Consider the following 51732-nt stretch of genomic DNA (forward strand, 5'->3'; position numbering starts at 1 on the left):
AGAAAAAGAAATAGTAAAAGTGGAGTGCAGGTGGATTAACTAGTACTTTCCTTCCAGTGTCCAATGAAACAATAAAAATGCTTCCATCCACTTGTAATCAAAAAGTGTGTGTTTATTTCATGAGTTCATGGTTTGACACCAATTCACACCACTTACAAATCAATCTGACTGCTGATCTCTTCCCTCTGATCACTGATTGAATTTATCTAAAATACAGGGTAATCAGAGAGGGGTTGGAATAGATAGGATCATAAATGAACAGCAGGATGTAACAGGTTAAGGATGGTTGTGCCTTGAATAATTTCAACCCGCTTATACTAGAATACAGAGTAAGCAAAACCCCATGTCAATACTATAAAAGTTTTGAAAATGTAAAAAATACTTTTACCATTTCATATGTTATACTTCTTATGAAACAGTTATTCATAACTTCAGTGAAAGTAACTGTATTATTTAAAGGTTTTTAATATGAACAATAAAGTAAATAATTTTTAAAAATCCAAATAATTTGGCTCAACTTTTGTTTTTTTCAATGAATGCGCAGAGTTATGTGCAGAGTAAAAGATTTAATTAAGGATTGGTCACAAAACAGACCTGTCCATAAACTCACATAAATTATCTACCAATATCTATTCTAATTATACAATGATAGAATGTGATATTATACTTGTCCAAGAAATCATACAATTCCCTCTTCATTAACAGAATTAGCCATCACAACATCATCCATCAGTGCATTCCATAACTTCACTGTCCTCACTGAACCACCTACTCTGCTTCACATGAAAGTTCCATTCCTCTATTATAAAGGGGTGGCCCCAGGTGTGTAGATACTTTTCAAGGGAAAAAAAGTGTTTTTTTCCTAGAGAAAAGAACCACAATCTTGACAGTCTACCCTCATAATCTAATCTTAATTAATATCCTTCATAAGGACTGGAGCCAAAACTACACTGGATACTCAAGGTGAGGCCTTGCCATGAACATGAACAAGAGGCACAATTATGTTTTCATCCCTTGAGTTAATGCCATCTGTTAAGCAAGATAGTTATTTACTATCTTTATTTGCTTTACTAGCAGAATGACACTGTATCTACAAAAAAACCTATATCCAGCAGCAGAATCATGAGACAAACTTTAGGAAAGGAACAGGTCAAAACCAAGAATTCTCACCAGGGACAGGAGCAGGTATGAAGAACAAGCAAACCAGTATTCAGTTAAACTAGGAGCAAGCAAGTTTGATCTATATCAGGCAATGAGACAATGTAGAGTGAGGGATTTTATAGCCAATGAACACCCCATGACCAGATTAACAACAGGTGAAACAAGTTCATGCCTTCTAGGAAATACTGGGATACCAACAGCAGTGAAGACAACCTGTGCTATTTGTTCATAGAGCGGAGTGGTAATGCAGACTGCTTGGAAATCAGCTGGTCATGGGTTCAAACCAAGGCAGGATCTTACAGGATTTGGTTGAATATCAACAATTGTTGCACTATTTTGGATACATCTTAACTTTTATTTCAGCCAAACCAAATTCAAATAATATTTGACTATAAAGCTACATAATTGATGGTGGTACATTTGTTGTCAGTTGTACCCCAATATGCATGTTTAAACTTCAGTTTCTGAAGGTGGGCACTGCTATCAAAAAGTAATTGCACATGCCCATTAAAATTTTATTTTTCTAGACCAATGAATTTACATTCTTAGTTTTTAAAATGTTCCAAAAATATTTCAACTTTTTGAAAAGGCAGATTATTTTAACAAATCCAAGAACAGCATTCCAGGTGACTCACATTTTCATTCGCTTCTATCCATTTTCATGGAAAGTTTTTTTTTACCTACAGAGATTCAAATTTGGAGAAAATGTCTTACCTTATCAAAGAACAGTTCCTTAGAAAAGTTCAGTTATAGTTTAATATAAATGCTTAGTTAAAGTGACCTTCTGTATCTGTAAAGAATAGAACTCTATTAACTGAATTTACTACACAATTTAAAAAGTTTATATTGGAGGACTCTTCTTACCTTCATCATTAAGTCCACAAGCTGAAATTCAGGTTTTATATTAGGCCACTGACTTCAACGAAAATGTGGAGGGCAAAGCAAAGTTATAATTATTTCAATTAGCATGGAATTGCTGTTATTATGAAATCATAATGATTATATTATCTCAAAAGTATCTCATGATTAAAATACTGCTTTGGGGAAAAGTAAAACTTACATGTCACAGTTATTGGCCATCTCCCATGGGGATAGATGTGCAATGTGTGTTGGAAAATCATTCATAGCAGCATGAAAAGAGGATGAAAGAGTTTTTAACTAGACACGGGGGCAGATTTACTAAATGGTAAAGTGGCCGTCGCTAGCCAAAATGCCAAAATTAACCAGTAATTCCATCCACATGGACATTGCCAATCTACTAACAGGGGTAGTGGATAATTTGCTAGCAAAAAAGACAATTGCAAGCGTTGTTTTGCGCCTTATCACCAGAAGCATTTTCGCTCAGGAGAATGATTGTTATTCCGCAAATTCATTAAAGTGCAAATTTTACAGAATGTTAACTCTTCTGCCAGAGTTTCCTTCACCAGCTTGGACCTGGCAAACTGATCAGATGAAGTTACATCATCCTCAATCTTATGTCAGTGACATCATATCCTGTGTGCCAAAAAGTCAAACACATTATAAAAAAACGCTGACTTTTTTGCATATTTTTAAAGCTTTATTGTCTTTAAATGTTGTAACTATCAAAAATGTTTGATTCAACATTTATTTTCGTTACCATTTGAGGGGCATGCCACTTTTGTTTTAGGGTGGGCTCGTGTGTAGGGCATTAGAGCATCTTGTTTGTCTTTATTTTGTCTCCTTGGACATATGTAATAATAAGTGGCAACTTCCAGCATTTGCACCAACATCTCTAATTAAGACTTCTATATGACATATTTGTACCCGCCCTATTCAAATTAACTAGGTTGATCACTAGGCACAAACGAACGTTAGTGAAAGTTTGCCATTAAATACTCTTGCTGACAAATTTATGGTAGCGAAACTTCGCCATGGTTTGGCTGCAGATACGAACTTTGCATTTTAGTGAATTAACATAGTGGTAGCTAATTTTCACCTGATGAAGTGGCGGAAGTGTGCGGAGCCATCGCAGGCAAAAATTCCCCCTTTAGTGAATTTGCCCCATGGAATAAATGCACACACTGGTCACGCAATGTCAGCTGAACTAAGTGACCATCTCTCTGTGCGGTTTGTACTAGATCTCTGTCAAGTACCCATACTAACTATAACAAACTGTAAAATTTAAATAATAAAGACAAATTGCAAAGTTGCTAGCAACTGGACATTCTATAACATACTAAATGTTACCTCCAAGGTTAACCACCCCTTTAATGTTCCAACTGGTACAGGTATGAAACCTGTTATTCAGAACACTCCGGACCTAGCATTTTCTGGATAGGGGATCTATACATAATTTGGATCTCCAAACTTAAGGGGCATATTTATCAAGGGTCAAATTTTGAATTGAAAAAACTTTGAAATTCGAATTCAAAAAGACCAACCATTAATTAAGTTGAAGTTTGTTTTTTTTTTTTACAAATTAAAGGAATAGCGCATTCGATCAAATTCTAATTTTTTTCCCAAAATAACCTTTGATTTTTCAAAGTCCACCAATTGACTCCAAATAGGTTCTAGGTCCCCCATGGGCTATAACAGCAATTCGGCAGGTTTTAGATGGTGAATGGTCGAAGATGAGTTTTTAAAGAGACAGTACATGATAAATTTCGATATTCAAATTTCTGAATTTCTTTCAAATTGAAATCGAATTTTGACTATTCCCTAGTTGAAGTACACAAAAAAAACTTTTCATTCTAAAATTCACCTCGACCTTTGATAATTCTGCCCCAAAGTGTACTAAAAAACATTTAAACATTAAATAAACCCAATAGGTCTGTTTTGACACCAATAAGGATTAATTTTATCTTAGTTGGGATCAAGTACAAGGTACTGATTTACTATTACAGAGAAAAAGGAAAACATTTTTCAAAGATCTGGATGATTTCATTAAATTTAATCTAATCTGTAATTCAGGTTTTACTGGACAAAGGATTTTTGGATAATGGATCCCAGTACATGTATTCTGACTTGGAAATTATTGGGGTAACTATTGCCACCTTTAGTCAGATTGTCCTCTGTTCTTGGTATGGACATTATAACAAATGAGTCTGATGACAACATTAAATTCAGATATTTTTTTTCTATACCTTGATGTTTGGAAATGAGCTATTCATGCTTGAGAAAGTGACAATGCTTTTTTTGGGATTTTTTTTACACTTTGCACACTGCCTCCCTGCCATGGGTTTTGGCAATTCTTTTCTGATCACATGGATCCAGCACTATATTTAGAAGGGGCAGTAGGGGGTTGTCATATTCATGACCCCTCTAGCCCCCCCTAATTCATCATTCAGACAAGTGAGTTAGAAAGCTGACAGGATATACAGGCCACAATTGGGCCCTATGCTTACTGCCTGCTAAACCTTGGTACATTTAGCACTGGACTGGGTTGTCCGGGGACCATCGGGCTAATACCTTAAGGTCCCCACTCTCGTTGTTGGCGCAGACCCCCTCCCTGGCACAACGCATACCCTTGGCACCAACTCCCCCTCCCCAACACATGTTTTTTTCTACATTTTTCCTCCGTTTCTGTGATTGGGGGAGAGGAGGCGGTGAAGGGTTTCCAGAGTCCAGGGGGAGCGAGCTTTGGCCCATGAAGTCTGGGGCCCACCAGTTTTTTTCCCAATGCCCCCACGGTGTCTTACCCTAGGTACAGTGTCAAAATAACAAATGCTTTGCCGCTGAAACCTGACCCTTGTGTGGCCTTTCTGGAATTCAATGCAAATAATATAACTACAATTAACATGAAAATTAGAAAGTAACTTCAAACTTAGATGCTTGATTATTTAGATTAGCGCTTATATAACCTTTTTTCTTTGTTGAGACAAGATTCAGTCTGGAAACTACTTCAAGATACAAAACATTCCCAAAACATTTTTTAGAATCATTTATGCACCTTAGTTAACAGCTGCTGTTTATTAATAAAGGAAATTCTTACGTAATAAAGGGGATTGTGGAGACTTGGCCTTAAAATAATGGTGACCATTTTAGAGTCCCAAAACACAGATTTAGGGGCAAACTATTTGAAAAGTCTTTTACAGAAGCAAGTTTTCCTGACAGTAAAGTGTTAATAAATTGATTTATTTATCAAAGCAGATGGAGGTATCAATTCATCAGAATGCATTTGAGCAGTACTGTATGGAATTTATAGTACAGGTATAGTAGCAGTTTTACGGATACCCGTTATCCAGAAAGCTCTGAACTACAGAAAGGCCTTCTCTTCTTATTGGAAGCAAAACAATCCTACTGGGTTTACTAAGATGCAGATTTATCAAGGGTTGAATTTTGAGGGGTTAAAACCCTCGAAATTCGACCATTGAATTGAAATCTTTCGAATTCGAAATCTAAGGATTTAGCGCTAAAATAGCATTCGAACGATTTTTAGCGATCGATCAAAGGATTTTTATTCGATGCCAAAAACTTTCAAAAATGCCCCATAGGCTAAAATAGCAATTCGGTAGCTTTAATTTTGCGAAGTATTGAAATTGAAGGATTTTTAAAGAGACAGTACTTCGACTATCAAATGGTCGAATATTCGAACGATTTTTACTTCTAATCGAATTCAAAGTAAATTCAAAGTCATAGTATCCTATTCGATGTTCGAAGTATCCAAAAAAATTACTTCAAAATTCAAACTTTTGGGACTTCGAAAATTCACTTGAGCTTAGTAAATCTGCCCCTAAATGTTTAAATGATTTTTTTTAGCAGACAAGGTAAAAAATATCCACATTATGGATGCATAATGTGCTATGCTAATTAGCTCTGACACTTTGCATCACCTTGCATGCCAACCCCAACCAGAAATGAGGAGCAAGGTGCAAAGTTATAAGACTTTATTCGAATCATCAACAAATTGCAAATCTCGCTCCTGAATTATCCAATGCACATAAGAACATTTGGATAAAGGTAAAAACACTATGGGGCAGATTCACAAAAGGTGTAATTTATAGCATGCCTTAAACATGACCTTGTTTCTTATATTTTTAGAATTAATGAATTGTGTGTGGTATTGTATAACATGCGTTATTTTGTGTGTTATTTTAAGCCATTTGATATTGCCACTCGTAAGACATTATGGGAAGCCACTGTCAGAGTAAAAGTCTGCCCAACGCACCGTGAAAATGTCTCTGTAGGTAAGGCTCCAGCTCCTTATAAAGGCCTTTAAAGGAGAAGGAAAGTATGTTTGCACTTGGGGTGCCAAATGTTAGGCACCCCCAAGTGATTGTAGTTACTTACCTGAAAGCCCCGGGCTGGTGCACCACGGAGAGATCTTCTTCTTTCTTCAAATTTCATCGGGCAAACGCATGCGCAGTAGAACAAAATAGCCGACTTTTTTCGTTAAAGTTCGGCACTTCGTTCTACTGCGCATGTTCAACCGCGCAAAGAAAGAGGAAGCAGGAAGAAGATCTCTCCGTGGTGCTCACTGGTATAATCCCAGGCCGGTGCAATTTCTGCTGATAGGAGTTCGGGGTTTCAGGTAAGTCAATACAATCAATACAATACCTAACATTTGGCACCCCCAAGTGCAAACAGACTTTCCTTCTCCTTTAATTGCTGCCCTCTATTAATCCATCTGATGTTGTTTAGTTGGGAGGTATGAAATTTCACAGTAATTATCGCACTACTGTGCATTAAGGAATAACGTTTTTTTGTGAATAGTGATGGGCAAATTAATTTGCCTGGCACAAATTTGCGGCGAATTTCTGTATTTTGCCGCCGGCAGATAGATTCGCAAATTTCCTGCAGAAAAATTGCCTGTGAAAATTCGTTGGCGTCAATTTCCGAAATGTCAGAATTTCACCATTAGAAATTCGTCCATCTCTATTTGTGAATCGGCTCCATAGATTGAAATATCACTTTGGGGAAATGGCTGACAGTTTTGCTAAATGCCACAACACAGTTTTTGTATGTATCATATCTGACATGCTGCTGTTTCTTATGCCTTTCAAAGAATGATGGGGATTTTAAGGACTACACATGTGATTTAACTGTTACTATCGCTCATTCCTGACTTCGCTAAGAGTACCATAGAGTAAACTCTTCTTTAGTACTGAGGCCTTCCTCCATCTCAAGTTCCTACTGGTGCTTCCTGTTTCAGGATCTTCAGTTGCATCAACCCTATCCATGTTGTGGAGTCCATTGAGACAGAATTATAGATATATAGGACAAGGGATGAGAACTTGCAGTATGTCACTATCCACCAGGATATGTGCTATACACCCTTATTGCATACCTTATATTATACCTAAAAACCAACCTTAACCAATGACACAGTAGGAAAGCAGAACATCAGCTGGACTTCCTCTCTGAATGGTTGCAGGATTTATAGGATTGGGTAAATGGAGTGCAAAATACTGATCTTAACGCTTATATGTGCAATATATGTTTTTATGAGTTATTAAAGTAAACTGTATTATGTGATTGTATGCTTTTTCCCGTTCCTTAATTTTTAGCCTACAGTGACCTCAATGAATACATCTACTAAATGGTTTATGCAGTTTTAATATAAGACTATACCCTATAAGGAGTTTGTAAGGATCAACCTATATACGGGTGCTCCAGTTTCACTTTTCTCTTATTCTTTCCTCTGTTCCCAGTTTAAAGGTTAATTTTCGACTTTATACTCTTATTAACACTTTGCACAAGGGTGTTTATAGTAAAATGATTGAATGCATTATATTATATTATTCTGTTACTTCCTATAGTCTTTGGGGCTGAACTTCTTTCTGTCTACATTGGTTTTGGAGGACTTTTTGGCAGTCCATAAATTTCCACAGGGACTGGTGAAATACTTATACAGACTATTCTGTTTTTTATATTAATCCCCCAGAACATACAGATGATTCTACTTCATCACACCATGGTTGTAAACTCCTTACGTTCCCTACAAATACAATGTGATAAAATACACAGCTACTCCTATCTCACCACTGTGTATGCATGGTGCTGGTTAGACCTTACTTTACCTCTACTGTCATCATTGAAAATACTTTTCTCCAAAGTGAATACAATTGGGGTGTGCTAGTATTAGATGACTGAATGCACCATAATTCAAGGTGAGGGCCTAGCTTACATGAGATCAATATTGGCAGCAAGAGCTTAAAGGAAAATCTCAAAATTAAAATGCTGTGATGTTCTAATAAGGGGTGTGAGCATTTTAAAAAGACTATAAATCATATAATGTTGTATAAAATTCTCACTCAATTTAGGTTAGGTTATAGTTGTCTAAAGAATTATTTTCTCACTATGGGGCAAATTATCTAAAGGGTGAATTTTCGCTTAGGGAAACTTCGCCATACTTCACACAACTTTTTAAGACTTTATTCCGCAGCAAATAGGCATATTTATATGACTACGAAGATTTTCATTCATCCAGGTCATAGTATATCTAGTATAGGCCAATCTAAAAACAACTGGACTTGCTGAGTAATCAATGAAGACGTTTCACTACTCATCCGAGCAGCTTCTTCAGTTCAACTGACTGGTGTGGGAAGTTCTCGGCATATAAACTCTTCCACTAATCCATTTACAATGGCACATTGTAACTCTTCAAAGAGGTGACATCTGAAGAAACTCACAGAGGTGTTGATTCTGTGTAGTTGTGATAGGATTATCCAATGTGTCATGCAACTCCTAGATACAGGTGTTACTTGTGAGAGTTGCATGAATGGATGTGTGAAGTGTTCTGAATCCGCCGGGGTACAGATGTTAGAACAGCATTGTATGTAGCAGACAGGTGGTGTCGAAGGCCCCCGCCTCTGTTCAAGGATGGTCTCTCCACCTTGACATGAGCAAGGTCCAAATCTTGGATAAAGAAGACCGCTGGTTTGAACGAGGCGTGAAAGAGGCGATTAGTTTAAATCAAGCACAAGGTATTGTTTTATTATTACAGAGAAAAATAATTCAGAGCGTTTTGGATAATGGGTTTTTGGATAACGGATCCCATACCTGAACTTGCCTTTTTAAGTACATAATAAAATAAAGAAAGATTCATTTCTGAGTTTAGGAAAATATGGTTGTGGGTTCCCCTTTTAAGATTGTAAAATAGCCAAATGTCCATTTAATATTTCTACTTAAAATGAATTAGTACATGAAAAATATATTCTAAAATGTGGAGAGTGAAGATGTCCATAGCCCTAATCATATCCTTTAGTTTCTATCATTTCTCCTTGTGATATACTGTTTGCTGTTCATTTCTGGGTGCAGTAATATAATATAACATTTTGGGAAAAAGATGCAAACAAGAAAACCAGCACTTGAAGAGAGAATGGCAAATATTTCTACTGCCACTGTCTGTTTACCCTTAGTACTGAGATAAGCAGGTATAAATGTCACCCAAACACTGGCAAATACCAACATACTGAATGTAATGAACTTGGTCTCATTAAATGTGTCAGGGAGCTTCCTCGCCAGAAATGCAACTGATAGACTAATAGTAGCTAAGAGACCCATATAGCCCAAGACACAAGCAAATAACACCCTGGATCCTTCATTGCACTCAATCACTATTATTCCTTTTTCTGCTGCCATATTGAATTCTGCAAATGGAGCTGCTGTTGTCAACCAAACAATGCACAGAATTATCTGAATCATTGTGCACCCAGGGACAATATAAACTGGTATTCTCAGTCCCACCAGTTTTTTCAATTTACTGTCTGGATTTGTAGCACTAAATATCATTATGACATTGATAGTCTTTGCTAGTAAGGCAGAAACGCAAAGTGAAAAAATGACAGCAAACATGACCCGGCGTATCATACATGTGATCTGGTTGGGTCTACCAATGAAAGTCAAGGGACAAAGGAAGCCAAACATAAGGTAGATAAGAAGTAGGTAACTGAGTTCTCTGTTATTTGCCTTTACTATGGGAGTCTTCTGTTTAACTAGGAACAGACAGAACACAGAAAATGTAAGGAGACAAAACAAGATTGAAATACAGGCTAAAGCGTAGCCCAATGACTCTTCATAAGAAAGGAACTGAATGAGCTTTGGAAGACATTTTTCTTTTCTGCTGTCAGGCCAATTGTCTTCTGGACACTTCAGGCATTCAGTGTCATCTAGAACATATGCAGCAAAATATTAGAAAATCAAAGTTATATCAAGTTAAACTTATCATATGTAATGTTTCTCAGTCTGAGTGACTTTTAAAAAATGGGCATTTGGGACAATTGCCCATTTGTGCATATGGGTGATCAATAGCATACATTTTTTTGTAAGAAATGAAGTTGAGGAGAGTAAATTCAGCAATTTATGGAAGTGAATTAAACTGAACCAGAGGTCATGCAATTCTGGCGCCTGGCCGTGTGGTCTGGTGCGAGTGCACATGCACGCCTGCACCAGAGCGCTGGGGAGCTGTGCTCCCTGGTAAGCGGTTGGGCGGCATGCCGCTCCTATTATTCTGCCACCCTAGACCTGGGCCTGGCTAGAAGTCATTTTAGAAGGATGAATATAAAAGATAAAAAAGATAATGCAACGTACATCCTTCTTATTATTTATCATGAAGAAGAAAGCTCATGGTCAATTTCATGGTCAAATTTTCGGGCGTATGGCCATTATTTTTTCATATGTCCCTATGAGGATTAAGGCCAAACTCTGCTATGATTGATCATTTTATTATTGTACTAGTATAAAAAGAGAGCTCAGTTAAGAGGTCTTCAGAACTTCATCCACAAGCAGATGTGTTGTGTAGAACTTTCCCAAATTGGTCTGGCTTTGAGAGTTCGCTGTTCTGGTGTTCCCAGCTGATGTCTCTCTCAAATTATGTTGCATAATCAATCGGTGATGTATTCATTTTTGTACAATATATCATTTCTTACAATATATTATATCATTTAATATTGAGCAGTGTATGTGTGTTTTATTACTTTCCTGCAATTGATAAGTCTGCCAAGTGAAGCTTGGCAAGACAAGGATTTATTTATCTAAATTTTTATTGTATTAAACCAAGCTTTACCAAACTCCCATCCACGATTTTATCTTATTTATAAAACAATTAAAAAAAAATCAGTTTGGGAAAAAACTCGATAAATTAGAGCAAAAACTCATACAAATCTTTCTGATTTGAAGTCCTAATCACTTGATCTTTTTGGTTTATCGCTCAAAAACCCCACATTTTTCAGATTATTGGATAGAAACCCAGGACAGACCACAATATCTTCAAATCATTCAAATTGACATATATGACATTGATAGGTTTGAGATGACAGATTTTCAGATTCTGAATAATAAATCTTGAAAAAAATCTTGAAAAAAATTGAGTTTTTGTTCTAAAAATTCTAGTTTTTACCTAAAAAAAACTCGACCTGAAAAAAAAATGAGTTTAGTAAATAACCCCTTTGTGTATACTGACACATATTTATAGTTATCAGGTTATTTTAATCACATAGAATAAAATCTAGTTGTTGACCTTTTATATCCATTTTCTGTTTCTCAAGGCCTACATATATATATCTATATATGTAGATATATGTCTTTAATTAAATTATTTTGGTACACACCATTTGGATTAAGAATCTCTCCTTCAGAACATGGCAGGCAATCAAAGCAGCAAATTTTTTGCCCTTGAATTGCAGCTCTTCTGTAGCCTTTGGTACATGGATCACTGCAAACTGAGACAGGGATCTATAAAGAAATATTAATTTGTAAACTCCATGTATATATCAGGATAGGCATGATTATTTAAAATGTAATTAAAATGTGAAACATGATTCAGTTTAAGGTCAGTCATCTTAGATAAATGCCTTGTCTTTAGGTGCCATTGAGACCATTTGCTTCTGACATCGTCACATCAGAAATCAGTGCAAAAAGGCTATTTATTTTCTAACATGCAAATGCCTATAGGCCGTGCACTTTAATCATTAGCTGTTTATATTAATAGACATCAGTGGTTTCACATCAGCTTTACCTATTAACCTTGTGAGTAGACTTTACAAATTTGCAACAGATTTAGAAATTGTTCCTGCATTGGCTTGAAAAACCAGCATGTGTAATAGATTTTAGAACAAAATCAATATATCTTGGCCTCCAAGTGCAAGTTTTAGTTTTGGCCATATTAACTATATAAGGGTTGAATTAATAATATGTTAAATTGGACTAATGGAGCTGCCTATGTTTGCCATGGGCAACTGCACCTATGCATTTAACTGAGTCGTATTACCATCTAAAGCTGTCCAACAGTGCAAAGCATCCTTTGATCACTACTTTCAGTTGAACAGTTCTTACATGACGGGGGAAAGTCAAAATGTGTTGGTGGTTCCTTCCCTAAATAAATCATGTACAGGTGTGGTACCTCTTTTCCGAAAAAAAACCATTATCCAGAAAGTTCTGAATTACAGTATAGCCAACTTATTGACACAATTTTAATCAAATAATTCAAATTTGTAATAGCAATTTCTTTCTCTGAAATAATAAAACAATATCTTGATATTGATCCCAACTTATATATAATTAGTCTTTCTTGGAGGCAAAACAATCCTATTGGGTTTATTTACATTTTAAATGATTTTTAGAAGCCTTAAGGCAGTGGTCTCCAACCAGTGACTCATGAGCCACATGCTGCTCACTGACCCCTTGTATGTTGCTCCGAGTGGCCTCAAAACAGGTGTTTGGAGGCAAGTTTTGGTTGCATAAAAACCAGATGTACCATCAAACAGAGCCTCCTATAGGCTGTCAGTCCACATAGGCTACCAATAGCCAATCACAACCCATAATTGGCACCCAAGGAACTTTTTGCATATTCGTGCTGTGTGCGCTCCAAAATGTTGTTACATTTAAATGTTGCTCACGGGTTATAAAGGTTGGGGTTCCCTGCCTTAAGGTATGGGGATCCAAATTAGATAAAGATCACATATCTGGAAACCCCCAGGTCCTGAGCATTCTTGAAAACATATGCCATACCTTCACTGGAAAGTTTTGGGTCTGAAAGTGTGTTATTATTAGGGATGAGTGAATTTATTCACAGAGTTCCGCTTGGGAAACGACACCTATAGACTTTAATGGGAGAAAAAAAATGTTGTGCATCAAAAAAAAATGTCGTGAGACTACAAAAAAAAAAGTCGCCCATAGACTTTAATGCATGTAGGCGAATTTTCAGGCAAATTTTTGGCAAAACAGGTCAAATTTGCCCATCCCTAGTTATTATTGTAGATACTCATATAGCAGTCCTAAACATACTAAATATATACTCACATGGGTGCGCTGTCCATTCCATAAAATCTTGTTTAGCCAAATATCAATTTCTTGGCCTTTGGGAGAGCTGGCATCAAAACTACCAATATGGACATACTGATTACTTCCATTAGGAAACAACTGCCAGTTCAAGATGTCTACGTCAATAAGACTATCTCCATTCTCATCAAAATGAATTGGTTTCCCTGCAGTGTTATTGAAGACAACTTTCTTGATGTAATGAAGCAGCTAGGAGGAAATCATTTTACAAAAAGCTGACAAAAATATACATTTAGGACTTCATTATACTATGCATACACAGTATGGTTTGCAGTGTCATCTAATGAAAAATGTTAATTCACAGGTGTCACAGTTAAAAAATGTCCCTTGACTGATGCATTTGGTGCAAGAAAACAGAAAAAAATGTGAGGTAAAACCACTCAGTCCAATGCATTTGGCAACATTTTTGTGATATTTCTGAATTTCTCAAATTTTTCTTTGTGGTTCCACAAACGTTATTAAAATAGTTAGGGGAGAACAAAGTGCTCCCAGAATTAGTTGTAAGGTTGCTCACCGAACAGTGAAAGTGGTCCGGGTGCACCAGCCCCAGACCCCCAGCTTTAGGGAGCGGTACAGCAGAAGATACATAAGCAGAGCTGACCGGCACTCAAACGGATCCACAAGACCATAGATATTCAGTTAAAAAATAAATTTATTGGTAGAAAAGATAAAAATATAGCTGCATCTCCATCCACCCTACGCGTTTCGCACCCCTCAGGGTGCTTAGTCATGGGCTCACACATGTTATGGTAAAGCAAAGTGGGACAGTTTCATTCCTCACTATACATCACTTCTGTAACCATGTGAAGTACAAATTCACAGACTGAGTTCTCAGATGGCGCTATAGACACCAAGGGGAAACATTATCCATTATCACAGAAGTATTGGAGGCTGAAATATGACTCTCAGCACCTTTACAAAGAATCATGGGTGCCACTGGACAGTATTTTACTGAAGAAAGTGGCAATTTACTTTGACTTTGAAACATGGCGTTATGTGCACAGAGCAGGGCAGCACGAGCTAGGAACTGGGTTCAGTACCACTGGCGCTACTTAATTTGCTGAAAATGTGAAAATTATGGGATTTTTAGGGGATAACAGGAGGGATATCTACAGTATGTACCTGAGCAATTATGCATTTTTTTGCATTTTTCACCCTGCTCTGTATGTAGTAAATTAGGTTATAATTTAGGTTATAAGGTACTTCACTTGGTATATCAATATTCATAACATCACATCACCATTGGTAATATCCACACCACAGATGTCTGCCTATATAATTATAAGCTAATTTTTTCCCAGGTTTGGCCACAAAAAAACCCCATAGACTCTAATGAGAAAAAAAAAATTGTCACTTGTAAAAAAAAATGTGTTGACCATTGACTTCAATAGTCGCTGTTTCACAAATTTTCGGCAAAGCTAAACAAGTCAGATTCACCAATCACTGCTGCCTAAGTGTACCAGCATTCTCATAGCCCCCTCTAAGGGATTACCCTAATATTTTCCTGACCTATAAAAATTTAAGTCCCATTTACTTGGTACATGTCACCTGGGGAACCACCCCACATTTAGGGGCAGATTTATCAAGGGTCGAATTGAAAATTTGAATTTTTAAATTCAATTTTCGAGTTTATTTTAGTGCAATTTGACTAGGGAATAGCCGAAATTCGATTCGAGTTTTTTTAAAAAAAAAAATATTAATTTGGTATTTATAATGTACTGTCTCTTTAAGAATTCAAATTTGACTATGTGCCATCTAAAACCTGCCGAACTTGTGTTTTAGCATATGGGGGACCTCCTACAACCAATTTGGAGTAGTTTGGTAGACTTTTGAAAATCTAGTTTTTTGTTGAAAAAACTCAAATCGAATTCGATCAAATTCTATTTGAGTTTGCAGGTCCATCCTATTCACCTGAATTTAAAAAATTCTATATTTTAAATAAATTTTGGATTGGTCGTTTTTTTTTTAATTTTAAGTTCATGGGATAAACTTATAATTTGACCCTTGATAAATCAGCCCCTAAGTCTCTTCAGAGAAGTGAAGGTGATCTTACTAGCTTAACTTGTCTATCATAGAATTTGCTATAGAAGGAGTTATCTGCCACTGTCCCTTAAAGGAGAAGGAAAGGCTAAAATTAAGTAAGCTTTATCAGAAAGGTCTATATAAATACACCAGTAAACACTCAATAATGATAATGGTCCTCTGTCAAAAGAAACAGCATTTATTTCCTTCTATTGTGTATAAATGGGCTTCTGAATCAGACTTGTTTTCAGCATAAACCTCCAGGGCTAGGGCTTGAGCATGCTCAGTTTGTTCCTTTCTCTCTCTGTTCCTCTATCTCTCTCTTTGGTTATCACATACATATAGGGGGTTGAGTTCCATGAAAAATTTGAGTTTTTGAGGTAATGTGTTGGTCAAAAATGTATTTTTAGGGTTAAAAAATCTCTGGAAATAGCTTGAATCCAAAAAATGCTCAATCTAAAAACTGTCAAGGTCACATAGAAGTCTATGGCAGAGGTCCCTTGAACCATTTGAAAATTTTTATAACCTTCATGATGTTCAAGGTTTTTTCAGGATTTGTCTTGGAAACTCAATCAATTAGAGTGATTCAAGTTTTTTTCCTGTGGAACACTCGATCACTTCGAGTTCCTGGGTACTTAACCCCGAAGCGCTGATTCGAGTTTTTTCCATGCAAACCTCATCTTAAATTAGAGACCATTCGAGTTGTGAGTTTGTTCCAGTTCATTCAAGGTTTAAAAAAGCTCACATAACTCTAAAATTCAACCTTAGATTAATAACCCCCTAAAGGAATTGTTAAGTATAAAAATAAAAACAATGTAACTGGATGGCTAACATAATAGTCAGAACACAACTTCCTGCTTTCAGCTCTCTTGGTTTCCACTGACTAGTTACCCTGGTGAACAAGCAGTAACCAATCAGTGACTTGAGGGGGGCGGGCAGGCGGGTCAGAACAGTTTGCTTTTGAATCTCTGCTGAATGCTGAGGATCAGTTTGAAACTCACTGAACAGTTATGTCCCATGTGGTCCCCCTTCAATTCGCTGACTAACTCAGAGTTAGAGAGCCACAAAGCAGGAAGTTGAATTCTGGCTATTATATTAGACATCCAGTGACTCCAGCCTTTACACATTACATTTTTGCCTAACTGACCATAAAGAAACATTTTTTATTTTGCAAAGCTTATCTATTTACATAGTTTTTATTCTTACACTGAACTGTTCCTTTAATGTGGCTTTATTTTGATATGAAAGGAGCAAAGTTCTGTGCCATATAAATCCGATTCAGAAAAAAATTGAATTCTCTAATATCCCTTTAATAATGTCTATCATTCTCTTTGTCAGTGGTTTTAATATCAAATTAACTACACAAATATTTTTATGAAATCAATAGTGTGTTTTACACTTTGCTACCTTCATACACCCTTATCTAGGAGAGTGATATACTATACCTGACAAGGCTGATGATTAGGGGCATCCGCACAAGCTCCATTCTTGAAAGGCCCTTTCCCTGGAACACAATTCTTCATCTGGTGCAAAGCATAAGCTAGAGCAAAGACAGCGTTATGCACGTTGTATGTATATTTAAAGTTGTAGACATCATATATATTTACATCAATGCTGTCCAGTCTCTCCTTTCCTGTGCACCAATCACTGCCATTTTTAAGCAGTGCTGGAGATGTATTATTGTAGGAATCATTTCCTGGCCAAACACAGTGAAAAGCATTCTCCCAAAAAGTCTTCATGTAAGGATCATTTGAAAATATGGAAGGATGTATGCTATAAAGAAATTCTTTAAACCTTGGAATGTTCCCCTTTTTAGGTGATATCCCAAGGCTCCCATTTAAGGTTGTTAGAATTTCTATCCTAGGAAAATCAGAAGTAATGGTCCAGCCGGATGTTCCCACCCAGACTTTGTCAGTGACATTGCAAAAAGAAATCTCTTCCATTAAAGATACAAGGCTTTCCATGGTGCAGGATAAAACAATCACTGCTGCTCTGGATTTCTTGATCACATCAATGATACGGTAGATGAACTTCATGGAGCTGCTTATAGAAAGTGTCTCCTGAAATGCAATGCATCCACCATTTTTCTCTATTTCTCTAGTTAACAGTTGTGCACCTGATATACCCAAGTCATCATCTGAGCATATAATACCCACCCAGGTCCAGTTAAAGTACTTGACCAACTGCGCAATGGCAATCCATTCATGATCACCATTATATGTAGTCCTGAGGAAGGATGGGAACTGTATTTTATTACTCAGTGAGGGATGGTTTGAAGCAAAGCTAACCTGTTGAAAAACAATAAAACTCATGAACAACACCAACAAACTATAAGTGCAGTGTGGGCACCAAAATGCAGTAATGCTAATGTATGTGGGGGCAGATGGGCTGGGGTGTCCTCCAACAATTAAACATATATACACAACAAGAATGGGACTATAACTCCCTGCCCATGTGACCCCCACCTGCTCAATTGTAAATAAATACTTCAAATATGTAAAAGGCAATATTTATTATTCAACACTATGCCATATGTCAAGTTAAAATCAATTAAAACCAAACTAAGCAGCGCTGCATGTACAAAGGGATCCCTTGTAATATTATCTAAGTGTATCACAGCATGAATGGTAGTTAAATATGCTGTAATGTAGAAGTGGCGTATCTGGAACCAAGCCGTAGCACTCCAATCTTATGCCACAATCTCAGTCCGTTGAGAAAGGTAAACGGTCCCAGACCATCCAATATTGATGTTGAATTGGTTGTGGCCAAAGCGTAATACTGAAATGTCCCCAGGTCTGAAATGCGCCAAAAGTCACCAAGTGTATGTGAGGCACCCCTCCAGCATGGATCACCTCGAAATATCAACCCCGTTAAGTATTAGGGGGGGGGATGCACCTGCTGTGTAGCCGGAACCTTCGTAAAGGCACCCAATCAGATGTGGGTGAATGCAGATATTTGGAATAAGCCTCAGTGGGATGTCCACAGATACAAATATCTCCCAGCGTACCCGCTCAACAAATGTAAAATATATTACCGACCATGCGGAAGTCCGTGAGCGGTCCCACTATGAGTCCTTAAGGTGACGTGTAAGGACGTCTCCGCTGTGGTGTCCGTGATGAGCGGTTACAGCAGTCCTGACACTTTAGACCTGTGTGAAGGGATCCTCACTTGCTCAGCGCGCGCTGCACCTCGACAGCCGTTTCGCCACGAGCGTGGCTTTGTCAAGAGGTCGAAGAACCGGAAATAGTGTATATTTAAAAGGAACGTCATGTGACTGTGAATTCCAGATGCCCTAGATGCTGTTCCAATCAATTGTATCCAATGGTCAATAAAGTTACATGCACCCAGCAAATGGAGCTCCGCAACTTTTGTTGCCAATTCTTGTCTTTAAACGATTTGTTTAAGCGGTTTGTAGATTCCTCATATAGGAAGATCAATGCTGGATTGGCAATGTAAATAATAATGATGGAAATATACTATTTGATGACTCCATAATATTTTATGGCATCTCGGAAAACAAGGCATAATGATGAAAATCCCGTAATAAAGATGGAATAAACAATAAACAAAATCAATAATGAATAAACCAAATTAAATTTAAACAAGATGAAAATAGGGAAAAGCCCCAAAATATAGAGTATAACAAATAAACCTTAAATCTTTATTGACCATTGGATACAATTGATTGGAACAGCGTCTAGGGCATCTGGAATTCACAGTCACATGACGTTCCTTTTAAATATACACTATTTCCGGTTCTTCGACCTCTTGACAAAGCCATGCTCGTGGCGAAACGGCTGTCGAGGTGCAGCGCGCGCTGAGCAAGTGAGGATCCCTTCACACAGGTCTAAAGTGCCAGGACTGCTGTACACCGCTCATCACGGACACCGCAGCGGAGACGTCCTTACACGTCACCTTAAGGACTCATAGTGGGACCGCTCACGGACTTCCGCATGGTCGGTAATATATTTTACATTTGTTGAGCGGGTACGCTGGGAGATATTTGTATCTGTGGACATCCCACTGAGGCTTATTCCAAATATCTGCATTCACCCACATCTGATTGGGTGCCTTTACGAAGGTTCCGGCTACACGGCAGGTGCATCCCCCCCCCTAATACTTAACGGGGTTGATATTTCGAGGTGATCCATGCTGGAGGGGTGCCTCACATACACTTGGTGACTTTTGGCGCATTTCAGACCTGGGGACATTTCAGTATTACGCTTTGGCCACAACCAATTCAACATCAATATTGGATGGTCTGGGACCGTTTACCTTTCTCAACGGACTGAGATTGTGGCATAAGATTGGAGTGCTACGGCTTGGTTCCAGATACGCCACTTCTACATTACAGCATATTTAACTACCATTCATGCTGTGATACACTTAGATAATATTACAAGGGATCCCTTTGTACATGCAGCGCTGCTTAGTTTGGTTTTAATTGGTTTTAACTTGACATATGGCATAGTGTTGAATAATAAATATTGCCTTTTACATATTTGAAGTATTTATTTACAATTGAGCAGGTGGGGGTCACATGGGCAGGGAGTTATAGTCCCATTCTTGTTGTGTATATATAAACAATAAAACTCGATACTAAGTCTGGTGAAACTTTTTACGTACTTTATTTGGTCTGTTCTGTTCAACAGCAAAAATAATAAAGTAAGCCTCCTTAACGACAATAACTCTAAAGCAAGAAAATGATTCCAGGCACCAGGGAGATTCACAAGCAACTCTTGAAGGCATGGGGGCAAATTCATCAGCGTGACATCATTTCGGCACTAGACTCTGGATAGACTCTGGCGCAACTTCGCACTCTGACGCTTTCGCTCTGGCAAAATTCACTACTACTACTTCAATACTACGCAAATTCACAAAATGTTTGATTTGTTACCTATATCGCCAGACTTGCCTTCGCCACCTCAGACCAGGTGAAGTGCAATGGAGTAGATAGGACTTACTTGAAATTTTGTTGTAAATTTTTCTAAGTCCCAAAAAACTCTGAAAAAGATCAAAAAATGTTTTTTTGGGGGACCCTCATGACCCCCTACATTTGATAACATAGGCATCTAAACTATACTGTGGGCACATGTGTAGGGCATTATAACAACTCTATATAATTTTATTAAGGTTCCCTGGCCTTGTGTAGTGTAATGTATTTACTGCAGCATATACTGTACAGCCATTGTACTTTAACTGCACGCCGTATGCAAATTAGCCAATGCTAGTGTAACTTCGAACTGCTGATCAGTTTGGTACCTGTGCGCAACTTTGGATCTTCGTGAATTAGCATTGTCCAGGCAAATTTACGCCTGGCGAAGTGTTGCGATGTGCACGAAGCCATCGTTGGTGAATTTTTGCAGGTAAGTAAATTTGCCCCATAGAGAGAGAATCTGCCATGATTAGACAAAACATTACACAGCTGCACTACACTCATTGTGAACAATCCTTCATGTTTCCTTATCTAAGAATTTATTCTGATATTGCATATCTTTGAACATAAAATGTTTGTATTTATTTTAGTTTTATTCTTTTGACACAGTATATTAAGATAAATGCACAGGGGTTATGTACCTGTGGATATCTGTTCAATCCCAAGATCCTGGCTAGGGGCACTGAGGCCTTAGATGGCATGTCACCAACAATTGCCAATGGCATATGATCCTTGTTACAGTTATAATTTGGCACTCCATTTTTTTTTCCTGATAAGATCCATTTTGCTCCCATCAGTGATAGTACCTCATTGTAACATGAGTCAAAGAGCTTGAAGCCCAGTGTTATATTGGGCAATAGTTCAGTTGATTCATTAATTTCTAGTATTGCAAATACCATTGCAAGAATAAAACGATAATATCTTATATGGAATCTAAAAAGCAAATAAAAAAATGACACAAAACACTGTTCTAAATTAAATCAAAATTAAATATATTTCAGAGAGAAGTAACTTAATCCATCAGAGAAATATGTGACCCTATTGAAAAACAGCACACAGGCACAATTCTTTCAAGGAATTCATTCTCCCTATCTGAACTGTATAATCACTTGTGTGTGGGGTAGGGCTCAAAAAGCCAATCAATTTGACATCAACTTCTAATGTAATTGTACAAAAGCTTATAATTTTAATGAAGGCTCGATAGTGATTTTATTCCAATTATAGATCAACAGTTGGCATGAAGCTGAATAGCTCAGGCTTTAGTGTATAGTGATCAACAGGCTTTGGCATTTAGACCATCCAAATTGTTACCAAACTGCACCAAGATACATCAGACAGGATAAATGTATGTCACTTTCATAACATGAAAAAAAAGTGTTTTGCTTTTCAATATGAAAAGTACAAACTGTGAACTGGTCATTATGGCAGGTCATCTGTAACTTGCCATCATTTAGAGGGGGAGAATTAACAATTGTAGGTGTATGAAAAACATTTGAACCTTGAGACAAGGATGCCATGTCAAAATTGTAACTGCTTGCATGAAACACACAGTTTATCAGTTTCACACATAAATAATTGTCTGGTTTTACAACAGCTTGTGTAAGGTCTCTTTTATCTTAATACAGGATTTTCTAAGCTTTCTAGGAATTTTCACCATTTCGAAGGAACTCAAAATTATCTTTCTGTAGAATTCACTTTGAGCTTTCCTCTTGAAATGCAGGTTCTCTCTTCTCCCATCTCACTTCCCATATCAGGAAGCATATCCTGCCCCCCATATCATTTTAGAAACACAGAGGCACATTATCTATCCTTCTCAAAAACAAGGAAGAGCACTGACATGTGTGTGTTTGATAATGAGGTGACATATATCTTCCACCTCATTATTTAACTAGAAGTAAAAGTTTTCCACCAGGCAATTTTCTCCAATCTTTTTGGACAATACAACACAGAAACATTTTGCTAAACCTGTGGCTGTGATGAACGTATGAAGAGCAATGAAGAAAGAGAGTGCAGAGCTGTCAGATTTGTACTACACATCCCTTTTATATATCAGCCACCCTGTCACTTCCATCTGGACAAGTAATTACATGTTAAAGAAATAGATTTTACTAAATGGCATTGGAAGAACATACCTGCTACACTGAGGAGGCTGTGGACTTTGCCTATAGGTTGTATTAGGAGTAGTTGTTTCAATCTGGACAGGAATGAGACCTCCCAATGTGATATCCCCAGCCAATGAATAGCCAAAAATATCTTCAGTAGACAATCTGCATCCTTCTAATGACGTTTCACATGCAACATCTTTATAACAGAACAGTATTAGGAACAAGTACAGATGGCAAAAGTAGATGGAAGTTAGAAGCATGTTTGTTTTTGTTTGTTGATATTTATCTGGAAGCCAAATACACTGAGAATATTAAAAGGGAACACTTGATATTTTACAGTAAAAACATTTTAATGGAATTGTTATCAGACATACACTATGTAATGAAAGATACTCAGTTTGCCCAGGAGTAGTAACCAATAGCAGACAATAGGATGTTTACTGTTAAACAGGTGACCAACAAATGCTTCCTGCTGATTGGTTGCTATAGGTTACTGCTCCTGGGCAAACATAGTGTATTTTATGACATATCCCCCATGCTATTTTATACCATGCTAATAAAGGCAGTTTAACTTTACATATCTTGTAAAACAGAAACTTAGAATAACATTTTTTTTTAAAAAAAGATTGCGTTTGAAATTACCAGTTGTGGACCAATGTATTCAAACTAGTTCTGCTGAAACCCCTCCCTATATTTCATCTCTAATCTCCAAATACACTCCTTCACGAAACCTACACTCTGCTTCTGATCTTCGCCTCAATTCTCCTCTCATCACTTCTGCCCATTCTCGTCTACAAGACTTCTCTCGGGCTTCTGCTTTTCTCTGGAACTCTCTGCCACAAGCTGTCAGACTTTCTCCTTCTTTCCAAACTTTCAAGCGCTCCTTAAAGACCCATCTGTTTAAAGAGGCTTATTCGATTTACCTTAATTAATCATTGCTGTATCAAAAATGACAAAGTGTTTATACAATTCTAATGTCTCAATTGTACCCTAATCTTTTAGTTTGTAAACTCTAATCTCTAGGTCCTTCTAACCCTATTGTACTCTGTAATCCTTGTTTGTTATCCACCATTTATTCCCTGTTTGCTATAACTGCAGTAACGCACTGCGTATCTTGACAGCGCTATATAAATAAATGATGATGATGATGATGATGATGAAGAAGAGCAAGCTAGAAATTACAGATTATTCAAACAGAAAAAGTTAGATGAAGCATTTGGCTGCCAGGACATACAATAGTAAACAGCTGGTAGATATGAAATTTGTGGAACCTGTTTTGGTCAGGGTTCAGGCCAATGAAGTGTGCTCCAGGGTTGGGTTCGGCAAGTAACAATACAAGCTAATATTCAAGCAGGGCCTCCTCTTTGGTTATGTAATCAAGCTGACACAAACAGAAAAAGAACTAGTAATAGTGGAGTGCAGGTGTCCAATGAAACAATAAAAATGCTTCCATCCACTTGTAATCAAAAAGTGTGTGTTTATTTCATGAGTTTATGGTTTGACACCAATTCACACCACTTACAAATCAATCTGACTGCTGATCTCTTCCCTCTGATCACTGATTGAATTTATCTATACTACAGGGTAATCAGAGAGGGGTCGGAATAGATAGCGTCGTAAAATTTCAACTCGCTTATACTAGAATGCAGAGTAAGCAAAACCCCATTTCATTACTATAATAGTTTTGAAAATTTAAAAAATACTCTTACTATTTCATATGTTATACTTCATATGAAACAGTTATTCATAACTTCAGTGAAAGTTATTTTTAAAGGTTTTTAATATTAACAATAAAGTAAATCATTTTTAAATCTCCCATTAATTTTGGCTCAACTTTTCTTTTTTTCAAGTGACACAGGGGAGTGACTAGATTCCTGGCCAGGTCAGACACAAATAGCATAGTTACATAGTTAAGATGGGTGGAAAAAAAAGACCAAAGTCCTTCAAGTTCAACCCCTCCAAAACCCAGTGCTCATCCATACACATAAACACACACACCGACCTGTCCATACATTCACATAAACTATCTACCAATATCTATACTATTTATTAAATTATGTAATATGATATTATAATTGTCCAATATATTATCCAAGCCCCTTTTAAAGGCATTAACTGAATTACCCATCATAACATCATCCGTCAGGGCATTCTACAACTTCACTGTCCTCACTGTGAAGGACCACCTAGATGCTTCACATGAAAGTTCTATTCCTCTAAAGGGTTGGCCTCAGGTGTGTAGATCCTTTTTATGGGAAAAAGTAGTCTTTTTTGCAGAGAAAAGAACCTCAATCTTGACAGTCTACCCTCATAATCTAATCTTAATTAATATCCTTCTTAAGGGCTGGAGCCCAAAACTGCACTGGATAATCAAGGTGAAGCCTTGCCAGAGACCTGTAAAGAGGCAACATTATCTTTTCATCCACTTAGTTAATGCCATTTTTATGCATGCTAGTTCTTTCTTTGCTTTAGTAGCCACAGAATGACATTGTATCTACAAAAATCCCTATATCCAGCAACAGAATCATGAAACAAACTCTAGGTCTGGAACAGGCAAGGTCAAAACCAAGAAGTCACACAGGGGACAGGAGCAGGTATTAGTGATGGGCGAATTTATTCGCCAGGTGCAAATTTGCGGCAAATTCCCATGATTCACTGCCGGTGAATACAATTCTGAAAAACAACGGACGCTGGCACAGTTTTGCCAAGAACGGATGCCGGTGGCTGAAAAAATGGACATCGGCGTCAAAAACGAGACGCCAGCGCCATTTCGCAAATTTTTCACAGTTTCACGGGAAATTTGTGAATTTTTCAGCGAAGCAAAATGCCCCAAATTCGCCCATCACTAGCAGGTATCAAGAACAAGCAAATCAGTATTTAGTTAACAGGCAACGAGACAATGTAGAGCAGGGATTTTATAGCCTGACTGATGGTTTAGACTGATCACCTTGTGGGCTGAATAACAACAGGTGAAACAAGTCATGCCTTCTAGGAAATACTGGCATACTATAATCAGTGAACCAAAACCTGTACTATCTGCTCATATAGAGAAGTGGTAATGCAGACTGCTTGGAAAACAGCTGGTCATGGGTTCAAACCAAGGCAGGATTTTTTTTTTATATCAAATGTTGCACCATTTGGATACAGTTAAACTTTTATTTCAGCCAAACCAAATTCATAATAATATTTTGAAGCTACATAATTGATGGCTGTACATTTGTTGTCAGTTGAACCCCAATATGCACATTTAAACTTCAGATTCTGACGGTGGGAGCACCGCTATCCTAAAGTAATTACACATGCCAATTAAAACGTGTATTTTTCTAGACCAATACATTTACATTCTTAGTTTTTAAAATGTTCCAAAAATATTTCAACTATTTAAAAAGGCAGATTATTTTAACAAATCCAAGCATTCCAGGCAAGTCACATTTTGATTCACTTCTATCCATTTTCATGGAAACTTTCTGGGTCAATTTTTACCTACTGATATTCAGCTTTGGTTCTGGAGAAAATATCTTACCTGATCAAAGAACAGTTCCTTAGAAAAGGAGTGTAGTTATCATAGTTTAATATAAATGCTCAGATAAAGTCCCCTTCTGTATCTGTAAAGAATAGAACTCTATTAACTGAACTTACTACACAATATAAAAAGTTTATATTGGAGGACTCTTCTTACCTTCATCATTAAGTCCACAAGCTGAAATTCAGGTTTTATATTAGGCCACTGACCTCAATGAACACGTGGAGGGCAAAGCAAAGTTATAATTATTTCAATTAACATGGAATTGCTGTTATTATGAAATCATAATGATTATATTATCTCAAAAGTATCTCATGATTAAAATACTGCTTTGGGGAAAAGTAAAACTTACATGTCACAGTTATTGGCCGTCTCCCATGGGGATAGATGTGCAATGTGTGTTGGAAAATCATTCATAGCAGCATGAAATGAGCCAAGATTTAGTCTGGAAACTACTTCAAGATCCCCAAAAATGTTTTAGAATCATTTATGCACCTTAGTTAACAGCTGCTGTTTATTAATAAAGGAAATGTAATAAAGGGGGTTGTGGAGACTTGGCCTTAAAATAACGGTGACCATTTTAGGGTCCCAAAACACAGATTTAAGGGCAAACTGGTGAAAAGAAGGTTTCCCAGTAATTCTTTTTCTTATTTGACAAGCCTCTCATAGAAGTAAGTTTTCCTGACAGTAAGGGCAGTGTTAATAAATTGATTTATTTATCAAAGCAGATGGATGTGTCCATTCATCAGAATTTGAGCAGTACAGTATGGAATTTATAGTACAGGTATAGGAACCATTTTCCGGATACCTGTTATCCAGAAAGCTATGAACTACAGAAAGGCCATCTCTCCTTATTGGAAGCAAAACAATCCTATTGGGTTTACTTAGGGGCAGATTTATCAAGGGCCGAATTGAAATTTCTAATTTTTAAATTCGAATTTCAAGTTCGACAATTAGTGTAATTAAACTAGGGGAAAAAAACTCGAAATTCAAATTTTGAAATTTATTATGTACTGTCCCTTTAAGAATTCAAATTTGACTATACACCATCTAAAACCTGCCAAATTTGTGTTTTAGCCTACGGGGGACCTCCTACAATCAATTTGGAGTTGTTTAGTGGACTTTTGAAAAAAAAAAACATTTTTTTTGTGTGAAAAAACTATAATCAAATTCGATTCAAATTTGATTTGAGTTTGCAGGTCCATCCTATTCCCCACAATTTAAAAAAATCTAATATTTTTATTAAATTTTGACTGGTTGGGTCTTTTTTTGGAATTACGAGTTTATGGGAGTTTTTATAAATTCCCATAAACTCGAAATTCGACCCTTGATAAATCTGCCCCTTAGTGTTTAAATGTTTTTTTTAGCAGACTTAAGGTAAAAAGATCCAATTTATAGAGGCATAAGACCCCAGGTCCCGAGTATTCTGGATAACAGGTTTGCATACTTGTATTATTCTGCCAGGATTCCACTGACCCTTGCAACAACCATAAAGCTTAAATAGCAGTTCTTAAAAAATATCTAAAACAGTTTACAAAGCTTTATTAATCAGGTTTCCTTGTGTGGAAAGGTGGAAACTGATATACAATTTTGAACTGTGCTAATTAGTACTGACACTTTGCATAAACTTGCATGCCAACCCCAACTGGGAATGAGGAGCAAGGTGCAAAGTTATAAGACTTTATTTAAATCAACAACAAATTGCAAATCTTGTACCTGAATTATGCAATGCACATAAGGACATTTGGATAAAGGTAAAAACACCATAGGGCTGATTCACAAAAGGTTGAAAAAGCAAATATTATTTATAGCATGCCTCAAAATTAAATTTTTTCTTATATTTTTAGAATTAACGAATCGTGTGTAGCATGATTTATTTTGTGTGTTATTTTAGGCCATTTAATCTATAGCACCTAAGACATTATGAGACGCCAATGGCAGAGTAGAAGTCTCTTTTCACAGTATTTCATTCATTCCTTTTCCTGGGAAACTTTATATGATTCCATGACACAGAATTTAGTGCATTCTGGACCTGCCCAACGCAGCATGAAAATGTGGGGGCAGATTTATCAAAGGTCGCAGTGAATTTTTGAATTGAAAAAAAAATTTAATTTCAAAGTTTTTTTTGTGTAATTCGACTAGGGAATAGTCCAAATTCGATTCAAATTTGAAAACATTCAAAAATTCAAATTTCTAAATTTATCATGTACGGTCTCTTTAAAAATTCGACTTTGACAATTCACCATCTAAAACCTGCTGAATTGCTCTTTTAGCCTATGGGAAACCTCGTAGAACCTATTTGGAGTCAATTGATGGACTTTGAAAATTTTAATGTTTTTTTTTTTGGAAAAGCTTTGAATCGAATGCGCTATTACTTTGATTCGAACAGTTAGAATTCGGCTGAATACGGACCTATTCGATCAAAAATGGACGCATTCAAACAAAAAAAACCTTCAACTTAATTTGGGTTGGGCTTTTTGAATTCGAATTTTAAACTCTGCCCTTTAGTGTCTGCAGGTAAGGCTCCATCTCCTCATAAAGGCATTTAATTGCTGCCCTCTATTAATCCATCTGATGTTGTTTAGTAACGCCTACTCCTGGGAGGTGTTAAATTTCACAGTTATTATCGCACTACTGTGCGTTAAGGAATAACGGCCCCATAGATTAAAACATCACTTTGGGGAAATGGCAGTTTTGCTAAATGTTTGCTAAGTTTTTGTATGTATAACCTTGTCTTACCTGAAATGCTGCCGTTACTTATGACTTTCAAAGAATGATGGGGATTTTAAGGACTACACATGTGATTTAACTGTCACTATCCCTTATTCCTGACTTTGCTAAGAGTACCATAGAGTAAACTCTTCTTTAGTATTGAGGCCTTCCTCCACCTCAGGTTCCTACTGGTGCTTCCTGTTTCAAGATCTTCAGCTGCATCAACCCTATCCATGTTGTGGAGTCCATTGAGACAAAATCATAGATATATGGGCCAAGGGATGAGAACTTACAGTATGTCACTATCCACCAGGATATGTGCTATACATATTTACTGCATATCTTATATTATATCTAAAAACCAAGTTAAACCAAGGACACACAGTAGGAAAACAGAACACCAGCTTGACTTACTCTCTGAATGATTGCAGGACTTATGGGATTGGGTATATTGTGTAACATTTACTGCTCTTAACAATTATAAATAGTGATTCGGGAATTTGTCCCGTTTCCCCTTCACCATGAAATTTGCGACACTGTTGAAAAATTTGCAAAACGCATATTTTGATGGCGGGAACTTGAGACAAAATGGCCACTGGCATCAAAATTGACGTCGGCACACATTAGTCAATGGGCGTCCGTTATTCGTTACCGGCAAATTTCTTTGGCAAATTTGACGCAAAACGTGGAAATTCGCTGCGAATTCATGCCTGCCAAATAAATTCGCCCTTTACTACTTATAAGTGCAATATATGTTTTTCTGAGTTATTAAAGTAAAATGTTTGAAATAATTGTATGCTTTTTCCTGTTCCTTCATTTTTAGCCTGCAGTGACCTGAATGAATACATCTACTAAATGGTTGATGCAGTTTTAATATGAGATGCTCTTTTACCCTATAAGAAGTTTGTAAGTATCAACCTTTATACGGGTTCTCCAGTTTCCCCTTTCTCTTATTCTTTCCTCTGTTCCCAGTTTAAGGGTTAATTTTGGACTTTATACTCTTACTAACCAAATACTGGTACTTGCATTTAAATTTGCTTACACTTTGCACAAGGGTGTTTATAGTAAAATGATTGAATGCATTATATTATATTATTCTGTTACTTCAATCCCATAGCCTTTGGGGCTGAACTTCTTTCTGTCTACATTGGTTTTGGAGGACTTTTTGGCAGTTCATAATCTTCCACAGAGACTGGTGAAATACTTATACAAACTATTCTGTTTTTTATATTAATCCCCCAGAACATACAGATGATTCTACTTCATCACACCATGGTTGTAAACTCCTTACGTTCCCTACAAATACAATAAAATAAAATAAAATACACAGCTACTCCTATCTCACCACTGTGTATGCATGGTGCTGGTTAGACCTTACTTTACCTCTTACTGCCATCATTGGAAAATACTTTTCTCCAAAGTGAATACAATTGGGGTGTGCTAGTATTAGATGACTGAATGCACCATAATTCAAGTGAGGCCTAGCTTACATGAGATCAATATTGGCAGCAAGAGCTTAAAGGAAAATTTCTAAATGAAAATGCTGTGTTGTTATATTTAATGTGTGAGCATGTTTAAAAAGACTATAAATCATATAATGTTGTATAAAATTCTCACTCAATTTAGGTTAGGTTATAGTTGGCTAAAGAATTATTTTCTCACTATGGGGCAAATTATCTAAAGGGTGAATTTTCGCTTAGGGAAACTTCGCCATACTTCACACAACTTTGTAAGACTTTATTCCGCAGCAAATAGGCGTATTTATAAGAATGCCAGATTAACTCTGGCAACGTTTCTATGGTGAAACTTTGTCAAACGCAAACATTTCTAATTTTCTCTAGTGTTACTTTCTTCCAAGCAAAACTTTGTTAACATACTTACTCTTTAGTCAATTTAAATATGGTAGGAACATATAGGTCATATATATGTCTTTATTAGTGATTATTGGTGAAATTACTGGAAGTGGCCACTTATTATAAATGCCCAAGGAAGCAAAATAATACAAAAGAGATCTTCTATTATCCAAGACATGAACCTACCCTAAAACAAATGTGGCATGAGCTAAAATGGTTAAAAAAATAAATAAAAAACATATTTGACAGTTACAACTTTTAAATATAATCCCACCTTAAATTATGAAAAAATGCCAGAAATATTATGACTTTTTTGGCACACAGGATATGATGTCACTGACATAAGATTGGTGAGGCTGTAGCTTCATCTTATCTTATCAACAGACTCTGGCAAAAACGGTAACAAATTTGCACTTAGATAAGTTTGTGGAGTAACGATTGTTCGTCTGAGCTAAATTCAGGCTCTGCAAAGCTATATATTTATTATTATTGCTACTTTTGGTTACTTTCTATTTAGTCCCTCTCCTATTCATTCTCCAAGTGAATTACACTTATTCAAATAAATGCATTTGAATAGAATAAAATAGAATAAAAAGCTATATAAGCCAAAAACCACAATAATAAAAAAACAAAAAACATTGTAAATTGTCTTAGAATATTACCACATTATACTATGGGGCAGATTTACTAAAGGGTGAATTGTTGACTGATTCATACACTTCACACACTTCGCACCACTTTGCCAGGCACAAATTCGTTACCACTACACTAATTCACTAAAATGGGAGCTTGAGTCCTGGGCACCAAACGCTGGTGACTAGCATTTAATATACAGTCAGCACAATACAGGTATGGGACCTGTTATCCAGAATACTCAGGACTTGGTTTTCCAGATAATGGATCCTTCCATAATTTGAATCTTCTACCTAAGTCTATAAAGAAATCTCATAAACGTTAAATGAACCCAAAAGGCTGGTTTTGTTTCCAACAAGGATTAATTATATCTTAGTTTAAATCAAGCACAAGGTATTGTTTTATTATTACAGAGAAAAATAATTCAGAGCGTTTTGGATAATGGGTTTTTGGATAACGGATCCCATACCTGAACTTGCCTTTTTAAAGTACATAATAAAATAAAGATAGATTCATTTCTGAGTTTAGGAAAATATGGTTGTGGGTTCCCCTTTTAAGATTGTAAAATAGCCAAATGTCCATTTAATATTTCTACTTAAAATGAATTAGTACATGAAAAATATATTCTAAAATGGGGAGAGTTAAGATGTCCATAGCCCTAATCATATCCTTTAGTTTCTATCATTTCTCCTTGTGATATACTGTTTGCTGTTCATTTCTGGGTGCAGTAATATAATATAACATTTTGGGAAAAAGATGCAAACAAGAAATCCAGAACTTGAAGAGAGAATAGCAAATATTTCTACTGCCACTGTCTGTTTACCCTTAGTACTGAGATAAGCAGGTATAAATGTCACCCAAACACTGGCAAATACCAACATACTGAATGTAATGAACTTGGTCTCATTAAATGTGTCAGGGAGCTTCCTCGCCAGAAATGCAACTGATAGACTAATAGTAGCTAAGAGACCCATATAGCCCAAGACACAAGCAAATAACACCCTGGATCCTTCATTGCACTCAATCACTATTATTTCTTTTTCTGCTGCCATATTGAATTCTGCAAATGGAGCTGCTGTTGTCAACCAAACAATACACAGAATTATCTGAATCATTGTGCACACAGGGACAATATAAACTGGTATTCTCAGTCCCATCAGTTTTTTCAATTTGCTGTCTGGATTTGTAGCACTAAATATCATTATGACATTGATAGTCTTTGCTAGTAAGGCAGAAACGCACAGTGAAAAAATGACAGCAAACATGACCTGGCGTATCATACATGTGATCTGGTTGGGTCTACCAATGAAAGTCAAGGGACACATGAAGCCAAACATAAGGGAGAAAAGAAGTAGGTAACTGAGTTCTCTGTTATTTGCCTTTACTATGGGAGTCTTCTGTTTAACTAGGAACAGAGAGAACACAGAAAATGTAAGGAGACAAAACAAGATTGAAATACAAGCTAAAGCATAGCCCAATGACTCTTCATAAGAAAGGAACTGCATGAGCTTTGGAAGACATTTTTCTTTTCTGCTGTCAGGCCATTTGTCTTCTGGACACTTCAGGCATTCAGTGTCATCTAGAACATAAGCAGCAAAATATTAGAAAATCAAAGTTATATCAATTTAAACTTATCATATGTAATGTTTCTCAGTCTGAGTGACTTTTAAAAAAATGGGCATTTGGGATAATTGCCCATTTGTGCATATGGGTGATCAATAGCATACAATTTTTTGTAAGAAATGAAGTTGAGGAGAGTAAATTCAGCAATTTATGGAAGTGAATTACACCGAACCACAGGTCATGCAATCCTGGCACCTGGCCGTGCGGTCTTGTGCGAGTGCACATGCGCGCCTGCACCAGAGCGCTGGGGAGCTGTGCTCCCAGGTAAGCATTGGGCGGTATGCCGCCCCTATTATACTGCCACCCTAGGCCTGGGCCTTTGTGGCCTCACCACAAATCCGGGCCTGACTTGAGGTCATTTTAGAAGAATGAATATAAAAGATAAAAAAGATAATGCAACGTACATCCTTCTAATTATTTATCATGAAGAAGAAAGCTCATGGTCAATTTCATGGTCAAATTTTCAGGCATATGGCCATTATTTTGTTATATGTCCACAATTAGGATTAAGGCCAAATTCTGCTAAGATTGATCATTTTATTATTGTACTAGTATAAAAAGAGAGCTCAGTTAAGAGGTCCTCAGAACTTATTCTACAAGCAGATGTGTTGTGTAGAACTTTTCCTGATTGGTCTGGCTTTGAGAGTTCGCTGTTCTGGTGTTTCCAGCTGATGTCCCTCTCAAATTATGTTGCGTAATCAATCGGTGATGTATTCATTTTCATACAATATATAATTTCTTACAATATATTATATCATTTAATATTGAGCAGTGTGTGTGTGTTTTATTACTTTCCCGCAATTTATTTATCTAAATTTTTACTGTATTAAATCAAGCTTGACCAAACCCCCATCCACAATTTTATCTTATTTATAAAATAATTTAAAAAAAAATCAGTTTGGGAAAAAACTCGATAAATTAGAGCAAAAACTCGGATCATACAAATATTTCTCATTTGAAGTCCTAATCACGTGATCTTTTTGGTTTATCGCCCAAAACCCCCACATTTTTCAGATTATTGGACTAAACCCAGACCAGACCACAATATCTTCAAATCATTCAAATTGACAAATATGACCTTGATAGGTTTGAGATGACAGATTTTCGGATTCTGACTTTTTGCAACTTCAGGGTATAATAAATCTTGAAAAAATTGAGTTTTTGTTTCCTTTAAAAATTCTAGTTTTTGCCTAAAAAAAACTCGACCTGAAAAAAAACTTGAGTTTAGTAAATAACCCCTTTGTGTATACTGACACATATTTATAGGTATCAGGTTATTTTAATCGCATAGAATAAAATTTAGTTATACTTTACACATCTGTAGCAGAAGTAGTGTTGATGTTTTTTGACCTTTTATATCCATTTTCTGTTTCAACACTGGTATACAGTAGGTTTAATTTGATGGGCTACTGTATGTATATATATATATATATATATATATATATATATATATATATATATATATGTCTTTAATTAAATTATTTTGGTACACACCATTTGGATTAAGAATCTCTCCTTCAGAACATGGCAGGCAATCAAAGCAGCAGATCTTTTGCCCTTGAATTGCAGCTCTTCTGTAGCCTTTGGTACATGGATCACTGCAAACTGAGACAGGGATCTATAAAGAAATATTAATTTGTAAATTCCATGTATATATCAGGGTAGGTATGATTATTTAAAATGTAATTAAAAGGTAACACATGATTTAGCTTAGGTCAGTCATCTTGGATAAATGCCTTGTCTTTAGGTGCCATTGAGACCATTTGAAAAAAGGCTATTTATTTTCTAACATGCAAATGCCTATAGGCCGTGCACTTTAATCATTAGCTGTTTATATTAATAGACATCAGTGGTTTCACATAGCTTTATCTATTAACCTTGTGAGTAGACTTTACAAATTTGCATCACATTTAGAAATTATTCCTGCATTGGCTTGAAAAACCAGCATGTGTAATAGATTTTAAAACAAAATCAATATATCTTGGCCTCCGAGTGCAAGTTTTAGTTTTGGCCATATTAACTATATAAGGGCTGATTTAATAATGTGCTAGATTGGACTAATGGAGCTGCCTATGTTTGCCACCTCTGCATTTAACTGAGTCTTATTACCATATAAAGCTGTTCAACAGTGCAAAGCATCCTTTAATCACTACTTTCAGTGAAATAATAAAACAGTATCTTGTAATTGATCCCAACTAATATATAATTAGTCTTTCTTGGAGGCAAAACAATCCTATTGGGTTTATTTACATTTTAAATGATTTTTAGAAGCCTTAAGGCAGTGGTCTCCAACCAGCGACTCATGAGCAACATGTTGCTCACTGACCCCTTGTATGTTGCTCCCAGTGGCCTCAAAACAGGTGTTTGGAGGCAAGTTTTGGTTGCATAAAAGCCAGATATACCACCAAACAGAGCCTCCTATAGGCTGTCAGTCCACATAGGCTACCAATAGCCAATCACAACCCATAATTGGCACCCCAGGAACTTTTTGCATATTCGTGCTGTGTGCGCTCCAAAATGTTGTTACATTTGAATGTTGCTGTCAGGGAGCTGGGAGCTACCCCCAAGGGAGGTAGTCTGGATCAAGGAGGAAGCCCTCTTGAGGGAGCAAGGTCACGGTATCCGAAGGGTTAAGCAGAATCAGTAGTAGTGTTCACAGGCAGGACTTAACGAGGGCAGGCAGATCAGAATCAAATATCAAGAGTTCAGGCAGGGGGTCAGAACCAAGGCAGGAGCAGGAACAGGCTGGGAGCTAGAAACAGACTGGGAGCTGGAAACAGGCTGGAATCAGGCTGGGAGCAGGAATCAGGAAACACAAACAGGAACCCAGGATCAATGGCAGCAAATCCTATTCTTGGGCGCCGTCACAGTGTTTTCCTCGCCCTTTTATGACGTGATCCCGGCACCAGTGATGACATCATCATGCAGCGACGCTGCAACCATGTGTTTAGCATGGGCGCCGCCATCTTGGATCTTAACTGTGACCGCCGGGAATGTAAACAGTGCAGTCGGGTATTTCTGGCAGTCCTGACAGTTGCTCATGGGTAAGAAAGGTTGGGGTTCCCTGCCTTAAGGTATGGGGATCCAAATTAGATAAAGATCACATATCTGGAAACCCCCAGGTCCTGAACGTTCTTGAAAACATATCCCATACCTTCACTGGAAAGTTTTGGCTCTGAAAGGGATGAGTGAATTTTCTCACAGAGTTCCGCTTAGGAAACGACGCCTATAGACTTTAATGGGAGAAAAAAAATGTTGTGCATCAAAATAAATGTTGTGAGACTACAAAAAAAAAAAAAGTCGCCCATAGACTTTAATGCATGTAAGCGAATTTTCAGGCAAATTTTTGGCAAAACAGGTCAAATTTGCCCATCCCTAGTTATTATTGTACATACTCATATAGCAGTCCTAAACATACTAAATATATACTCACATGGGTGCGCTGTCCATTCCATAAAATCTTGTTTAGCCAAATATTAAGTTCCTGGCCTTTGGGAGAGCTGGCATCAAAACTACCAATATGGACATACTGATTACTTCCATTAGGAAACAACTGCCAGTTCAAGATGTCTACGGCAATAAGACCATCTCCATTCTCATCGAAATGAATTGGTTTCCCTGCAGTGTTATTGAAGACAACTTTCTTGATGTAATGAAGCAGCTAGGAGGAAATCATTTTACAAAAAGCTGACAAAAAAATCAGTTGAACATTAAAATAGACTTTTAGGACTTCATTATACTATGCAAATACAGTATGGTTTGCAGTGTCATCTAATGAAAAATGTTAATTCACAAGTGTCACAGTTAAAAAATGTCCCTTGACTCTGATGCATTTGGTGCAAGAAAAAAGAAAAAAATGTGAGGTAAAACCATTCAGTCCAATGCATTTGGCAACATTTTTGTGATATTTCTGAATTTCTCAAATTTTTCTTTGTGGTTCCACAAACGTTATTCAAATAGTTAGGGGAGAACAAGGTGCTCCAGAATTGTTAGTAAAGTAACTCACTGAACAGTGAAAGTGGTCCGGGTGCACCAGCCCCAGACCCCCAGCTTTAGGGAGCGGTACAGCAGAAGATTCGGAAGCAGAGCTGACCGGCACTCAAACGGATCCACAAGACCATAGATATTCAGTTAAAAAATAAATTTATTGGTAGAAAAGTTAAAAATATAGCTGCGTAGGGTGCGAAACCCTACGCATTTCGCGCCCCTCAGGGTGCTTAGTCATGGGCTCACAAATGTTATGGCAAAGCAAAATGGGACAGTTTCATTCCTCACTATACATCACTTCTGTAACCATGTGAAGTACAAATTCACAGACTGAGTTCTCAGATGGCGCTATAGACACCAAGGGGAAACATTATCCATTATCACATGGATAGCTGAAATATGACTCTCAGCACCTTTACAAAGAATCATGGGTGCCACTGGACAGTATTTTACTGAAGAAAGTGGCAATTTACTTTGACTTTGAAACATGGCGTTATGTGCACAGAGCAGGGCAGCACGAGCTAGGAACTGGGTTCAGCACCACTGGCGCTACTAAATTTGCTGAAAATGTGAAAATGATGGGATTAGGGGATAACAGGAGGGATATCTACAGTGTGTAGATTATGCATTTTTTTGCACTTTGCACCCTGCTCTGTATGTAGTAAATTAGGTTATAATTTAGGTTATAAGGTACTTCACTTGGTATATCAATATTCATAACATCACATCACCATTGGTAATATCTACACCCCAGGTGTCTGCCTATATAATTATAAGCTAATTTTTTCCCCAGGTTTGCCAACAAAAAAAACCCCATAGACTCTAATGAGTAAAAAAATATTGTCACTTGTAAAAAAAAATGTGTTGACCATTGACTTCAATAGTCGCTGTTTCACAAATTTTCGGCAAAGCTAAACAAGTCAGATTCACCAATCACTGCTGCCTAAGTGTACCAGCATTCTCATAGCCCCCTCTAAGGGATTACCCTGATATTTTCCTGACCTATAAAAATTTAAGTCCCATTTACTTGGTACATGTCACCTGGGGAACCACCCCACATTTAGGGGCAGATTTATCAAGGGTCGAATTGAAAATTTGAATTTTTAAATTAAATTTTCGAGTTTATTTTAGTGCAATTTGACTAGGGAATAGCCGAAATTCGATTCGAGTTTAAAAAAAAAAAATCTAAATTTGAAATTTATAATGTACTGTCTCTTTAAGAATTCAAATTTGACTATTTGCCATCTAAAACCTGCCGAACTTGTGTTTTAGCATATGGGGGACCTCCTACAACCAATTTGGAGTAGTTTGGTAGACTTTTGAAAATCTAGTTTTTTTGTTGAAAAAACTCAAATCGAATTCAATCAAATTCGATTTGAGTTTGCAGGTCCATCCTATTCACCTGAATTTAAAAAATGCTATATTTTAAATACATTTTGGATTGGTCGGTTATTTTTTAATTTTAAGTTCATGGGATAAACTCAAAATTTGACCCTTGATAAATCAGCCCCTAAGTCTCTTCAGAGAAGTAAAGGTGATCTTATTAGCTTAACTTGTCTGTCGTAGAATTTGCTATAGAAGGAGTTATCTGCCACTGTCCCTTAAAGGAGAAGGAAAGGCTAAAATTAAGTAAGCTTTATCAGAAAGGTCTATATAAATACACCAGTAAACCCTCAATAATGATAATGATGCTTTGAGTCCTCTGTCAAAAGAAACAGCATTTATTTCCTTCTATTGTGTATAAATGGGCTTCTGTATCAGACTTGTTTTCAGCATAAACCTCCAGGGCTAGGGCTTGAGCATGCTCAGTTTGTTCCTTTCTCTCTCTGTTCCTCTATCTCTCTCTTTGGTTATCACATACATATGGGGGGTCGAGTTCCATGAAAAATTTGAGTTTTTGAGGTAATGTGTTGGTCAAAAATGTATTTTTAGGGTTAAAAAATCTCTGGAAATAGCTTGAATCCAAAAATACTCCATCTAAAAACTGTCAAGGTCACATAGAAGTCAATGGCAGAGGTCCCTTGAACCATTTGAAATTTTTATACCCTTCATGATGTTCAAGGTTTTTTCAGGATTTGTCTTGGAAACTCAATCAATTAGAGTGATTCAAGTTCTTTCCTGTGGAAAACTCGATCACTTCGAGTTCCTGGGTACTTAACCCCTAAGCGCTGATTCGAATTTTTTCCATGCGAACCTTATCTTAAATTAGAGACCCTTCGAGTTGTAAGTTTGTTCCAGTTCATTAAAGGTTTAAAAAAGCTCACATAACTCCAAAATTCGACCTTAGATTAATAACCCCCTAAAGGAATTAAGTATAAAAATAAAAACAATAAAATGTAACTGGATGGCTAACATAATAGCCAGAACACTACTTCCTGCTTTTCAGCTCTCTTGGTTTCCACTGACTAGTTACCCTGGTGACCAAGCAGTAACCAATCAGTGACTTGAGGGGGGCACACGGTTCATAGCGGTTTGCTTTTGAATCTGAGCTGAATGCTGAGGATCAATTGGAAACTCACTGAACCGTTATGTCCCATGTGGTCCCCCTTCAAGTCGCTGACTAACTCAGAGTTAGAGAGCTGCAAAGCAGGAAGTTGAATTCTGGCTATTATATTAGACTTCCAGTGACTCCAGCCTTTATACATTGCATTTTTTCCTAACTGACTATAAAGAAACATTTTTTATTTTGCAAAGCCTATCTATTTACCCAGTTTTTATTCTTACACTGAACTGTTCCTTTAATATGGCTTTTATTTTGATATGAAAGGAGCAAAGTTCTATGCCATGTAAATCCGATTCAGAAAAAAATTGAATTCTCTAATATCCATTTAATAATGTCTACCATTCTCTTTGTCAGTGGTTTTAATGTCAAATTAACTACACAAATATTTTTATGAAATCGACAGTGTATTTCACACTTTGCTACCTTCATACACCCTTATCTAGTAGAGTGATATTCTATACCTGCCAAGGCTGATGATAAGGGGCATCAGCACAAGCTCCATTCTTGAAAGGCCCTTTCCCTGGAACACAATTCTTCATCTGGTGCAAAGCATAAGCTAGAGCAAAGACAGCGTTATGCACGTTGTATGTATATTTAAAGTTGTAGACATCATATATATTTACATCAATGCTGTCCAGTCTCTCCTTTCCTGTGCACCAATCACTGCCATTTTTAAGCAGTGCTGGAGATGTATTATTGTAGGAATCATTTCCTGGCCAAACACAGTGAAAAGCATTCTCCCAAAAAGTCTTCATGTAAGGATCATTTGAAAATATGGAAGGATGTATGCTATAAAGAAATTCTTTAAACCTTGGAATGTTCCCGTTTTTAGGTGATATCCCAAGGCTCCCATTTAAGGTTGTTAGAATTTCTATCCTAGGGAAATCAGAAGTAATGGTCCAGCCGGATGTTCCCACCCAGACTTTGTCAGTGACATTGCAAAAAGAAATTTCTTCCATTAAAGATACAATGCTTTCCATGGTGCAGGATAAAACAATCACTGCTGCTCTGGATTTCTTGATCACATCAATGATACGGTAGATGAACTTCATGGAGCTGCTTATAGAAAGTGTCTCCTGAAATGCAATGCATCCACCATTTTTCTCTATTTCTCTAGTTAACAGTTGTGCACCTGATATACCCAAGTCATCATCCGAGCATATAATACCCACCCAGGTCCAGTTAAAGTACTTGACCAACTGCGCAATGGCAAACCCTTCATGATCACCATTATATGTAGTCCTGAGGAAGGATGGGAACTGTATTTTATTACTCAGTGAGGGATGGTTTGAAGCAAAGCTAACCTGTTGAAAAACAATAAAACTCAATATTAAGTCTGGTGAAACTTTTTACATACTTTATTTGGTCTGTTCAACAACAAAAATAATAAAGTAAGCCTCCTTAACGGCAATAACTCTAAAGCAAGAAAATTATTCCAGGCACCAGGGAGATTCACAAGCACCTCTGGAAGGCATGGGGGCAAATTTACTAAAGGGCGAAGTGGCTAACGCTGGCAAAAATTCACCAGCGTGACATCATTTCGGCACTAGACTCTGGATAGACTCTGGCACAACTTCGCACTCTAACACCAGGCAAATTGTCTCTCTGGCAAAAGAGCGTTACTACGCGAATTCACTATGTTTATGATTTTTTACCTCTATCGCCAGACTTGCCTTCGCCACCTCAGACCAGGTGAAGTGCAATGGAGTAGATAGGACTTACTTGAAATTTTTCTAAGTCTCAAAAAACATTGAAGAAAATCAGAAGAAAATTTTTTTTGCGGTACCCTAATTACCCCCTACATTTGATAACATAGGCATCTAAACTATACTGTGGGAACATGTGTAGGGCAATATAACAACTCTATATAATTGTATTAAGGTTCCCTGGCCTTGTGTAGTGTAATTTATTTGCTGCAACATATACGGCCATTGTACTTTAACTGCACGCCGTATCCAAATCAACCAACGCTAGTGTAACTTCGAACTGCTGATCGTATTTTCGCTAGCGCAACTTCGCAAGCATTCGGTACCCTGTGCGCAACTTTGGATCTTCGTGAATTAGTAAATTTACGCCTGGCGAAGTGTTCCGATGTGCGTGAAGCCATCGCTGGTGAATTTTTGCAGGTAAGTAAAGTTGCCCCATAGAGAGAGAATCTGCCATGATTAGACAAAACATTACACAGCTGCACTACACTCATTGTGAACAATCCTTCATGTTTCCTTATTTAAGAATTTATTCTGATATTGCATATCTTTGAACATAAAATGTTTGTTTTTATTTTATATCCTGAGAAAAGATAAAGATCTATCGAAGGACCTATCCGACATACCAAGAATAATATATAAGAAACCTCAGACTTTGAAACAGATTTTAGCTCCAAGTTGCATACCAGTAAAACAACACAAAAATATAAAAACATTTTTTTCTCAGGATAACAACGGATTCTTTAGTTGCAAGAACTGTAAGGCTTGCAGAACCTGCAAACCAAAAGATAAGAAAATTTTTTCGTTTAAATCCAATGTAACAAACGAAAAATTTGATATTAAATTTTTCATTAACTGCAACAGTAGCAATGTCATTTATCTCCTAGAATGTCCCTGCAAACTGCAATACATAGGAAGAACAGGCAGAAATCTTAAAACACGAATACGTGAACATATTAATAATATTAGAAAAGGGGTCTCAACACACAGTGTATCAGCACATTTTAAATCCCACCACAATTCCGATCCTTCATTGCTAACCTTCACAGGAATCACCAAAAAAATGACACACTGGAGAGGCAGCAACATAATTAATCAGATATCCAGAGAAGAAACTTTTTGGATTCACAAGTTAAAAACTCTGACACCAAAAGGGTTAAATATAGAAATAGATCTTAAATGTTTTCTAACCGATTAATTCAAGATCGTATAGAACTTTTATTTTATCTGAAAATGTTTTTAATTGTTTTTATTGTACTAATTATGCAAATTTGTAAACCCACCCACCAACCTGTTAAATTGTGGCCAAAGGTGGGATGCAGGTAATTTGCCCCTGAAGAAGTATTCAAAGATACGAAACGCGTTGGGCCAGGAGCAACACAATAGCTCTGTAAAGTCTTTTATATATTTAATTATTTATTCCAATAAAAGTATTTATTCATTTCCCTGAAATGGGCTTGAATGTGTTAATGCCAAAAAAGGATTAGCGGAGACTAACCCCTCACCTGAAAGTGTGGAGAACAAGCTGAGCGCTATCCTTTGGAAGCTGAAAGAGGTTGATCCACTGCCTATTGCTCAACTTCATCTCCCAGCTCTACCTAACAAGATCGGTGAATCGGGGCGGCGAATACACCCGCAAGGACCGCTGAAGCATACTGCTACTCCCAGAGGACTGAATGCACTGTGATTATTCATCTTCCGGTAAGCGCAAAATTATTTAGTTTTTGCATTTAACATCAGCCGCTCTGCACTATTGTAAGCTTCTCCCCCGCCAGGCATGCAGTAGGGAGGGCCGTATACAACTGGATTAAGGAGCGATCACATATTTGAACCGTCTGATTATCGCCATCTCCATGTGAGTAAATCTGAGCGCATAAATATCCATTTATATAAAGGTTAATACACCACCTAGGCCTCTTCTTCCTTTCTAGGTTATTGCCAATCGAGAATACAGCGCACTAAATCTTTATTCACATTTATCCACAAGTGGGCAAGTGGGCCCACATACTTGGTGCAGCTGTTCCCCCTCCCCCCTTCCCCTCATCTCCCAGCTAGCGCGGACTACAACTCCCAGCACCTTGTTTTTATTTTAGTTTTAGTCTTTTGACACAGTATATTAAGGTAAATGCAAAGTCTTTATGTACCTGTGGATATCTGTTCAATCCCAAGATCCTGGCTAGGGGCACTGAGGCCTTAGATGGCATGTCACCAACAATTGCCAATGGCATATGATCCTTGTTACAGTTATAATTTGGCACTCCATTTTTTTTTCCTGACAAGATCCATTTTGCTCCCATCAGTGATAGTACCTCGTTGTAACATGAGTCAAAGAGCTTGAAGCCCAGTGTTATATTGGGCAATAGTTCAGTTGATGCATTAATTTCTAGTATTGCAAATACCATTGCAAGAATTAAACGATAATATCTTATATGGAATCTAAAAAGCAAATAAAAAATGGACACAAAACACTGTTCTAAATGAAATCTAAATTAAATATATTTCAGAGAGAAGTAACTTAATCCATCAGAGAAATATGTGACCCTACTGAAAAACAGCAGACAGGCACAATTCTTTCAAGGAATTCATTCTCCCTATCTGAACTGTATAATCACCCGTGTGTGGGGTAGAGCTCAAAAAGCCAATCAATTTGACATTAACTTCTAATATAATTGTACCAAAGCTTATAATTTTAATGAAGGCTCGATAGTGATTTTATTCCAAGAATATCATAGATCAACAGTTAGTATGAAACTGAATAGCTCAGGCTTTAGCGTATAGGGATCAACAGGCTTTGGCATTTAGACCATCCATATTTTTACCAAACTGCACCAAGATACATCAGACAGGATAAATGTATGTCACTTTCATAACATAAAAAAATTGTGTTTTGCTTTTCGAGATGAAAAGTACAATCTGTGAACTGGTCATTAGGTCATCTGTAACTTGCCATCATTTAGAGGGGGAGAATTAACAATTGTAGGTGTATGAAAAGCATTTGAACCTTGAGACAAGGATGCCATGTCAAAATTGTAACTGCCTGCATGAAAAACACAGTTTATCAGTTTCACATATAAATAATTGTCTGGTTTTACAATAGCTTGTATAAGGTCTCTTTCATCTTAAAGGACAAGAAAAGGCAAAAAAAATAAAATCCTATTTTTACTTTAATGAAAAAGAAACCTATCTCCGATATACTTTATTTAAAAAATATGTACCATTTGTATAAGAAACCTGACTGTATGCAGTGAATTTCTCCCTTCATTTACTGCTTTGGATAAGAATTGTCATATGGTCACTAACTGCTGATCAGGGAAACAATCATACTTATGAACAGCAGGGGGAGCCCCTGCCTTACTTCCCAGCCATGCAGAATTCAAGCAGCTTTGTTTATCCCGATCCCTAAGCAGCCCAGACCACACTGAGCATGTGCAGGGTCAGGGTCAGGCACAGATGTTTAACAAAGTTACAAGATGACAGCCCCCTATGGCCAACTTTGAAAGCATAAATCATTTGTTTGATTAGGTTTGTGGTGCAGTAAGTTCATGCTTATGTTTAGTATACAGAATACAGCATTTCTAGCCTTATTCTATTTTAGACTTTCCTTGTCCTTTAATACAGGATTTTCTAAGATTTCTAGGAACTTTCACCATTTCGAAGGAACTCAAAATTATCTTCCGTTCATGTTGAATTCACTTTGAGCTTTCCACTTGAAATGCAGGTTCTCTCTTCTCCCATCTCACTTCCCATATCAGGAAGCATATCCTGCCCCCCATATCATTTTAGAAACACAGAGGCACATTATCTATCCTTCTCAAAAACAAGGAAGAGCACTGACATGTGTGTGTGTTTGATAATGAGGTGACATATATCTGCCACCTCATTATTTAACTAGAAGTAAAAGTTTTCCACTAGGCAATTTTCTCCAATCTTTTTGGACAATAAAACACAGAAACATTTTGCTAAACCTGTGGCTGTCATGAACGTATGAAGAGGAATGAAGAAAAAGAGTGCAGAGCTGTCAGATTTGTACTACACATCCCTTTTTTTATATCAGCCACCCTGTCACTTCCATGTGGACAAATAATTACATGTTAAAGAAATAGATTTTACTAAATGGCATTGGAAGAACATACCTGCTACACTGAGGAGGCTGTGGACTTTGCCTATAGGTTGTATTAGGAGTAGTTGTTTCAATCTGGACAGGAAAGAGACCTCCCAATGTGATATCCCCAGCCAATGAATAGCCAAAAATATCTTCAGTAGACAATCTGCATCCTTCTAATGAAGTCTCACATGCAACATCTTTATAACAGAACAGTATTAGGAACAAGTACAGATGGCAAAAGTAGATGGAAGTTAGAAGCATGTTTGTTTTTGTTTGTTGATATTTATCTGGAAGCCAAATACACTGAGAATATTAAAAGGGAACACATTGATATTGTACAATAAAAACATTTTAATGGAATTGTTATCAGACATACACTATGTAATGAAAGATACTAAGTTTGTCCAGGAGTAGTAACCAATAGCAGACAATAAGATGTTTGCTGTTAAACAGGTGACCAACAAATGCTTCCTGCTGATTGGTTGCTATAGGTTACTGCTCCTGGGCAAACTTAGTGTCTTTTATGACATATCCCCCATAATATTTTATACCATGCTAATAAAGGAAGTTTAACAGTACATATTTTGTAAAACAAAAACTTAGAATAACATTTTTTAAAAAAAATTGCATTTGAAATTACCAGTTGTGGACCAATGTATTCAAACTAGTTCTGCTGAAGAGCAAGCTGAAGAGCAAGCTTGAAAATACAGATTATTCAAGTTAGATGAAGCATTTAGCGGACAGGATATACAATAGTAAACAGCTGGTAAATATGAAATTCGTGGAACCTGTATTGGTCATGGTTCAGGCCAATGAAGTGTGCTCCAGGGTTGGGTTTGGCAAGTAGCAATACAAGCTAATATTCAAGCAGGGCCTCCTCTTTGGCGATATAATCAAGCTGACACAAACAGAAAAAGAAATAGTAAAAGTGGAGTGCAGGTGGATTAACTAGTACTTTCCTTCCAGTGTCCAATGAAACAATAAAAATGCTTCCATCCACTTGTAATCAAAAAGTGTGTGTTTATTTCATGAGTTCATGGTTTGACACCAATTCACACCACTTACAAATCAATCTGACTGCTGATCTCTTCCCTCTGATCACTGATTGAATTTATCTAAAATACAGGGTAATCAGAGAGGGGTTGGAATAGATAGGGTCATAAATGAACAGCAGGATGTAACAGGTTAAGGATGGTTGTGCCTTGAATAATTTCAACCCGCTTATACTAGAATACAGAGTAAGCAAAACCCCATGTCAATACTATAAAAGTTTTGAAAATGTAAAAAATACTTTTACCATTTCATATGTTATACTTCTTATGAAACAGTTATTCATAACTTCAGTGAAAGTAACTGTATTATTTAAAGGTTTTTAATATGAACAATAAAGTAAATAATTTTTAAAAATCCAAATAATTTGGCTCAACTTTTGTTTTTTTCAATGAATGCGCAGAGTTATGTGCAGAGTAAAAGATTTAATTAAGGATTTGTCACAAAACAGAACCCAACTAAATGACTAAATTCCTGGCCAGGTCAGAACCAAATAACATAGTTGCATAGTTAAGTTGGTTTGAAATAAAGACCAAAGTCCTTCAAGTTCAACCCATCCAAAACCCAATGCACATGCATACACACACACAGACCTGTCCATAAACTCACATAAATTATCTACCAATATCTATTCTAATTATACAATGATAGAATGTGATATTATACTTGTCCAAGAAATCATCCAATCCCCTCTTCATTAACAGAATTAGCCATCACAACATCATCCATCAGTGCATTCCATAACTTCACTGTCCTCACTGAACCACCTACTCTGCTTCACATGAAAGTTCCATTCCTCTATTATAAAGGGGTGGCCCCAGGTGTGTAGATCCTTTTCAAGGGAAAAAAAGTGTTTTTTTCCTAGAGAAAAGAACCCCAATCTTGACAGTCTACCCTCATAATCTAATCTTAATTAATATCCTTCATAAGGACTGGAGCCAAAACTACACTGGATAATCAAGGTGAGGCCTTGCCATGAACATGAACAAGAGGCACAATTATGTTTTCATCCCTTGAGTTAATGCCATCTGTTAAGCAAGATAGTTCTTTATTTGCTTTAGTAGCAGAATGACACTGTATCTACAAAAAAAACCTATATCCAGCAGCAGAATCATGAGACAAACTTTAGGAAAGGAACAGGCAAGGTCAAAACCAAGAATTCTCACCAGGGACAGGAGCAGGTATCAAGAACAAGCAAACCAGTATTCAGTTAAACTAGGAGCAAGCAAGTCTGATCTATATCAGGCAATGAGACAATGTAGAGCGAGGGATTTTATAGCCAATGAACACCCCATGACCAGATTAACAACAGGTGAAACAAGTTCATGCTCTTTCTAGGAAATACTGGGATACCAACAGCAGTGAAGACAACCTGTGCTATTTGTTCATAGAGTGAAGTGGTAATGCAGACTGCTTGGAAAACAGCTGGTCATGGGTTCAAACCAAGGCAGGATGTTACAGGATTTGGTTGAATATCAACAATTGTTGCACTATTTTGGATACATCTTAACTTTTATTTCAGCCAAACCAAATTCAAATAATATTTGACTATAAAGCTACATAATTGATGGTGGTACATTTGTTGTCAGTTGTACCCCAATATGCATGTTTAAACTTCAGTTTCTGAAGGTGGGCACTGCTATCCGAAAGTAATTGCACATGCCCATAAAAAATGTTATTTTTCTAGACCAATGAATTTACATTCTTAGTTTTTAAAATGTTCCAAAAATATTTAAACTATTTGAAAAGGCAGATTATTTTAACGAATCCAAGAACAGCATTCCAGGCGACTCACATTTTGATTCGCTTCTATCCATTTTCATGGAAACTTTGTGGGCCAATTTTTACCTACAGAGATTCAAATTTGGATCTGGAGAAAATGTCTTACCTTATCGCAGAACAGTTCCTTAGAAAAGTTCAGTTATCATAGTTTAATATAAATGCTCAGTTAAAGTGACCTTCTGTATCTGTAAAGAATAGAACTCTATTAACTGAATTTTATTACACAATATAAAAGTATCTATTGGAGGACTCTTCTTACCTTCATCATTAAGTCCACAAGCTGAAATTCAGGTTTTATATTAGGCCACTGACTTCAACGAAAATGTGGAGGGCAAAGCAAAGTTATAATTATTTCAATTAACATGGAATTGCTGTTATTATGAAATCATAATGATTATATTATCAAAAGTGTCTCATGATTAAAATACTGCTTTGGGGAAAAGTAAAACTTACATGTCACAGTTATTGGCCGTCTCCCATGGGGATAGATGTGCAATGTGTGTTGGAAAATCATTCAAGGCAGCATGAAAAGAGGATGAAAGAGTTTTAACTAGACATGGGGGCAGATTTACTAAAGGGTAAAGTGGCCGTCGCTAGCCAAAATGCCAAAATTAACCAGTAATTCCATCCACATGGACATTGCCAATCTACTAACAGGGGTAGTGGACAATTTGCTAGCGAAAAAGACAATTGCTAGCGTTGTTTTGCGCCCTATCACCAGAAGCATTTTCGCTCAGGAGAATGATTGTTATTCCGCAAATTCATTAAAGTGCAAATTTTACAGAATGTTAACTCTTCTGCCAGAGTTTCCTTCACCAGCTTAGACCTGGCGAACTGATCAGATGAAGTTACATCATCCTCAATCTTATGTCAGTGACATCATATCCTGTGTGCCAAAAAGTCAAACAAATTATAAAAAAAACGTTGGCGTTTTTGCATATTTTAAAGCTTTATTGTCTTTAAATGTTGTAACTATCAAAAATGTTTGATTCAACATTTATTTTCGTTACCATTTGAGGGGCATGCCACTTTTGTTTTAGGGTGGGCTCATGTGTAGGGCATTAGAGCATCTTGTTTGTCTTTATTTTGTCTCCTTGGACATTTGTAATAATAAGTGGCAACTTCCAGCATTTGCACCAACATCTCTAATTAAGACTTCTATATGACATATATGTACCCGCCCTATTCAAATTAACTAGATTGATCACTAGGCAGAAACGAACGTTAGCGAAAGTTTGCCATGAAATGCTCCTGCTGACAAATTTATGGTAGCGAAACTTCGCCATGGTTTGGCTGCAGATACGAACTTTGCATTTTAGTGAATTAGCATAGTGGTAGCTAATTTGCACCTGATGAAGTGGTGGCAAGTGTGCGGAGCCATCGCAGGCAAAAATTCCTCCTTTAGTGAATTTGCCCCATGGAATAAATGCACACACTGGTCACGCACTGTCAGCTGAACTAAGTGACCATCTCTCTGTGTGACCAACCATATCTGGTTTGTACTAGATCTCTGTCAAGTACCCATACTAACTATAACAAACTGTAAAATTTAAATAATAAAGACAAATTGCAAAGTTGCTAGCAACTGGACATTCTATAACATACTAAATGTTACCTCAAAGGTGAACCACCCCTTTAATGTTCCAACTGGTACAGGTATGAAACCTGTTATTCAGAACACTCCGGACCTAGTCGTTTTCTGGATAGGGGATCTATACATAATTTGGATCTCCAACTTTAAGGGGCATATTTTGAATTGAAAAAACTTTGAAATTCGAATTCAAAAAGACCAACCTATAATTAAGTTGAAGTTGTTTTTTTTTACGAATCAAAGGAATAGCGCATTCGATCAAATTCAAATTTTTTTCCCAAAATAACCTTTGATTTTTCAAAGTCCACCAATTGACTCCAAATAAGTTCTAGGTCCCCCATGGGCTAAAACAGCAATTCGGCAGGTTTTAGATGGTGAATGGTCGAAGATGAGTTTTTAAAGAGACAGTACATGATAAATTTCGATATTCAAATTTCTGAATTTCTTTCAAATTGAAATCGAATTTTGACTATTCCCTAGTTGAAGTACACAAAAAATAGCTTGAAATTCTAATCTTTTTCATTCTAAAATTCACCTCGACCTTTGATAATTCTGCCCCTAAGTGTACTAAAAAACATTTAAACATTAAATAAACCCAATAGGTCTGTTTTGACACCAATAAGGATTAATTTTATCTTAGTTGGGATCAAGAACTAGGTACTGATTTATTATTACAGAGAAAAAGGAAAACATTTTTCAAAGATCTGGATGATTTCATTAAATTTAATCTAATCTGTAATTCAGGTTTTACTGGACAAAGGATTTTTGGATAATGGATCCCAGTACATGTATTCTGACTTGGAAATTATTGGGGTAACTATTGCCACCTTTAGTCAGATTGTCCTCTGTTCTTGGTATGGACATTATAACAAATGAGTCTGATGACAACATTAAATTCAGATATTTTTTTTCTATACCTTGATGTTTAGAAATGAGCTATTCATGCTTGAGAAAGTGACAATGCTTTTTTTTGTTTTTTTTTTTACACTTTGCACACTGCCTCCCTGCCATGGGTTTTGGCAATTCTTTTCTGATCACATGGATCCAGCACTATATTTAGAAGGGGCAGTAGGGGGTTGTCATATTCACGACCCCTCTAGCCCCCCCTAATTTAAGCATCATTCAGACAAGTGAGTTAGAAAGCTGACAGGATATACAGGCCACAATTGGGCCCTATGCTTACTGCCTGCTAAACCTTGGTACATTTAGCACTGGACTGGGATGTCCGGGGACCATCGGGCTAATACCTTAAGGTCCACACTCTCGTTGTTGGCGCAGACCCCCTCCCTGGCACAACGCATACCCTTGGCACCAACTCCCCCTCCCCCAACACATGTTTTTTTCTACCTTTTTCCTCCGTTTCTGTGATTGGGGGAGAGGAGGCGGTGAAGGGTTTCCAGAGTCCAGGGGGAGCGAGCTTTGGCCCATGAAGTCCGGGGCCCACCAGTTTTTTTCCCAATGTCCCCACAGTGTCTGACCCTAGGTACAGTGTCAAAATAACAAATGCTTTGGCCCTTGAAACCTGACCCTTGGGTGGCCTTTCTGGAATTCAATGCAAATAATATAACTAAAATTAACATGAAAATAGGAAAGTAACTTCAAACTTAGATGCTTGATTATTTAGATTAGCGCTTATATAACCTTTTTCTTTGTAGATCCAAGATTCAGTCTGGAAACTACTTCAAGATCCCCACATTTTTTTTAGAATCATTTATGCACCTTAGTTAACAGCTGCTGTTTATTAATAAAGGAAATTCTTACGTAATAAAGGGGATTGTGGAGACTTGGTCTTAAAATAACGGTGACCATTTTAGAGTCCCAAAACACAGATTTAGGGGCAAGCGGGTGAAAAGAAGATTTCCCGATAATCCTTTTTGAAAAGTCTTTCACAGAAGCAAGTTTTCCTGACAGTAAAGTGTTAATAAATTGATTTATTTATCAAAGCAGATGGAGGTATCAATTCATCAGAATGCATTTGAGCAGAACTGTATGGAATTTATAGTGCAGGTATAGGAGCAGTTTTACGGATACCCGTTATCTAGAAAGCTCTGAACTACAGAAAGGCCTTCTCTCCTTATTGGAAGCAAAACAATCCTACTGGGTTTACTAAAATGCGGATTTATCAAGGGTTGAATTTCAAGGGGTTAAAACCCTCGAAATTCGACCATTGAATTGAAATCTTTCTAATTCGAATTCGAAG

At 36.9% G+C, this 51732-nt stretch overlaps 2 protein-coding genes across 2 annotated transcripts; both read right to left on the reverse strand.

The window, feature by feature from the left end:
• Positions 1-9313: 9313 nt before the first annotated feature.
• Positions 9314-21258, reverse strand: LOC121396905 (extracellular calcium-sensing receptor-like). Its single transcript, XM_041572532.1, has 5 exons — positions 21001-21258; positions 16869-17711; positions 13363-13590; positions 11673-11796; positions 9314-10232 (listed from the first exon to the last, which is right to left on the reverse strand). The coding sequence occupies exons 1-5, from the start codon at positions 21256-21258 to the stop codon at positions 9325-9327; spliced, it is 2361 nt and encodes a 786-aa protein (XP_041428466.1). The 3' UTR covers positions 9314-9324.
• Positions 21259-31854: 10596 nt separating this feature from the next.
• LOC121396906 (extracellular calcium-sensing receptor-like) lies at positions 31855-43406 on the reverse strand. The gene is made up of 5 exons (XM_041572533.1): positions 43149-43406; positions 39760-40602; positions 36242-36469; positions 34303-34426; positions 31855-32764 (listed from the first exon to the last, which is right to left on the reverse strand). Exons 1-5 carry the CDS (start codon positions 43404-43406, stop codon positions 31857-31859), a joined length of 2361 nt encoding a protein of 786 aa, XP_041428467.1. The 3' UTR covers positions 31855-31856.
• Between the last annotated feature and the right edge of the window lie 8326 nt (positions 43407-51732).

This window comes from Xenopus laevis, chromosome 8L (genome assembly GCF_017654675.1).
Source record: "Xenopus laevis strain J_2021 chromosome 8L, Xenopus_laevis_v10.1, whole genome shotgun sequence".
NCBI classification, from domain to species: domain Eukaryota; kingdom Metazoa; phylum Chordata; class Amphibia; order Anura; family Pipidae; genus Xenopus; species Xenopus laevis.

What these genes read in the sequence shown, in the direction of transcription:
- LOC121396905 (XM_041572532.1), bottom strand. Translation starts at nt 21,258, where the DNA reads ATGGTATTTGCAATACTAGAAATTAATGAATCAACTGAACTATTGCCC. An exon ending in GGAATGGACAGCGCACCCAT is followed by an intron (nt 11,797 to 13,362) that starts GTGAGTATATAT and finishes ATTTCTTTATAG; the next exon opens with ATCCCTGTCTCAGTTTGCAG. An exon ending in AGAGATTCTTAATCCAAATG is followed by an intron (nt 10,233 to 11,672) that starts GTGTGTACCAAA and finishes CATATGTTCTAG; the next exon opens with ATGACACTGAATGCCTGAAG.
- LOC121396906 (XM_041572533.1), bottom strand. Translation starts at nt 43,406, where the DNA reads ATGGTATTTGCAATACTAGAAATTAATGCATCAACTGAACTATTGCCC. An exon ending in GATTGAACAGATATCCACAG is followed by an intron (nt 40,603 to 43,148) that starts GTACATAAAGAC and finishes GTTTTTCAACAG; the next exon opens with GTTAGCTTTGCTTCAAACCA. An exon ending in CTTATCATCAGCCTTGGCAG is followed by an intron (nt 36,470 to 39,759) that starts GTATAGAATATC and finishes ATTTCCTCCTAG; the next exon opens with CTGCTTCATTACATCAAGAA.